This window comes from Barbus barbus (assembly GCF_936440315.1).
Source record: "Barbus barbus genome assembly, chromosome: 9".
NCBI lineage: Eukaryota > Metazoa > Chordata > Actinopteri > Cypriniformes > Cyprinidae > Barbus > Barbus barbus.
The window spans coordinates 22368511-22440599 of NC_136737.1; the positions used below are offsets into that span (position 1 = coordinate 22368511).

At 40.9% G+C, this 72089-nt stretch overlaps 1 protein-coding gene across 8 annotated transcripts; it reads left to right on the forward strand.

Moving 5' to 3' along the window:
* The first annotated feature begins 25842 nt into the window (after positions 1-25842).
* On the forward strand, positions 25843-50309 carry LOC306874732 (target of Nesh-SH3-like). Of its 8 annotated transcripts, XM_079424951.1 has the most exons (22): positions 26087-26298; positions 31683-31862; positions 33886-33954; positions 34149-34281; positions 35021-35202; positions 35282-35334; positions 35981-36017; positions 36774-36851; positions 37057-37131; positions 38762-38962; positions 40322-40492; positions 41251-41316; positions 43651-43719; positions 43916-44029; positions 44146-44235; positions 44358-44567; positions 45489-45594; positions 46192-46271; positions 47534-47563; positions 48191-48349; positions 48442-48564; positions 48986-50309. In XM_079424951.1, the coding sequence occupies exons 1-22, from the start codon at positions 26208-26210 to the stop codon at positions 49099-49101; spliced, it is 2433 nt and encodes an 810-aa protein (XP_079281077.1). In that variant the 5' UTR covers positions 26087-26207; the 3' UTR covers positions 49102-50309. The 8 variants fall into 8 exon arrangements, with proteins under 8 accessions (XP_079281082.1, XP_079281084.1, XP_079281077.1 ...); XM_079424952.1 differs by lacking the exon at positions 41251-41316 and having other exon boundaries at positions 26088-26298; XM_079424953.1 differs by lacking the exon at positions 38762-38962 and having other exon boundaries at positions 26088-26298.
* The last annotated feature ends 21780 nt before the right edge of the window (positions 50310-72089 follow it).

Consider the following 72089-nt stretch of genomic DNA (forward strand, 5'->3'; position numbering starts at 1 on the left):
AACATTGTTAGTTTCTTGATGTCAGCTTAAGAAGCTTTTTCGGTTTATTTTTCAGTCATATTTTTCTATACATCACCAGAAAATGGAGAATGGAGACTATTTTGGAAGATTTTCAGCAAAGCGAGAATATTAACAGCGTGTCGAAGACTATCGTTGACGTGTGAGAGCTGCATATTACACTGCAGAGAATGAACAGACAAGTCTAACAGTGACACAATTTCAGCTTAAGGGAGCATAATAAATCATGGTCAGCCTGACCCAAGACGTGTGCTGAAGTGTCGCTTCTCTCACAATGTCTTTCACGACAGGCACTTTGATTCGCTCTTTCTGGACCTCTTCTGCCTTATCTCAGTGTGAGGTTTAGCTGGCGGCACAAGCATTATTCAGTGAGTCTTTGTGTGTCACAGTTTCGCATTTCAGTCGTTGACTCTCCGGCCCCCACTGCCCTCCAAAACCAGAGTTCAAAGCATAACATCAGCTTGAGCTCTGCGATATCTCGATAAGAGTGCGACTAATAGAAACCACATTGAACCGGGGTGATTATACGGTACAGCGGCTCAAAGAGCAGCGATGTTTGCGGCAGCTGGCAGCATCGCGTTTGTACTACGACCCTCTACCCAGATAAGGTAACAGAACAGCCTCTACAACTGCCTCCCAGAGCAAATGTTTATTTCCATAGTTATTACATTTCCATACACAGATGGAAAGTTTGTTTCGACGTATTTAACCAACCCTCAACTGGGTTGTATCAAATGTGTGAAAAACCTAATCCCATCAGTCAAAGAGCTAAGACGCGATTTCGGCTTTCCTGCATCATTTCCTGTTTAATTCTGGAAGAGAGTCAGATTAAATCATTTTTCATATATATATATATGCAACAGACAGCATGTTGTAGTTGTGCGGGAAAAGGGCTGGAAAATTTCACCAGGTCTCCACTTTGCTTCCTCTCAGACTTCCATGTTTGGCCATCTGCTCTAATCCGCTAACAATCGTTCTTTCATATGAATGAGCAGTGAATATTACTACTTAAGTCTTTCTAAACAAACCAAGGTGCTTTAACAACAGTATGACAGAGTTTAATTCACTGATGGTGGCTGTAAAAGTAAGAGAGCTGTTTGGAAAGTGCACTAAAACTCTTTTGCATTTCCAGTGATGTCAGTGCTAAATTTGTACTGCGCGTTAAAGTTTGGGCTTAGCTTCAAAGTGAATACTAGGGTTGGAAATGGGAAACAGTTTTTATTCAGAACCAGATTCCATTTTGTAAAAAATACAGGAACCGGATCGTTTTCATGACATTTGGTTTTGTTACTGGTTCTGCAGATGTGGACAAAACAGAACTGAAATAGTCTTGACAGTATTGCCTGCACCGCTATCCAGTAGCAAAGCTGTGGCCAATTTATAGTTTGATTTATTTGTACTCAACATACAATGCAACCATCTAGTTCAACTCACAATCAAAGAGATGTACATTTCTTTTGAATCGGACTAATGATTCATTCTGAATAATTTGGAATGGTTCTTGACTCTGAACACATTTGAGTCATGTTGATTGTTGTTAGTGTAAGACTTGTGAGACTTCAGTAGAAATCATGTCTTAATCATTCTTTTGAGTAGGATTGAATTAATCAATTTCTCACTTTTTATTTTACACATTTTATTTTCACAATCTCAATTACAAAAGCTTCCACATAGAGACAGACAGCCTATATATTAAGACCTACTGTAATGATCTAATAGAATGTTACACACCAGATGTTTTTCACCAGCAGTTAACCAAATGTCCACATAAGACATTATTATGTTTGCGTGAATATTCACCAAGACAGATATTTTGAAAACCTGTAATTCTGTATTTCAGGATTGTGTGCTGTCTGATTGTTGTCTTTTTGTGCACATTTTGGATGTGTCAGTTAGCGCGATCATTTTGTTTTACATCAGAATGGGTTTGATTATCACATTTCATTGGAGCAGACTCATGCCATCAAGAATTCGCTATGAATATTCACAAAGTTGGAATGAACTTCTCAGAAAACATGTTTAATCACCGTTTGGAGCATTGGGACTTTTTTTCTCTTTTTGTCTGTAGCTCAAAAGTAGCCCATGTGCATTCTGACTTGTTATCAAAAATAGTATTGTTGTCGCCTTGGAATTAAGGTTCTATCTGCATTCTGAGTGGCTTTGAGATATTGAGCTTCAAAGTTTTTGCTAAATTAGTGTTATAACAATGTGTTGACATGTATGAGAAAGGTAAATTTAATGCTTTATCACATTTATTCCATATGTCATCAGCAAACTTGATGATGTGGTTGGAGCTGGACTTGGCAGTGCAGTCGTGGGTCAGCAGCGTGAAGAGCAAACAAAAAAGCAGGACAGGGAAAGTGGCATTCTCTTTAAATCAGTATGCCCAGATAACATGCTGATGTTTAGGCTATTGTTGGAATTAAGAACCCATCATATAAATTGTTGACTATTTGATATTTAAGGCATAATATTGTAAAAAATTAAGACTTTAAACTGCATGAATATTTCGCCAGTCATTACATATTCGGGTCTTTAGTGACCCAGACTGCCAACACGGATGGATCTCTGATTGCTGCAATAGCAAACTCTCCTGATATTTTAAGAACAATTAAAAAAATGAAATAAAATAATAAAATAAGCATACTTCCTTACCTGTTGAAACATAGATTTCGATTTGAGCAGATCATTTTACCATCACTGCCATCGTCAGAGCGCATTTCCCCAGTATACATTCAGCATCTGGCTCATATACACGATCTCAATATATTCATAAACTATATATTCTATATATCTTCAAAAACAACATTTTGATTGCTATTCACCACATCCACCATCTAACGACAGAGACACTTATATTTCATAATGTATAGTAATTGCTCTGCAGTAAATCCATTCAAGCCAGTTCAATTTTTGATGATATTATTTGTTTTATGCATGCGCTAATTATGAGTGCAAAATCACGTTTAATGTTTAATCTTTCCTGCTGTTATGGAGCAGTCTGCCAACATGACAAAGAAAGTTGATCCTAATTGGTCCTCTTGCATGCAACTGAAGTGCTGATTTGCTGATTCACAGATAAAACCTTATAGAACCAAGTTTCGACTTTGTAGATAGAACCTTTTTGTTTTCTAAATGAAAAGTCCTAAAATGTACAAAACTTTAAAAAAAACATTACATAATGTAAATAAGTTGTCACAAAATAAGAATATGTGAATATCTCAATTTTGACAAAAATGTCAGAAAGAGCCTTATAATTCCAAGGCGACTATCTGTAGTATATTATCAGGTCAATTGCTTTCTCTAAAGCACTAAAAGATTTGTTTAGGACCTGGAATCATTAAGTGGAATCAAAACTGGATTCACCAGTAATAATCAACTTACAGAATACAGTATGGTCACTTTTACCATCAAAACTCAACTTGTTTGGATCTGTTTCATCCTGTCTTTCCACTCCATTGGTTCTCTATTTGGCCTGTGACAGACTTTGGCTCTGGTCGGTCTCCATTGCAACATCCAAAACATCCTATTTTGATTTTTTCCTTTGAAGGAGCACGTGGGCCACACCTAAATGAACTCTGCTTCCTGTGGAAAGAAGCACTTGCGAGGTCTCAACTTTTTCCCCTTCTCTCACACTCTAGTTTTCCTACTCTTCAGCGTTGAAGGATCCCACCTCTGGCCACGTGAGGAGACTGTTTACGAACTGTTGTGACACCCACAACTTTTTTGAAGGACAGCACAGAACTCCCTATTGGAAAAGCAAGAGTGTATAGTGAGACCAAAGCAACAGCAAGAACAACAAACTTATGTTTTGGACATCAAGGGCCTGTTGAATCCAGCTGAAGCCCCTCAGAGTTCAAATATTCCTGAACTGCTTCCTTAACTGCTCTGAAATGCTTTTTAATGGTTCATATTTGAAGAAAATTCCTTATGAGACTTCGATCATACTGACTGATGTACGCTGTGTCTTTGTGCAGATAACATTTGCACTGGACGTATGCCTGTGGAAAAGACAGTGCGGCGTGGCAATGGGGGCCTGAAAAAGCAATGTTCGCTCTACATGCTGCGCGCATTTGTTCTATGTTCCTTGGCTTCCAGTATCCCTGATTGGAGGGCAGCCGAAAAGTCCAACATCCAACCAAATATTTTAAGAAGATCTAAAGCATGACATCGCGCTGGCAGCTTTATGAAAGCTATTTATCTGTATCTCCTGCATATGTATGAAGACACGCGCTGTAAACGCCGTAACTAAAATAACAGCTTCGTTCAGAGGAAACAGGATGACGATAATGTAAATGACAGCTGTTATGCAGACGTATACTCAATGTTTTGTTAAATTATGTAATATGTTGCTGTTATGAGGTCATGGTTTCTGAATTACATAAGATGACAGTATCAGGCTTAAAGAGAAATAAGACTGTCCACGATCAAGAAAGGAGAAAACTTTTAAAAATCACATGTGCCGTATTCTTAATGTTGGTTTTCTTAAGGTAAACAAAAATGCTTTACATTTTTAGCAAAAGCTTATAAACAGCGACTCTAAATATGTTATGTGGTGTAACCAAATAAAACGTAGTAAAATATTTTCCTTAAACATTTCAATACAAGTACACATCTTAAAAATAATTTTCTAAAAAGTTTTAAATACATTTTTTTAGGATTTTTACTGTTTTAAAAATGCTTGAATTTTTATAAAATGTTTTGGGAACATTAAAATAACATAAAAAAATGTTCCTGCATAACGGTTGCACCATATGACTTTGATTTGGCAATTTATTTATTTTTTTTATATATGCTGAAGCAGTTTCACGTAATAATTTTTTTCCCTTATAAATAATCACAAAAGATTGTGCCAGTTCATTCAATTAATGAGGGTTTTTTCTTATCATAAAAATCGTCATATCAGAAAAGTTGTATCACCATGACATTTTTATTATTTTTTTTACTTCATGCCTGCAAAAAACCCAAAATAAATTTTAATTCAGAAATTAAATCTTGTTTATCATACAAGAGGTTTATTCAAATCATTGTATGCATGAATTGCATTTTTAATGTAATGTGACTTTCCCTCCACTGATTCAGGAAAAACACACACACACACACACTGATCATCATTTTCCTCACACAAGATAATCAGGGGTTTCCTGTTGCTTTGTGTCTTAAACAAAAGGCTCTTATTTAAGGAGGTGTTTTTATCAGTCGCTCCGGGAGAACAGTGTCTTATGTAATGTCAGATTATACCACAACTCAATGTAAACCTCGTGGCGGGGTAAGGAACAGGGCCCTTTTTATCCAGCGATCACTGTTGTTCGTTACTGGTCCCTCTGTGGGTGATATTTGTGGTAACCGAGCATGCTTTAACTATGATTTCCCTCCATACAATTCATTGCTGGGGTTTGATGCTCCGTTACTGCATTTTCAAAACTTCGGCGCACAACTGCTCAATCTACAGTCCAAATGCAAGATAATATTTCATACACATTTGTCCAAGAGACAAAACACCATGGTAAGTCGCAAAAGAAACCCAAATATTGTCAGGAACTTAAAAACATCATTGCGTAACGGCCTTTGATCCGCTGTGCATTGCTGTTGGGGCCTGGCCAGTCAGGGGCAGCCATAATGGCTCCTGCAGACTCCTCTATAAACTGCAAGCCAGAGCACTCTTCTGGAGCTCTAGCTGACCGTAAAACCCACCGAACTGGCAGCACTTTGGCCTGTCAAAGAAGCATAAATGACAAGGAAAGAGAGAAAGAGAGATGGAAATGATGGTAAGGTAAAGATGTGAAAGGCAACCAAGAGTTTCAACTAATTTTTAACGTAAGACACCAAACAAAATCAAACATTATACAGGTCAAAGTCCACAGCCATACGTTTTCTCTCAAAACTGATGTATGTAGATCTCATTACTTCAGAAAGCACTGATGCCTGGTCTATACTACCCAATACCCTCATAAATCAAGTGTGAACTCAACCCTTGGGAGACATTTCAACTTTGCATTGATCTGCTAGCTTCTCTTACACAAATCTTGACCCTAAAGAAACAGTTCATCCAAAAAATCATCATTTATGTCCTTATGTCGTTCCAAACCTATATGATTTTTTTTCTTCTGTGGAACATAAAAGAATATTGTACAGAACTGTTTTGTCCATATAATTATCCATATAATGTAATAAAAATATATGCTATTAAGGCTTGGCATAAAACTAATGGAAAAAAATATACAAAGCATAAGACAAATTCATGTATACTATCTTCTATCTGGCAAATCCTAAACTTCTTAATTCAAAACAAATGTTTCTTTAGATCCTGGCACCAGAAAGGAGTCACACATCTTAGATACATTATGCATGATCGTAACAGCTCCAAGAACAGTCTTGACCATGATCTCTAAACACCTTTTGTTTCTATCAAATCTAAGCACGAATGAATTCATTACAAAACATCACACCGTTACACTGATAGACTGCATGTGGTGATTAATTAGCATGTTAAACTAAGCTAATCATCATTTAAGTTACGACAAATACACAATCTTATTGGAAATACGTGTCTGTTCTGCCATTTTTGCAGAATGATATTACATTGCGTTTTGCACATTCACAATTTAAATTTACTAATTTAAAGTGAAACATCCAGTAGGTGCTTAACATTCGGTTTTATTTGAAACAGATGAAAGTGAATCTGGTAACATTTAAATATGACATTGGTTGCTATTGTGAAACGTCTGACGAATGGTGTTAAAAGGTCAATGCTCTCGCATTTAAAAATTATTGTCCCTACAGACACTTAACCCAACCCTATACCTAACCAACAGTGTTAACAAAAGCAAACGTAAGATGAGCTGACGCAAACATGCATTCGTGAGCTTTAAGCTTGCATCCACAAGTCTTTTAGCTCTTTTTATCATGTTTCATGTTTTAAGAGACTTTAACTGAGCACTATGCATCGCACATGCAATGCTCTACCAGGTGAGCTACGGAGCAAGTTTACTATGCCAGAAAAGGCATTTGGGGCTGGTTATGTGAAGCAAATGTCAAAATGTATTCATTTACAAAGCATGCACAATGGTAAATGCTTTTGAGGTCATAAATTAGTATTGTGCAAGGATCTGCACGAAAATATGTCTTTGTTAATCGATAATGTGCTCCTATGATTTTTGTGAATAGGTTTTTGGTATTTTACTGCTATAGTGGTCATTTCAGCTGGAAACTGCATTGAATTATTATTATGTAGGTACATTTTCTCAATTAGCATATGCTGTCTTAAAAGCTGCTCTTTTGGATTAGTTAACTAGTCTACAAAGGGGAATGGTATCTTTAAAAATATACAACTATCAGATCATATATTTTTTTAATGAGAGAACGTTTTTTGGCATATGGCAGTGCAGGGTGTTTCTTTTGAACAAGCTCAATTATCATTAACTGAATGAACCCATTAACTTGGACTTTCCAAGGGAGGCCAGTTTAGGAAAACATGTTTAATTGTTACCTCCTTTCTCTTGGCTTTTAAGCTGATGTTTGATGTTAGTATTAGAGTATGTGCATTTAATTTGCTACTTCTTTCTCTTCATGCTGGGCCTCCACAATGCTGCTTACAGTGTCTTTTCTTCAAAAAGCAATAAATTATGAGCAGCTTGGCAAGCTAAATTTCAAATTAGCTACCCCAAGCCTAATAGCTGTCCTTGGTTAACTTATATTGAGTATTACATTGACCTCATCCTGAGAAACACATGTTTTCAAGCTAGTTTGACTATCTTTAGAAGGAAACCTGATAATAACAATGAAAAAACCTTATTGTGCAGCAGCAGGAAAATCAAAATCTCATGAGCTGAGAAAACATCAGCTGTGTAAATACATACAGGACATCTCTGTGGAACAGAAGGATTACTAAAACTTGGCTCTAGAGGAAATGTTCTTCTTTTGGAGACTACCATTTTCCCTAGCATCAAGTTGTTTTTATTGGCATTTGGGATTTATAAGTTTAACATTTTGTGGTTTCCCGTATTGTCATATAAGGTTGTATGGTTTTGTTAGATTACTTTGGAATACATGTACAGGCCTCTCTTATAGGATATTACGGTCACCAATATAATAATCTTACCATCTGGATATATAACATTACTGATGAGACTGTTACATGGTACGAAGAATGTCAAAAGGACATAAACACTTAAAAAGTTAGATGGGGGCGGTAATCAAAGGGAAGTCATCATCAAGGCTTTATTTTGGTGTCCTCTTGTTCTGTAGCAAAAGACATGCAGGTTTATGACATGAGTGAAATATTCCTGTGGCATTGTTAACAGCTTTACAGGTGATTAAATATGAAATGTAACAAGGCAGTGATTAAAGCAAAAAGCTTCATGACATTTACAGAACAACATTCCTCCACTTATCCTGGTCTGTTTCCAATTCTTTGACCTTTCTGCTTCTCGAAAAAAGCATTTTATAAATATCCAGTTGAATGTAAAGACTGTTTACCTTTGTTTACCACCAGGTAATGCATATGTCAAAATCTGCAAACCCTCATTTCCATGGTATGCTGGTCCAATAAATACATCTATGTCCAAACGCCTGGTACCTGTAAAGTGTGATTAGTCTTGTATTGATTCTTTTCCATTTGGCAGGGTTCACATCTGAGATCACTGTAAGCATATGGTCTCCAGACTGACTTCATTTATCTTACAGAATGTAAAATGGCGACAAAATCTTGAATTGATTCCAAAGATCACATACGAAAGAACACCTTTCATGAACCCAAACATGAGGCCTTCAAGATGTTTGCCAACCAGCCACATCCATCCATGTGAAACCGGCAGTGGCTACCGTTCTGGTGTGACAGCCGGTTAAAACAGGATTGAGAATTTAAGTAAAAAGACCAAATTTACTGGCTGGAGCAGGTGCTGCACTCGGCCGTTTCATATCGATCTTACGGTGGTTGGAAACTATCTACGACTGGCAGGTTGTGCTGTTTGGAACAGCAATAATGAAACTCCGAAAACAACATCTACATCCTCAGCCTGGGGCAATGATTTAAAAAAAAATAAAAATTGGATTTGCGACAAAACTCTGTCATCAAGCTTCAACAGCGTCGTCAATTTGGTGCCATAACTGAATCATGTCTTCTGTCCAAATTCAAGGGTCTTTTCCTAGCAGGTTTTCTGTTGTTAAAAAACACTGTTACATAAGCGCTGGTGCCTCTACGATACTTCAGGGTTATATTAGATAAGTGATTAACACCATCTGTGCAGGAAATCTTTTTGCTTATGTCTGTAATGGATGTGAACTGTGGTCACCTAGGGCACAACCGAACCTTTGGCAAAAGCATGTCAAAAACAAGCAACATGAACTAAAATGAACCAAAACAAACATTTACAAAAAAGCAACATTTCAGAGAACTAAAAATTGCAAATGCCTATTCGAATAAGCATGTTTCCCCTTGAATGATTTCTAAGCCAAGTGGATTTTGAATGCAACTTTACATTGAATTTAGATGTACCTACAATATTGTAGGTAAAACATGTTTTTCTAAAATGAACACATGCTGTATTTTTTTGGTTCAGTAAAATAAGTTTGCATACCTAAATAATGAGTTTTTAAAAAAGTACTTTTTCTTTAGTTATGTATGATGTTGAGGACTAAGTGATCCAGGACTGTGACGTATAAAATAAAATAAAATAAAATAATGAAATAAAATGTTTTATAATATATATTTACGTCTATAATATTTTTTTATTTCATTTAAAATTAAAATCTCGCTTTGAAGGCTGGTGCAGTTTTACTGGTCTTTGCTCATCCGCCAAAACATACACCCACATTTGTCCAAAAAGCAGGCAAACCTGACTACAAATAGCAGCATTACAAAAACTGGACTGTAACGCAACTAATAAATTTGTCAAGAATTTCAACTTCATCACAGCAGGCATTTAATAAGCAACTTACTGCTCACTCATTGACGTCCACTTACATAACTTTCTGGACACACTGTAGGGAAATCTATGATAGCTAATCGTAATCCAAACCTTGATCTACAGCTGCAAGTCTCTCTATAGCTGCTGAGGGCTTAGTCATGGCTATAGATAAAAAAAAAAAACCCAAAAAACACACTTCAAAAACACTTCAAGATATTGCGTATCCATTTTTTCTAAAAGGAATATATCAAAGGAAACCAAAAATGGCAATTCTGCCATCATTTACTCATCCTTGTGTCATTTCCAACCTGTATGAAGAAGAAATTTTAAAGAATGTTAACGCTGCTCTTTTCCACACAATGAAAGTGTAACAATATGAGAGTGATTAAATTATCACAGAATATCATACATTCAAGCCACAATACTACACAAATTGGGCAGAGATGCAACTAATAAATGCGTAGCTGCTGTTTTACAAGCAGTACACTCAGCTCCATCACAGCAGGCGTTTAACAAGCTTCTGACGAACAGAACCCATTCACTGACGTGAACCTGCATCACTTTCTGGATGCACCGCCAGGAAATCTATGATAGCTAATCGTAATCCAAGCACTGAACTACATCTGCAATTCAGACTACAGCTGCTGAGGGGTTAGTCATGCCTGCAGATAAGAAAAATACACACGATAGCAATGAACCATCGTTTCCTCAAAAACACTCCAAGATAAAACAGTTTTTAAAGTAGTGCCTGGATTTATGATGGTAGAGAGATTAAAAACACTTCCTGGTCTGTTTTTCACTTAAATTTAAAGGGCTCTAGTTACAGCTAGAGCAAATTGAATGGTGTTTGTGGTGCTTTCTGTCAACATGAAATGGAAATTAATCTCACTGATCCTGTTCATCCATGTAAAAAAATAAAAATGTTTACCTCATTATTCTGAATCAAAATGTAACTCAATCTTCCAGTTAAAAAATCATGTTGTACTTTCCGAACTTGTAAGTAGGAACTTCCCCAGAACACTTAATTAAATGACTAATTCCTTCAAAGTGTTTTAATATTTCTGCTGTCTTGAGCCAGGTGAAGTAAGTTGGACAAGTAAAATACATTATTTTTTGCTATTTTTTAAAATATATACATCAGCAGTTATTTCTCTGTCATTGTCATGATCAGAATTGACCTTAATTTGAAACAAGCAGTACTGACAGTACCGCACATGCTCAGATACTCATGCTGTTGAACTTACATCTCAATAACAAGTGGAAATGTGAACTGTGAGTGAGAGCATTCCGTCCTTGGCTCTCTATTCATGGAACATCAAAAAATTATTTACTACAATAGCTGTGCTTCACAACATTTAGCGTTTGCTGCCATAAAAGTCCACAAAACATTTGAGAATTCTTGGGTTACAACCAATAATAAATGATACTCCACAAATTTAACTGCCAACTGATGTCTCATCTCATTTTAATTGATAGAGATCTGTGCTGGTGCAACAAGAGGTACCCAAATAATTCCTAGAAGTTGTTTCAGACAAGAAGTTGCTGTGATTTCAGTACTTCGAGATCCTGGAGAGGAAACCCAAACCTTTGGTGTTTCTTAATTGTTGCGTGCAAACATGGAAGAAACTTTTCAGCAGATCACTGGAAACAAGAATGGTTAGCATTCGGCCAGTGGAATATTATATAGCGACAGCTGGTTTTACTGAAACCAAAAGTATGTTTAGAAGGTGTGTAGCCTTCATGTTATAGTCTGAATCAACAGAAGAATTAACATTACAAATATTTAAATCTTTGCCAGATTAAAATAACATGCCTGAAATTCTTCAGCATTCAGTGTTTGTGAATTATGTTTAGTAACATTTTTTAGATGTATTCAGTTTGTGGACCTTAGGGTAGGGATTGAGAACTTTTGTAACTCTGGGTTCAGAGTTTAGGACTATAAATATTTGGAATTGGGAATGATGTTTTGTATTTCTACAGTCATTATGTTACATTAATATGTTTTAATCACTATTTTTTTCTTGTTATGCAGTAAAAAAAAAATTAACCATCTTTTAAAAAAAAAAGAAAAGAGAGAAATTTATTTGACAGAAGTTGGCTACGCACTACCATTCAAAGGTTTAAGATTTTTTTATTTATTTACTTTTACATAGATTTATATTTCAAATTTCAAACTTCAGGTTTGCCATCACAGGAATAAATTACATTTTAATATTTATTAAAATAGAAAATTATTTTGAATGTTAATATTTCACTATATAATATTTCACCCCCATTTTTTGAACAATAGTGTGTTTATGCTGTATATATTTTAACTTTGGGATATTCCAGCATTTTTTAAACTGGAAGCCAAGACAAAAATACTGCTGAAGAAAATGTTTAATGGGCTTTTAAAAACATTCCCACTTAATAGTCTCTTCTTTTCACTGTTAGAACTATTTCCTGTACTTCTTTTTTTCTGGTCCATTTAACAGAAATACAACCTCAGGCCTAAAACACTCTTGTGGATGGTCACGGGTGATGGCCAAGGTCATTATGAATGAAGCCTTGGAACATTTAACAAGGAAAGGTAGAAATTTGAGTTTGGAGAAACTTTCCATTAAACCATGAAATGGCTGCAGTGGCTTTGTTAAGGGTGTCATCAGACAATGCGGTTTATGACTCTCAGAAACCACTGCTGCTACCACCAAATTAAGATGTTTTGGCAGCTGATCATAGATAAAGCATTTGCCAGTGTTTACATGGGAAATGTGGGAGAAGTACAAATTTGAGGCTAGATTCTGTGTCAGTGCTTCCATGGAGCTTCTGTATGTAAAGTGGGACTATTCAAATTCATGTTTCAGTAACACTGAAATCAGGATCTGATAATTACATAGCACTAAATGGCTCAAAAGTATCATGGGATGGCTGTGGCTTAGTGGAAGTTGGTAATTGTAAAGTTGTAGGTTTAATCCCAAAGTGTGATGCATGCGATACCATCATTGTAGCCAGAACTTTGATGAATGTCAAAAGGTTTGGTCCAAATCTTATTCTGGACTTCAATAGGAAGAAAATGCAGTGCCTCAAACAAAAATCTTCAACAAAAACATTGTACAATAATTCTTAATTGTACAATATCACTTACAGCAAGGTTGCTTAAAGCTACTTCCATTTCCACAATAAGCCACTGTGTTGAGGGATGAATCATCTAAATGAAAGTATAACAAGTCCAGATGGTCCTCAACAAACTGTCCAAAATATTACTTACAAATTGAGTTGTTGACAGGACCTACTTTGGGAGCATCTAGATGTGGTGTGATGGAGATTCTAGGTCACCACTGAAATAAAAAAAAGCTGAATTTTAAGCAAACAAATGCTTCAGTGCTCCAGTTTTGGCTAGAACCAACTTCAGCGTACCATCAATGGTCTACCAACAAAGCACCACAAGAAAAGTCCATATGCAAAATTCATAAATGAGTTGGCTGAAGCAGATTCAGCCAAATTATTCAAGACCAGCCAATATGGGTTACATCTGCAACCAAACTGCTTAACCAGTAAACCAAAAATGTTATATTGCCTGCTTACTTGATCTAGTTTCGTCATATGCAACAATTTTCCACTCAAGATGTAATTTGTCTTGTATGACTATTATGACTACATAGTAGTTGATAAATATCTCTTCCTAAGGTATTTTACGGAACTTCTTTTTCTGATTATGTGTGCTCTGATCATAGAATAAAGCAGAAAATACACATATTTGTTACATATTTGCACTTCCCTTATAAACACACATTACACTTAAGTGTAGTTATTGGCAACAGGCTAATGTTTAATGTGTCAAAATGTTTGTCTCTTACCTTCTTCTGTCCAAATATGGCACTTGGAGGATGGATATCCTCATCATCATCAGACGGTACATCACTGGTCATAATGGCTCAATAGAGAGCTCTAGTTTTGTGTATGAATGAAACGCACATCAAACGTGCATATCAGAGTGGTCTAAATAGTCAAGAATGAAGACGATAAGTATAAATTATAATCCATCAGTATTTCTCAGCATGTGCCCACTTTTGGACTAAATCCCCATTAAATGCCTCGCATGAACAGGTGAACTTGAACAGGTAACATTATGCTGCCTTATTAAAACGGTTGACATTTTTTTATGAAGGAAGTATTCAACAGAAGAGTGCCAATTACAAGTAAGGAAAGTAATGTGCCTCTAAGCAAAACATAATATAATATAATCATAAATATGTATTTCTATAAGTATATAGAAATTGTATATGTTTTATAGGCGGTAACTGGTCAGTAATTATATATTTAAGCCATCATATTTTTGTATTTGATATAAAATAAGCTGTTTAAAAGTTTAAAAGTGTAAAAGTTTTAGATGTCACCTTTCCATTAATTGTGTCTTGTCAGCTGCCCACATGTGGGTTTTTACTGAGCACACTCCTGTCTATAGTGTTAAGTGTGCTAAGAGTCTCGGTGTGATCCAGGCCCCTCAAGCGAGAGAAATTAAAGTCTGATGCACTGCAGCTTCTTTCACCATGAACATGTGGAACATGTAACGTCCGCACATTTATGCACAAGATGTCCAGGGCATTAATAGGTATTAAAACCCAGAGGGTTTGAGTCTCATCTGGATCTCAAAAGTGGAGCGAAAAGACACTCTGACCTACATTCACCCAATGATCTTCTTTTCCCCTTTGACATGCAAATAAATTGGTGGAAAATACCCAGCATGCTGTGCCTGCAAAGGGGCTCAGGACGTTTCTCTTCAGCCGGTTCCAGATGTACAACTGGTCCTCACAGTGTTCAGGTTGAGGGGGGCTCCCAGACCCCCTAAGAGTTAAGGGACCAGAATGAAAAAATTGTGTTTTGGAATTAACTGATAGATCCTCTCTCACACACACACCCCTGTTGAAAAAAAAAAAAAAAACATATGCTGGTTATGTATGTTTAGAAGGTATGTTTAAACCTGACCAGCAGCCATGCTTCAAAACATACCTAACCAGCATATGCTGGATTTTTCTACAGGGACACAAAATATAACACACGTACAAAATACAATTTAGTTAGGAAACCCTGTGAGCTATTCAAGTACCGGCTGGTCCCCACAAAGACCAGGCCATCCCCTCGTTCTCACTAACCAAAACAAAAACACAAACCCCTATCACGGCCAAAATCCACTCACATGCAATTATTCATGTCCAACAACTTCCAGCTGAAACAAAATGTAACTTACCGTTCTGTTCTAATCCTCACTCAAATCTCAGCAGCCCAGGGTGATCTCTAAGGTAACAGATAGGTTACATGCTGGAGAACATGTTTTGTGATTCACTCAAACAGATAGAATACAATGATTGATGGTTTAAGAATATAGGTTAATGTTCATGAGCACATGCTGGAGTTCTCTGAGATCAATGCGCTTCTTTTGGGTCAGAGAGGAAAACACGGCACTGGAGGGTAGGAACAGACAGATGATGAATGGATGTTACAAAACAGGTAAGTGTTTTTTTCTCAGAAAATGAGGATGATGGGTAAGAAATTATGTTTCATGTGACTCAGCAGGGAATTTCAGAGGGGTTTCGGTTTTAAAAAGTCAAACACGCACATTAAAACCATTCCAGATCATAAAAGCAAAACGTTTCCTGTTTTGACATCAGTGGTTGAATTTACTATTTGCACCAGTATACAGTAAAAAATTTCCCAGTCAAATCAAAAGTGTAACCAAAAAAAGAAACATTTTAGTATTTAGCATTTAAAAGTCAGTTCTGAAACTTCTATTTTCTCTATTTGAACACATCTACTGGAAAATCAAGCGTCTGGAGTTTGTTGAAAGTCAACAGCGAATGTTGTTGAACGTTTGCTGTGGTAATTCAGAGCCACTTTGAGCTGGGCTTCATTTTAGCATTAAATGTTTCACAGATGGGACTAACAATGCTTCTATGCACACATATCAAACAGGCTTTGAAATCCTAGAAACTGCTTGATGTGTGCAAACCGAATGTCAGAATAAAGTTTAGAATCAGAAATGTGCCATTAACGTGATGTGACATTTTCATTGGCCATTTTTGCCGTAATATAAGCCATGCAGTTCAGACGTTTAGAGCAAACCCAGCTTTAACTTCTCGTCCATGTGGAATACAATGGAACAAGCCCAAACCTGAGAAATATTAATACGGCCTGTGTCAGTGATACCTGTGAGGAAGGCAATTCAACCTGACAGGTAAGTCATGGAACATCTCATTTATATAATCCGTTATATATGTATAGCAGGGGGAGCTGGAGGGGAGGCTTTAAATGTTTGTTTCCTTTTTAGAAAAATTTCATAGATCCTCGTCACACTCCTCCAACTGATGCCATTTGCTCAAGGCTAAAAGACAATGGCTGCATTGTAAGGCTAAGAAGGATTTTCCCTTCTAAAAGGTTCGATTTGCAGGCCAGACATGGTGAAGCTGTTATATAAGCTGTGATTTCTATGACGCACTGCATGGAGCCTGTCATGTCTTTCCTTTAGTTTCAACACTCATCATTTTGATATGTAGCAGGAGAAGCCATGAGCAGATTGTGTGTCATATGTGTGTATCGCTGGTGTTTGACCGACGCATGGAGTTCGACTGAGCTGCTGGGCATGCGCTTCCTGCTTCTTCCATCTTGTGTCACCACTCCATCCATCCTGTGTCGCTGGTGTTTGGCCAGTGCGTGGAGTTCGACTGAGCTGCCAGGCTTGTGCTTCCTGCTCTTTCCGTCCTGTGTCGCTGGTGTTTGGCCGGTGCGTGGAGTTCGACTGAGCTGCCAGGCTTGTGCTTCCTGCTCTTTCCGTCCTGTGTCGCTGGTGTTTGGCCGGTGCGTGGAGTTCGACTGAGCTGCCGGACATGCGCTTCCTGCTTCTTCCGTCCTGTGTCGCTGGTGTTTGGTTAGCATGTGGAGTTCGACTGAGCTCCCGGGCTTGCGCTTCTTGCTCTATCCATCCTGTGTCGCTGGTGTTTGGCTGGCACATGGAGTTCGACTGAACTGCCAGGCTTGCGCTTCCTGCTCCTTCTGTCCTGTGTCACTGGTGTTTGGCCGGCACGTGGTCTTCGACTGAGGTCCCGGGCTTGCGTTTCTTGCTCCTTCCGTCCTGTGTCACTGGTGTTTGGTCAATGAGTGGAGTTCAACTGAGCTCCAAAGCTTGCGTTTCCTGCTCCTTCCGTCCTGTGTCACTAGTGTTTGGCCAATGCGTGGAGTTCGACTGAGCTGCCGGGCTTGTGCATCCTGCTTCTTCCGTCCTGTGTCGCTGGTGTTTGGCCAACGGGTGGACTTCGACTGAGCTGCCAGGCTTGCGCTTCCTGCTCCTTCCGTCCTGTGTCGCTGGTGTTTGGCTGGCAAATGGAGTTCAACTGAGCTGCCAGGCTTGTGCATCCTGCTCCTTCCGTCCTGTGTCGCTGGTGTTTGGCCGGGGCATGGAATTTGATTGAGCTGCCGGGCTTGCGCTTCCTGCTCCTTCTGCCCTGTGTCTCTGGTGTTTGGCCGGCACATGGAGTTCGACTGAACTCCCGGGCTTGCGCTTCCTGCTGCTTCTGTCCTGTGACCCTGGTGTTTGGCCGGCGATTGGAGTATGATCAGTTTACCAGGTCTGTGTTCTCTGTCTCTTCCATTCTGTGTCTCTGGCGGTCGGCTTAGATATGGAACACAACCGGGGTTTGACAGATTTCCATCGACTTTTGTTGAATCTGTTTAAAAGAACATACTTTCGAGATACCGTATATGGTTGTTGTGTTTAGTGTGTTTGTGGCTAACCATTAATTTAGCTATAATGATCTTACATATCACCCCATATAAAATGATATGCCTTTTGGTTTGTTCAGTTTTGTTAGCTATATCTGGGTTCCCTTTCAGGAACGTCGAGCTGTGTCCGAAGACGCTATGGGAACGCTCTCAGCGTCATTCCGCTCTGAATATCGTATGTAATCAGTCCAATAGAAGGGCGAAGCGTCACGGGCGGGGTGACGTCACGACCAGGAAGTATATAAGCACGTGAGGCGGCGCCCGCGTTAGCTTTCTGTCATTCAGCAAGCGCTCTGTGTGTGTGTCAGTCCAATCTGTCTTGTGAGTCTTATTTACTGTTGTTTGTCCCGAGTGAAAGTGACAAGAATGCCTAAAGCTAAGACCAAGGCAGGGGGTGATCTCAGATCACGTTATAGGTTGTGTGTTAGTCCTTGCCCGCGCTACATTACGGGTGAGGACACACATGATCTGTGCGTGGTCTGCCTGGGTGCGGAGCATGCGGCAGCGGCTCTCGAGGGAGCTGTTTGCCCGCACTGTGAGCGGCTCTCGCTGCGCACACTCCGCACCCGGAGGGCTCTCTTTGAGAAGGGAGCCTTTGTGAGCGTCCCACGCGGTGCTGGCCCCGCTTTTGCCGAAGCAGAGCGGCGGCTGCACTCGTGGGGTTCACAGGCTGATTTGGCGGACGAGAGTGAGACGGAATTTTCCTATCTCCTCCCGTAACCGCCAGATCTGGTGCCCCGTCTCTTGAGGGAGCGGTTCCTTCCTCTCGAGACGAGGGCTCGGAGCTCCGTCTCTCGTCCTCTGAGGAGGCTGAGGCGTCGAGCGCCGACGAGGGTTCGCCGCCCACACCCCAGTACGAGGAGCTTTTAGAGGTGGTTACTAGGGCAGTGGCCAAGCTTGACATCAGTTGGCCCCCCGAAAAATCAACAAAGCCGCAGCCAAGTCTATTAGATGAGCGTTTTCTGCGCTCGCGGCAACCACCTCACCGCAGGAGCCTTCCATTTTTCCCCGATCTCCACGCTGAGGTGTCGAGATCGTGGTCGAGACCGTTCTCGTCCCTCCCGTTCGTTCCCGCATCATATTATTATGGCAATGTGCGGGACCTGGACGCGTGCGGGTACAGGACGATGCCGCGGGTTGAACGGACGCTTGCGAGCTATCTGTCCCCGCTCACGGCGTCGTCCTTGAAGGCTCCTACCCTGCCTACTAAGCCTCTGCGCACGACTTCATCCTTAGTGGGCAGGGGGTATGCGGCAGCAGGCCAGGCCGGTGCGTGTCTGCACACCATGGCGGTGTTACAGGCGTACCAGGCCGAACTGCTGAGAGAGTTAGATGAGGGCGGCGAGGTTAGGCCAGAAGATATTTCTGAGCTGAGGAAGACCGCTGATCTTGCCCTCCGCGCTACCAAGGAGTCGCTTCAGCCCCGCTTCAGCCTTCTGGTCTGTTCGGCGACGCAGTCAGCTTGGTCGTCGACAGATTTCAGGAGGCTCGTAAGCAGGCGGAGGCGTTTCAGCGGTTTCTCCCTCGCCGATCTCTAACTCGGGGGACTGCTGGGCGGGAGCAGTCCCCTCCGCATACCAGCTCCTCGTACCGGGCTGCGCAGAAGCAGAGCGTGGCCACTCGTGCTCCCCCGCGGCGGAGCCGAGTGCGGCGGCGCTCTGCGCCGAGTACCTCTAAGCCGAAGGCTGATCTTCGGGATACCCTTATGGCTAGGAGGTCCTCGGCACACAAGTCCTGATGGGCGTGGTCCAGGACTTCGGAGGGCGGCCCCTACTGGGGTGGAGCGGCTTACACCGCGGTACCCGGTGACCGTCTCCCCTCGGTGCCCTCCGGGGATCTGTCTGTCAACCCTGCAGTTCCAGGGCACAGTAGGTCCCAGCGAGTGCTGTTCTCAGAGTTCCCTGCCGGTTCTGACTGCGGGCCTGAGAAACTCGCCTCAAGCGCCAGAGACCGCGTCTTCCTCCGGAGAGCCGCAGCAAGACAGTGGTCTGGCCATATCTCTAACACCAGAGGTCAGTCTCGAGAGACTGATTCCCTTAGTAGATCATCTGGCGGCCTGGCAGCGGCTGCCAGATGTGTCTCTTTGGGTCCTGCGGACGGTAGAGCGTGGTTATTCCATCCAGTTCGATGGGCCACCTCCGCCGTTCAACGGGGTTTGCGTGACTACGGTCCGCCCCGAGCAGGCTCTGGTTCTGGAACAAGAAGTCGATAATTTAGTGAGGAAGGAAGCCAACGAGTTGGTTCCTCCTCACGAGACTCGCGCCGGCTTCTACAGCCGATACTTCATTGTTCCAAAGAAGGATGGGGGGCTGAGGCCCATATTGGATCTGCGAGCTCTGAACCGCTCAGTCAGAAAGCTGAAGTTCAAGATGCTTACAGTCAGGCAGATTATATCTCAGATCAGGTCCGAGGACTGGTTTGTCTCGATAGATCTCAAAGATGCCTATTTCCATATATCCATCCTTCCCTCTCACAGGAAGTTCCTGAGGTTCGCTTTCGGGGGCAAAGCGTATCAGTATCGGGTTCTTCCTTTCGGCCTAGCACTCTCACCCCGCACTTTCACCAAGTGTGTGGATGCGGCACTGGTCCCGTTGCGACTGCAGGGCATCCGCATACTCAACTACATCGACGATTGGTTGATTCTCGCTCAGACAGAGCAGTTGGCAGTTCGGCATCGAGATGTCGTTCTCGCCCACATGAGAGAGTTGGGGTTGAGACTCAACGCCAAGAAAAGTGTGCTGTCTCCAGTTCAGAGAACCACTTATCTAGGCGTGGTGTGGGATTCGACCACGATGCAGGCGTGGCTGACCCCTGCTCGGATCGAGTCGATTCTCACGGCAGTCAAGAGAGTGCGTCAAGGCCAGCCATTCACTGTCAGGCAGTTTCAGAGGCTGCTAGGGCTTATGGCAGCAGCGTCCAGCGTGATTCCTTCTGGCCTGCTGTACATGAGGGCCCTACAGTGGTGGCTCAAGAACAGGGGGGTCTCCTTGAGGGGAGACTCGCTCCGCGCTGTCAAAGTGTCACGCCGTGGTGTCCGTGCCTTAGACATGTGGAGAGATCCTCAGTTCTTGATTCAGGGCCCGGTGCTGGGAGCTCCGTGTCGCCGTGTCTCGCTAGCGACGGACGCATCCCTCACCGGTTGGGGTGCGGTCATGAGTGGCCACCCTGCCCGTGGTCTGTGGAGTCGACGCCACCAGTCGTGGCATATCAACCTGCTAGAGATCCTAGCTGTGTTCCGTGCACTCAAGCATTTCCTCCCGGACCTAAGAGACCGCCATGTGCTGGTGTGCACCGACGGCACGGCAGTAGTCTCTTATATCAACCACCAAGGATGTCTGAGGTCGCGCCCCTTGTACAAGCTGGCGCGCCAGATCCTGGTGTGGGCCCAGGGCAAGCTCCTATCCTTGACAGCTATTCACATCCCTGGGCATCTCAATCTGGGAGCAGACGTTCTGTCGAGGCAGGGGCTGAGGCCCGGGGAATGGATGCTTCACCCAGAGGTGGTGAAGCAGATCTGGAAGGTCTTTGGCCAGGCACAGGTGGACCTCTTCGCCACTCGAGAGTCAGCGCAATGTCCCCTCTGGTTCTCTCTAGCTCCGCCAGCCCCGCTGGGTCTGGATGCTATGGTACAGACGTGGCCGAGGCTGCGTCTGTACGCCTTCCCCCCGAGTTCTGGAGAGAGTGCGCCGGGACGTGGTCAGTCTACTGCTAGTAGCACTGTTCTGGCCGGGCCGAGTATGGTTCTCGGACCTGATTGCTCTTCTCGACGGCACCCCGTGGCCGGTGCCTGTCAGAACAGATCTCCTCTCACAGGCAGGGGGCACCATTGTGCACCCCAGCCCGGAGCTATGGAAGCTGTGGGTATGGCCTCTGAGGGGGCGCAACTCGTAGCTTCCGGTCTGTCAACTGAGGTTGTTGAGACCCTCCTTCAATCCAGAGCTCCCTCTACGAGGAAACTGTATGCCCTGAAGTGGAAACTCTTCACTTCCTGGTGCGGAGACCGCCAATTTGACCCAGTTAACTGCCAGTTGGTACAGTGCTGGAGTTCCTGCAGGCCCGGTTCTCCGCAGGGTTAACCCACTCCACGGTTAAGGTCTACGTGGCTGCTATTTCGTCATACCACGCCCTTATCGATGGCCAGTCAGTGGGCAGACAACCCCTGGTGATACGTTTCCTCCGCGGTGCACTGAGGCTGAGGCCTCCGGTGCGACCACGAGTCCCTATGTGGGACTTGGCTGTGGTATTGGAGGCTCTGAGTAGGGCGCCGTTCGAGCCTCTTGAGGAGATAACTGATAGACTCCTCACTATTAAGACTGTCTTCCTGTTGGCCATCACCTCTCTGAGGAGGGTGGGGGACCTTCAGGCTCTTTCTTCGGCCCATTCTCACATTGACTTTGCGCCCGGCATGGCGAAAGTATTTCTCTACCCCCGTCCGGGGTATCTTCCTAAAGTCCCGACAGTCATACCACAGCCGGTCGTACTGCAGGCCTTCTGTCCTCCTCCCTTCAGAGAGCCTGACCAGGAGAAGCACCACTGTGTGTGCCCAGTGCGAGCACTGGGCGCATACATCCACAGAGCTGCCCTGTGGAGAAAGACGGACCAGTTGCTGGTATGCTATGGTCCGCCTAAGAGGGGTCTTCCTGCTACGAAGCCCACTCTTAGTAGGTGGATTGTGGATGCTGTTAACCTTGCTTACGAGGCCTCTGCTGGGAGTCAGAGCGCACTCAACTAGAGGTATGGCGGCCTCAAAGGCCCTTTGGGCAGGTGTCCCAATACGGGACATCTGCGACGCTGCGGGATGGTCCACGCCCCTGACCTTTGCGAGGTTTTACAACCTTGATGTCCGAGCCACTCCGGGCTCCTCTGTCCTCTTGTCCTGACACAAACAGGGACTTGTCAGTATGGAGGCGTTGGTATAGCGTTCCCATAGCGTCTTCGGACGCAGCTCGACGTTCCTGAAAGGGAACGACCTAGGTTACGTATGTAACCCAGGTTCCCTAAGGGAACGAGAGCTGCGTCTCGCAGCCATACTTCCGGCATCCCTGCCAGCGCTTGCTTCATGACATGGAGCTAACTGGGGAAGTCGTGGCCTAATGGTTAGAGAGTCGGACTTGTAATCCAAAGGTTGCGGGTTCGAGTCCCCGGCCGGCAGGAATTGTAGGTGGGGGGAGTGAATGTCCAGCGCTCTCTCCACCCTCAATACCACGACTGAGGTGCCCTTGAGCAAGGCACCGAACCACCAACTGCTCCCCGGGCGCCGCAGCATAAATGGCTGCCCACTGCTCCGGGTGTGTGTTCACGGTGTGTGTGTGTTCACTCCTATGTGTGTGCACGTTGGATGGGTTAAATGCAGAGCACGAATTCCGAGTATGGGTCACCATACTTGGCAGTATGTCACTTCACACTTCACACTTCACACTAACGCGGGCGCCGCCTCATGTGCTTATATACTTCCTGGTCGTGACGTCACCCCGCCCGTGACGCTTCGCCCTTCTATTGGACTGATTACATACGATATTCAGAGCGGAATGACGCTGAGAGCGTTCCCATAGCGTCTTCGGACGCAGCTCTCGTTCCCTTAGGGAACCTGGGTTACATACCCAGGTTCTGGGTATGTAACTAGGTCGTTTTCTTCTATGTGCTCTGAAAAACATTATTTTCTGAATATTGCTATGAGTATTAATACATTGAATGTATACGACAGCAAATTGTTCTCATGCACTGAAACCTATTTAGGTAATCCCAACGTATACTCTCCTTTAGTCCATCCAGTTTTTACAATAGAATGCTAATTATTTTAATTACTCCTGTTTTTTTCTTTCATGTCACTTAATGCAAATGTTAACAAATAATACATACATTATAACTTTGGATGGGGCAAAAACTTAGATAATATCTTCATATACATATCTCGTAATCTGGTTTGATAGCTCCTTGACTTTTACTAAACACATAACTAATCTCCAGAAGAAAGTCAAATCTAGACTTAGTTTTTTTACTTCGACATAGATCTGTTTACCACATCAGCCAAGAATTATCTTGTTTAAACTACTGTTTTGCCCTTGTTTGATTATGGTGATGTGATATATAGAAATGCATGTAAAGGTGTTCTGGAGCAGAAATTAGATTGATTTATTTTGATAGTCCACTTTAGACATTTTACTAGCTATAAGTATCTTTGTAACTACATGTCAACTAATTCTCATTAATTTGTAACTACATGTCTACTAACTCTCAGTAGGGTAAGTTTAGGGTTAGTAGAATAAGTTGACATACAACATTCTGACTATGATAAACTTTGCAAGTATGTTGTGGACCAAATCTAAATAAAGTGTTAGAAGATATTAAGCAGACAGTCTACTAATAATCTAATGACTGCTAGTTGACATGTAGTTGCAAAGTTACTTACTGTTTATTTCGGACTATCGTAATAAAGTGTTACCAGATTGATTACTAATGCACCTTACAGAACGCATCATTGCGAATTATACTCCCTTTTGAATTGGACATCATTGCATACAAGACGGGAAATTCAGTGGTATATTTTTATTTATAAAGTTTAAAGGGCTTATTACCTGAATATCTTCATCAGTTGCTAAAGCCTAATTTTAATATATACAACTAGATCATCTAATTATATTTCCTTGGCTATTCATAGTAAGAACGCTATTTATGGTCGTTCCGATTGGAATATGCTACAAAAGTTATTGAAATTCCAAACAATTATTTCAGTATGTGCATTTAAAAAATTACTAGTAAATGCTCTGATCTCGACCTGTAAATGTTTTAACTGAGTTTTTTTTTTTATATATATATATGTTGTAATACATGTTTGTATGTTTCCCAGGAAACATTAATTCTCCTTCCAGGCTGTTATTGAAAATAATAACTTTTTCTTAAAGAAACTTGCCTGGTTAAATAAAGGTTAACTAAATAAAAAATAAAGTGTGTGTTCTTCTGTTAGTATAGACACGTATCCTTACAAATGAACTGTATAACCTAGAGATGTTGGCATACCATAATTAAAACTAAAACACTGCAAAATCCATCGCTCAGTTGAAAGGTGAGTTGCTTGACCTCAGGGTGATTGTTAGGCCATTAAATGGCAGCATAACAATTTAAGGCATGTCCCTAGGAAGGGTTACAGGTCAACATGTTTTCAGGTATGAAAAACAAAGACGTAATGACCTGATTCTGGTCTACAAGTCTTCTCTAATTTGTCCAAGTCTCAGCACTATCCAGCTCTGTCTTTTGAAGTAACTCATTAAGAGTTTACAAGGCAATCACAGAGACTCAGAGTGGTACCAGCTGTAGAAACCATATTTATATATACGTATGTAGGGTTAAAGGTCTAGCCAAAGACATCACATGGCCTGTAGAAGTTGATTCTGGCAACTCACTTGGTTGTAAACTGTTGTGTCGGTACAGCAAGCAGCTGTAGACATGATCACAGCTGCAAACGAGTGACGCTTTGTTTGAGTCATGATGGGGAGTGGTTTTCCAAATTGTTCTTTTTTCTTTTGGGTTTGTTTTGCTTGTAATGCTCATTAAATAACTCGTCTCGTAGCACGGGACGTTCTGGAGTAGAGCTCTTGTTTTATGGTGCTCGGTGCTGATAATTTAGTAGGAGACACATGCTAGACTGTAGTTGCAAAATTTTTGGGCGGCTTGATTCATGAATATGTCTTTGTTCACATCCTGTGGGTAAGACGAGGCTCACTGGAGCGAGTGCTTCCCTTTACATGTCGCATGCAGTGGCACGTGTTGGAAGTACTTGTTATTATAATCACTTTCCACCTACCTACTACCCCCACCTCCTAAATTTTTGCCTATGTCCCTAGAGGAGAGGTTACTTGGCAGAGAACGTGTGGCTAGATGCCCTTCTAGACAAGACGTAATGTACAGTGGTTAGTAATGGGCACAGATATACAAGTGCTTCTGTCCGTGATGATGAAATAGAGGGATACTATATTTAAGTCATATTACTGAAGAAAGGGAAGTTTATGCCATCTTTCTGTCCATCTAATGTCCTGTTTGTGTACTTTATCATTTATTGTCCTCCTGGAACTCAGAATCCCTTTGGGCTGTTTGCCATTGTAGGGGTGTCCCAAGTCCGTGTACTAGGTCCAATCAGATTTTAGAGAGAACACTCTGACACAAGCACAGACTTGCACACCCACAAACACACAAGCTGCAGGGAAAAATCCTTGATGAAAGAAAAAGTGAGAGAGTGTGTGGCTGAGTGAGACCAGTAAATGAAAGCCATGCTCACCCCCCACAAATGTGTGTGTGTGTGTGTGTGTGTGTGTAGGGATTGGTGAGGGTGGGTGTGATTGAGTCACGCATCACCAATCTCCTCCCTCCCTGGTCACTATACATCCTGGAGGACTCCTCACATTGTCTATCACTCAGCAGAGGCACACGGTGAGCTCAAGAAGTCCTGACCTGACACCAGCACCAGCAAAAGAACCAGAAGCAGCAGTCTTAGAGAAATCGGGCAGCATCCCTTCTCAATTGGAGCAGAGCACCATGGCAGGCAGCACTGTCCTTCACTTGGGCTTCCTTCTGACACTCGCAGGAATTCTCCTCCTTGCATGCAGCTCAGCACAAAGAGTCAGAGGCAAGTTCAGCACAACGGTGCCACATATTCACAGTGCCATGTCCTGCAGCATGGGGCACTCATGTGTTTTGGTGATCACTGTGATTTTATGATGCACCTGTTTGTGTTTCAGAATATCATGCATTTCTAAAGTAGTTCTTGTGAAATTGGGATTGTAATTTGATGCTAAAAAGATGTTTTGTGGAGCTGCAGGTGTTGAGCTTTAAGCAGGAGAAGGTTCATTTTCATTGCAAGATGCCCTGAACCAGTCATTGTTTTAATTTTCATTCATTTTTAAGAACATGCAATGCATTTTGCACTTGCAGGTGCATTTGGGCATACATTGAGCAGATTATTAGGGGAATTATATGCAGCATGATTACAGTTGGGGGTGAAGCCAAACTGTGCAAAGGGGAAAAAAATGAAGTTGGAGCCTGAAGGGTGCTGGAAAATGAGGCATGTGCAATTGTCCAGAATCCAGCTTCAGAAACCAGCCAGGCACTTTGATTTTTTGTCTTTGTCGGCTGGAAAATGACATTTGATTTTTATAGGCTAAAATTTGAAACAGTAGAGCGATAATGGTTACCTCATGGTGTGTGCAGCTGGCCAAAATCAATGTTTTTGTTGTTGTTGTTGTTTTTGCATGTGTTCGTGTGTGTATATATTCCATGATAGCACCTGATTGCGTGTTCAAGGGCTTGTTGAATGAATATATTGCACCTTAGCATCCTATTCATAGTGCATTTTGTGTGTATGTTCCAGCACCAGCCTCCTCAGTGCCATAGGTGTATGTGCATATGTAGTGTATATCGTTGCAAGATCTCTAGCTTCCCGCGTCCCTGGGTGCACAGATTAGCTACAGCATTAGTAATACAAGCTCTCGGTTCACTATCAGCACTCGTTTATCAGCTATTAAAAACCACCTCCATCTCCGGAGGGGAGGAATGTCTGCGCTGGCTCAGTGCCCTGTCTCTTGTACCAAGCATCATTCAGCACAGCTAGTTAATCAGCCCAGCAGCGCTCTGTGTTTATATTTCGTTGGCCAACATTGTTTCCTTATGGATGTTGACTTGACAAAAAGACAGAATTTAAATTACCGGGTGGGGCTGAGTTCAACAAGTGTGAAGACACATTGAAAATGAATCATCTCATCCCTGCTGAAAAGAAACACACTTATCTTGTCAGGCTGGTCTGGTTTGCTGGTTTTACAGTAGTTTGGGGCACTTTTCAGCTAGTTCCACTTCCAAAAAAGAGCTTAACAGCTTGGTCAGGCTGGGATACCAGCTATACTAGGTAAGACAATCATGACCAGGCTGAGAGCCCTTCTAGACCATCTAAATCCAGTTAAAACCAGCAAACCCTCTTAGGCTAGCTTTAGATGTTTTTTTTAAGCATGGATGGAATAGACTGATAATTGACACCTTAAAAGGAAACAGCAGTCTGAGATGTCTGCATGTTCGCCCCCGGCTCAGACGTAGCTTCTACTTGTTACTGTACTTCAAATTGCCGCAGGGCAAAGATGGCTTAACAAGTCATGTGCAGACAGCTGTACTGTAAAAGCAAGCGCTGGAACTTCACAATGCACCCTGAGAACCGAAGACAAACACTATCAGGGAGAAAAAATATTGAATTTTGAATGAGCGTGTGCTTGGGAGTGGTGTAAGCAATCAAGGGTCATCTATAAGCTACTAATACTGGTTGTGGTTATATCAAAACGTCTGTAAGTGTAAGTTTAAGGTGTAAGTGAGGTGTAAGTGAGCACCTCAGAAAAGTCAGAAAAAGAGGATGAAAGGACTTGGGGGTGAAAGGGAGAGGAGAGCAGATGTTGAGTGCAGAGATCAGAATTGTTGTAAATGTGCCTGAAAGACAAAAGATTTGCTGAAGTCTGGGAAAAACAGTAGATTTACACTCCCTTCACGCCCTCAGGTGATTTGCTTCTTCTGAAGTTTAGTGCCATTTTTTAAATCATCTCCTTGGATATTTGGGTAATGTTTGTCCTGTAATATGATGCGCAAGAGCCTGGAGTTCTACATAAGGACCAGATTTCAGAATTTTCCATGAAAAGTGCTGACTTAAAGGAAGAGTTCACCCAAAAACAAAATCTGTCATCATTTGCTCAACCTCATGGAATTTCATTAGTGCATGGCTTTCTTTTTTCTGCAAATTAAGATACTTTGAAGAATAAGAATACAAATTAAAATTGTATGGAGATATTTACAAAAATGTTTGGACCCAATTGAATTTTAGCTCTTTGAGATGAACTAATTGCTCATTTAAAGTTATGAACATGATGAAAAAACTAATGAAATACCTTGATTTGATAAAGTGAACTGATTTTAAATGCAGACTTGGCAAGTGCTTTGTGTAGTATGGCTTCAGTCCAGGAAGAATGCTGTGAATCAAACTGACCCTTCTGAAAATCAGTGTGTTTGTAAATTATGTTTCAAGTGGAACAAGTGCCAGACATCCGATAAAAACTGGACCGTATTCATGCACAAGCTAAAAACGAACCGTATCTGACGGAACACAGCTTGGGGCAGGGCTCTGGATGGGGGCTGATCAGTCTGAGTCTGGAAATCATTCAACATCAGCGCCAGGAAAGAGCATGCATGATTACGCTTGTCAGTGGTGTCAAATGAGATATACCTTCCCCCTTTGCTTCCCCTACATATCTTTGCTATTTGCCCACCCTCTGCGTTTCTGGATTTTTAAGATACAACATCAAATACATTTTCTTTTTCATCCATGTGCAATCCGATAATTTAGTGATAATTTTATTTACTTTGCAGAGTGAATTGCACAACGTGACTTGGCTAAAAACCTATTATTACTCGAGTTTTTGAATCCTTTAGGGAAAGGACATGTTTTTCTTGAAGTTAAAATGTAATATAAGACTTTGGCTTGTTGGCCTTTGTTTTCCCTTAAGACAAAATGTTGTTGTTTTTTCCAGTATTGATTAACTATTTTTTATTTGACATTACATTAATTTACTTAGTGCTAATGCACCTTTAATGAGAAATTAGAACATGCATAATCTAATTTAGTTACTTACAATTGGGCACTTAAATAGGAATGTATAATGAATAAAATATTATTTAAATTAAAATATTTAAAATGATAAAAATAATAATAAATAAATAAATAAATAAATAAAACCACCAGATTTGACCAGCATGATTTCCCTAATATATATATATATATACATATATATATATATATATATATTATTTGTGTTTTCCTTGCCCTTGACCACAGAGGTCAAAGCCCTCCTCCACTGGAAGGGTAAAACTCTTGTAACTGCAAAGGGGCTTTTTACAATAGTTGTCAGATGTAAAACTATTAAATGTTGGGAAAGTAAAAAATCCCTCAGCTACAGCTTTTAAAGCATTTGTGGTGACAAGCTGGTGAGAACAGGTAAACCAATAATACCACTCTACCACAAATGTCAAGCCTATCCATGACTCAGAAACTTGGCCCCAGTCTAAAGCTACATTGACATGGTATAGGAATTGAAAAAGACACCTGAATGAATAGATGAAGAAACAAGACTGCACCTGCCTGTTAATTATACTTAATCAAAGTGATACGGTACATTGTTGTAATGGCAGGGAACACCTAAAGTAGAGTTCATTTCCAAGTGCTTTTCACTGACGAGTTTATTTTACAATGATCCCAGTGATTTAGTGGTTTGTTTCCCTTGTACAAATCCAGCAGCTTCCCTGACCACACACACTTCCTTTTTTCTGTTTGTTTAAGTCATTTCAAAAGATTAAGAAGACGAGTTACTGAATTAGTCTGTCGGCTTTCCATGTCTATGCTTCAATATAGGGGGATTTGAAAGGCGTCTCCATAGACAGTTCTGTCATTATTTACACACCTTTAAATCTTTCCTGACTCGCATGTTGCTATTTTTTCTTCAAACACAAAAAGTAATAGCATACAATAAGAATCTTCATGCAGCTCATTTTCAAGCAATGAAATCCATGACCATTAACATCCAAAAACAACAGATCCCCTCTGGTGAGCTGTTAACTCAAGAGTCGCTTGAGTTAACAGCTGAATCAACTGATTTAGCTTGAGCTGAATCAGTTGAGTTGAACTGAAGAACTGGATCAATGAATTCATTTTTTTTGTTGGTTTTTTTTTTGTTTTTTGAGTCAACACTCACTGTTTTCAGAACACTTGTTGTTCCAGTTCACAAGTCAGAATGAATTGTTTGTGAATGATCTTGTTCATCCAAAGAACAATTTGTTCACTGATCCAGTTTTTGCATTCAACTCATTGACTCATCGATCTGGTCACAGCAGTTCTTGAATGATCATCTCACTAAAAGACTTAACTTTCTAATACAAAATCTTTGATGGTGCTTTTTTGGTGGTCAATGGGTATTGTTGCTGTTTGGAAAAGACTTGCATGAAGGTTTTTCAAAATATCAAATATTTTTCTCTGAAGACATCAAATGATTTTAGCTTGGTGAGTATATAATGACAGAATTTGATAAGCCTAACTAATAACAGCTTTGATTAAAGTGGTGCTTCATCATGACTTTGACAGATAGGGGCGGTTAGCTTTACCTGCCACGCTTGCAATTACTTATAAAGCTAAATACACACATCACTTTCCAATGGCTCAGACCAACCAGTTTAAATCAGTTTAAGGAGGACATTCCGTGGCCTCTTTAACTCAGCGTAATCGTTAAACAGTTCTGATTGATGGGAAAAAGGTGGAAGCGGAAAAATCTCCACTCAGCCTAGTGGCTTATTGGATTTAGAATGGGGCTGAAACTGACTCAAGACATTTTCCATGCTGCAAATTATCCAATGTAATGGCAGTGAAAGACGACGCTGGTATAAAAGGAGGTAATTTACAATGAATTGCTTGGCACATGATTGAAAAGATAATGATCAGACCACTTTAAATGTGTGTCTGTGTCAAATTCCCGAAACTGTACAAAGCCTCAAAGACTCATAATTCCTCTAAATGTAATGCTGCGTAACTAGGGTGTAATATTGGAGGTCCATATGCTACTGTGCTTTGAGGGAAGTGATGAGGAGCTCAACTGTGAAAACCATTGTCCTTGATTTACCTCAATGATGATTTTCATGGCACACACTTTTGCACTCCTCAGAAGAATGCTCCTCCATTCCCCTTTGGCCTCATAAATCAATAAACCCCATAAATTCACAAACCCCATCTAACACGTGGGAAACATAAAGTCTTACTCTTTACTCTTTAAGTAATTAATCATTTATTCATTGCGGTGTTCTGAAAGTCACTCTTTTTGTGCAGTTCCTCTTTACTGCCATTGAATGTCAAACATAGAAACCCAGAACATTTGAAGAGCTGCAGCATGGTTTCTTAAGCCAATTAAAAGTATTTCAAACACTATATTTTCCTTTTCACAGTAAGAAGACAGAATATGAAGGTTCGAATCAACGCCACTGGGGATACCATAGTTCTGAAGTTTGTTCGACCCAACCCTGATGTCAAACTTGAAGGCTACATCTTAGGCTATGGTTCCAGCATGTTCTCCAAGCAGTTCATTCAACTTCCAGAAAACGGGGAACCCTATGAGACCGAGATTGGTAAGTTCGAGTTTAACCACAGGCAGCTGTTATTTCGCTTAAGAGCCCCGAAGGAAGCTCACAAAACAATCACTAATGTTGTTTTGTGGGTTAGCATGGGAATGGAGGAGTAACCACAAACGCTGATTCCTTGATCCATCGAAACCACCGTCTTGATTTGCACACCTATGTTTGCGCCAACTCTTCCATTATTTGAAAACACAAACTGTAATTGAACCCCAAATTAATTCTATTTGTTAAAGGTTTGGTAACCGCTGTATTTGTCATCACCAAAAAGCCACACATCATGCCTGACAAGGTAAAAAGGTCACATATTACTCCCAGCAACACTAACCACATTTATGTTTTTCTGTAAAATAACTTCCTGTTGTCCATTCATCATCACTCTCAAAGGAGCTACAACTCCGAATTTCACTCTGAGGAGGTTAAGGTCAGGTCATAGGTAACCTAAAGCTAATGTTAGTTTTTACAACTGGTGCTTCATTTTACTTGTGCAGAAATAACAGAGCGCAGTTGCTTGTGGGTTTATCGGTACTATATTGGTTCTTGGTTAGAGATTTTTTTAAATTTGGTATTGGCCAATATTGTATGGTTAATTTTTCATGCCCAAGTCTCTTATTTTTACATTTTTACCATTCTGGTCACTAGTGTTGATGGCAAACATCATGTAAGATTAAAGTGGACAAGGTCTCAACCTTGAAGTCGAGCCCTTTGAACTCAATGGAAAGCACTGACGCAAGCATAAAAATAATTACGCATTGACGCTTACACGCTTGACGCTTATCCAGAAGCAAGGCATTGTTTGTACCAAAAGGAAGGGCCTCTGAGTTTTTGGCTTCTTTACCTACACAATTCAACAGAGGAAAACACAGTCATATCATTATTCAATATTGGCTGCAGGCTGGAGGATCATTTCCCTTGAATTTACAGTGTGTGCTGAGATTTCAATACGATACACGTGCAAAACAGATGGTCGAAAGGCGAAAACAGTTATTGGAGTCTTCCCAACTGGACATGCCACATGCACATTCACTCATAAATGTCCAGATTGTTATGGACTTTGGTAATGACCCATTTTTTATCAGTCTAATGGGCTTTTTGTCTAAATGAGTTTTCCTGTGTACATATTCATAGCTATTAGAGAGGCATAATTAACAAACTTATCACCCCAACAAATACAATTTTGGCAAATGTGCTGTTTAATTCTGTTACAGTGGAAACACGGATGTTCAGCAAACCTTTGTCATCACAGAGCTATAAACCATGTGAAAAGCTTCACATTAAACATCTCAAGACATTTTACTAAACAAAAGTCTACCAGAATTTTTCTGAATTGTGGGTCCGTGACAAATAAGTGTTCTTTATACAGATTAGGCCCTTAAAAATATCTTAAATCACACGTAACAAGTCATTAGAACAAACACCATTAAAAAAAAAAAAAAACGAAATTTAATGACTCATGGTATAACAAACAAAACGTTTTCTTCCTATTTTCAGTGATTAAATATCTTAAATATATTTTAAATATATTTGTCAAAGTAAATGTATTTTTTACAACCTAAACTAACCTTGCCATGTCATAAAACAGTGGTTCCCAATCTTGGTCCTGGTGAACCCTCAACACTGCACGTTTTTGATGTCTCTCTTATCTAACAGGCACATCTGAGGTCTTGGAGTCTTTACTAATGAGCTGATGAAATTAATCTGGTGTGTTTGATTATGGAGACATCTAAAATATGTATGTTGGTGGTTCTCCAGGGCCAGGATTGGGAACCTCTTTCAAAAAAGGTCAAATTATCTGATTTTATGAGACTTGCTGTCATTCACGCACAGTCATGGGAGTCTTCAGGGGTCAATCTTTTGTTGATGTGTGTTGTAGCCTTTACATTTTTTTTCTTGTTTTTTGGTTATTTCCTTCATGTTCGTTGTAAGTTCATGAAAATAACTTAAATTGAACCATGAAATTGCCCTTTTTATGGTTTTGTTTGAACCCTTAAATAACTTGAGATGCTTGCTTTCACAGATGCTGAGCCCAAATACCTGGTAGCTGTTCAGCCCATCCCAACCAATGATGTGAAGAAGCACTGCACAGGTAGCATGCAAAATATATTTTAAAAAAGAAGAAGAAATGTATTGGCAATGGATTAAATATCGAAAGAGTCCATGGCAGGGTATATTTAGTGAACAAATATGCAACAGATGTGCTATTGAACCAGTGGGAACCTCTGAAGACTTTCAGTTAGCACTAGCTTCTGGTAACATTGAATAAATCTGGGCTTAAAACAGGTAAGGTGAACCTGGACAAACCTCTTCATCTGGCGATCGATTCTGTCACGCCGACATCTGTGCTTCTGTCCTGGGGAACCTACTTAAAGACACCCTATGAAGGAAACATCATGAATGACTGCTTGGAGGATGGGTGAGTTACGCACAGAACATCTGGATTTTACTTTTCTTCCACCAACATGTTCCATATGAGTGCCCTAAATCCCAGAGGAAAACTTAATTTACTTCACTTCATATTTAGGGACCATTTAACCTAAAAAAACATGGGGGGAAAGATAATGAAATATCATGGCACCCTTTCTCCAGTATTTAGGGGTCCCATCCTCAGAAGCCTTACAGTGCAGTGCAGGTTTTTATTCAATGTTTTCACTGCACTGACAGGAGACTGGATTTATGTCGCGTAACCGAGAGACCATTCAATGAGTGCAATGTTTTTCTACACGGAGGAAAAAAAAGTGTGGTATATGGATCCCTGCCACTGCAGGTGTGGTGTGTGTCTACATGTTTAAATGCTTTTTGAGGATACAGGCACTTTTGGGACGTACTGACATACTCTCAGCCTCCCTAACTCCCCCTGGTTTTCATTATGCAGAAGTATGTGAACTTTTTTTCTCGGTTAAGGGGAGACTTTTGGAAAGGCCATTGGAAATGTTGACCTGGACCAAAACAGTTGGGAGCTAAAGTCGAGTACCAATGCTCTTGATACACCAAACATAAGCCCCTCTGTTTAAAGCTTGACCATAGCTATGGTGATAGAAATCCAGTTTGTTAAAATTGTGGGACCTCATGATCATTCGATGCCAGGGTGTAGAAATGACTCTTGATCTGTTTGTCTACTGGATACTTGAATAACAGATGTGTTTTTGAACCAGGCATTACACCATCCGCTATAGAGAAAGAAACAGGAAGTGGATCTATCAGACCTGCCCCACATCTGATACTGTAATCGACAACCTCAAGCCCAACACACCCTACGAATTCGGCGTCCGATCCAACAAAGATGACCGTAGTGGAATGTGGAGCAAACCAGTGATCCACAACACCAACATGGGAGGTAATAGAGACTCCAAACATCGATTCAAACTTATTTTGGCTGAGGAACCCGAAAGATAATCATACCATTTTCTTTTCAGACAAAAACATGCAGATAAACTACAAACCCAACCGACCCATTGTCAAGACTTTGGTATGTAGTGTCATTTCATGTGAACTTGCTATGCTTACTGTAGTATAGAGGATCCTCAACAATTTAACAGGGAAAAATACATGCCATGCACAACTTTTAGTGTTTCTCTGATGTTGCCATTTAATTTGATTCAAAACATATTCACATTCTGAGACAAAAAAAGATCTAATTTAGACTATTTAGAACTTAATATGTAATAAGTAACCAACAGGTAAGGCCATTAAGAAACCAGTTTAAACAAGTATGGCCTGCCTGTCTAAAATAGTTTAGCTGGTCTCCCACCATGCTTAGCCAGACTTGCCTTTCCTAGTCTCTTGTCCACCGTGGTCTGATTTTGAACTGTCGTGAAAACAAAGAAATATGCTTGCGAGCAAATTATTTCTCACATATTCTCAAACTCTTGAGTTAAGAATCCAGTTGTGAGCATATGTATGTGTGTAATGGACTTTATTTTCTGAGTGGCGGCTGGAAATAATGCATGCCTGTCAGGGCATTTCAGAAACACTTTAGACACGGTGGAGAGACCCTGATTACAGAGCTCTTTTACATGATATGAAGACTCAAAGCTGTTCTGTGTTCTTTCACTCTATACATCTTTTTTTTAAAGAGAGAAAGAAAAACAATGTGTGTAACCCTCTTTTTACAGGCTGGAACCCACAGCAGTCTGTTCCCACTTCGACCTGGTAAGACAATCAACTGCCCTATATGTCACACTCATGTCATTTCAAATCTGCATGACTTACTTCCTTCTGTAAATCAAAAATAATTTTGGCCAAATCACACTGTTCTCTTCCATTCAATTAAAGCATATGGTAACAAAGGGCTGTCAAACTTTAAAAATGACAACTAAAAAAAATGTATCAAGACAAGTAGTTCTTGGCCATTTGAAGAATTCAAGTAGCTTTGTGTGAGGAACTTCATGAAATTTAAAGATGAACTGTATAATTTCTGTGCTTCGAATGACCACAGTATGCCATTGGTCGAACAAACATATATCTCCACCCCAAACTTACACAATTGGTTGAGGCAGTGTTGCTATGCTAGGCTAGTTGGAAATAAACAAAGTAATGGTTTGATAGCAGAGCAGTGTTTACACTTTATTGAACATCTATAAATGACTTATAATTGTCTCTATATTAAGCTAAAACGGTTAAGTCATTTTTTTAGGTACCTTTAGGGTGATTTTGTCATTTTTAAACCATGACAGCCTTTTTTGTAGCTTGACAAATCCTGGTCAATGTATGCTGCATGGTCACTTGTTTAAATAAGTAAGGGTAAATCATCACAGATTGATGATTTTTGGGTGAATGTTTTTTCCTTTAATCTGTGTTTTGGTCCATGTGTTAAATGAGTCAAACTGCATTCAATGCTTTTTTTTCTGTGGAGATATGTTTGAAAGCATTTTATGTTGGTTTCTTCCTTCGCAATCTCCTTTCTAGCTGTTGTATACCACAACATAAGCAAGCCAGGACTGACCAAAAACACAGGCGTTAATGGAGGTCCCAAGACATCTTTTGGTAATTTCCCCTCTTACTCTCTCTGCACTCTTCTTTCACAAAGGTTTTGTTTTTATTCCAGTCATTCGCTTTAAACTGGCATTTGAAGTCACAGTAAAGGCATCCGATGCTTTCTCCCTCTCAAGAGCCTTGTTGGGGATGCCTGCTCACTTTTTCTCTCGCCTTTTTTTTTCCATTTACGAAAACATTGCATTATTTCCCACAGTGCCACCAATGGGCCAGCAAGGAACTGTGGCTGCTCCAAGAGCCAATGAGCCAAAATGGCCTCAGCTCCCATTGGGTAACCGAGAAATGTTTTGTTTTAAATCACTCTGCTTATGAGCAGTCAGTTGGTAATCGCTTTGCTGGGTTTGGGTGGGGATTAAAGACATCTGCTGTTATGATTGGCTGCATGCTGGCATGCCTTGTAAGAACGTTGAGTTAGAAAGTCCCAATCCTGCCGTGATGAGGATTCCTGACCACTCGCCTCCACAGTGAGGAGGAAGTGTAAGTGTAAGTTTTCTCAGGGTGCTGCACAGCGAAAGCCCCTCTGTGGTCACGCATGGTCACGCATTGGCGCGGTCTCTTTAGGCCTGCTCACGCTCCACCCATCAGCACCAGTCAGACTCTCTGTGTCCACCAATCAGCTCCTTTCCTGTCATGCTCATCTCTGCCCATTCAGTCCCCTATAATTTCATCACCTGTCAATCACATCATACTGTTATAAATGTTTGGTTTCCTCAGTCCCCCATCTGTTTTATTACTGTGGCTATAAATGGCACTCTATGTCGTTATTTATGTCCTTTTTTCTCTTTGTCCCTCTGTAACTGTATATAATTTGTTTATGGCACAATTAAAGCTTATCCCACTAAATAAAAATAATATTACCATGATTTATGGTAATATGCAATTTAAACATGGTTACCATAAGAGAACCTTTGTAAATATCAGAGCACCATGGTGTTATCATGTAATGCCATCACTGTACCATGGTAGTGGCAGAGTACTTTTTTTTTTTGTAAATTTCTATCTGTCAGTCATTATTCGAGTTAGTTTCTGTAGAAAGACCTTTTTCATAGTTTCACAGTCTAATCTCGTCTTGTATTTCATCTTCTGAGCTTCAAAACCATCTCTTTTTCTGATCTCATCAACCCTTTCATTCAGAGTTTTTGCATTTTGTTCTGCTGGCCTTTGTTCAGTCTGCATGAAGTCACTGCATGCAAAGAAAGAATCAGTCCCATATTAGTTCTAGCAGGGAAAGGCAGAATTCTGGGAGTCCCACCTCCTTTCCTGTCTTCCTCTGTCTCTGAACTCTGGATAAGATAATAGTACAACCATCTCAGTGTTTTTCCACCTGGAGCCAAACTGATCATGAGACCAAAGTCATTAACTTCATTCTCAACCCCCCTTACAAAAGTGTCAAAACAAATACTCAATGTCAGTAACAGGCACTCAAGCATTCATACCATCAAATAGTCAATGAGATGGAACTGAGTAACTTTTATAGATGTGTTTAATGATTGCAATGCAAACAACTACCAAACATTCTTAACATTCTTTTAAGAACTGTTCACTTAAGGGGTCTTTGGAGAACCTTCCATGACATCACTGCAAACCCCTACCCCTGGATCCTTTATTTTTAGGAGTGTACAGTCCACCCTGTTAGGAAACTTGCTCCAGTCATGGTCTCAATAATCAGTCCAGCTGGGAAATCCAGGTAAAACCAGTTTAAGGTGGTCCAAACTGCTAGTACAAACTAGATGGATTATCAGTAGTTCTACCACCTGGTGGGACCTCTGGTTAACCTGATTTTAACTGCTAGACCACTTTGGCTAAGCTGGTGTTCCATCTTCAACTGGTTGACCACCTTGAGATGTAAGGACTTGGTTTTTCCAGCATGGAGAGCTCATCTGCCCCTTTCTCTTAAACAGATTCAGACAGCCATTTTAGAAATGACTCCTCTCAGCTGGTGGAGATCCTTCCCATCCTTCCCCAACTCCTATCCACTAAACCCTCCCGTCCATCGGTCACCCCTACCCCCTATTCCTTACCCAGCAGTGCCCGGACACCCCCACACGGACACTCCCAAACCAGTGCACCTAGAGCCACTCAGATGCCACATAGTTCCTCTGGTAATTCCTATGTTTCCTTCTTGTTCTTTTTAAAAAGAGAAAATAACATATTGCTTCAGCGAGTCACTATTTACCACACAGATACTTAGGTATTTTATTTTGGCGCTTGCCGTTCAACCTTTGGCTATGCATTCTACCATCGCAAACTTAGACTAAACACCAGAATATCAGACTTCAAAGCTTTATTCAGTTCATTCTCCACTTTTTGGGGTGGTTTTGGAGAAAAGTGATATGCAGGAAATTAATGGATGTTCAAACCACGTTTCAATCAAACAAAGTAATTCGGTAACTTCAGCCACAAACAGACATTATTTCACAGTCCGGCTCAATGAATTACAGGAAGAGCTGTCTGTAGTCTTTGTGAGCGAGACCGCCAGTAAAAACAGCAAGAACCGGTGACATCAGTTCACATAATCCTCTCATTTATTTGCTCTGTCAGGCGAGCTATCACAACTGTCCCATTGGTGTATATCATGTCTGTGTTATTGTCTGAAATCACAGATTTCCTGTTTCCTCCCCTACACCATGTTTTGTCTTCACAGGAATGCACTGCTGCACTTTACTGCAATCATCAGCACATCAGATTTAGTCTTACTGCAGTCAGAACAGACATTATTTATTTTTAAATTCTCACATCATTCAAGTTTCAAACCTTCGAAGATGCCTACGTAGACAGTATTTTTTAGGCATCATAGGTGTTCCAAAATGGACACAACATGATTATCGCATACATCCAATGTGGGAAAGCCAATCCCATGATGCATTGCTATGTAAGTTCAGTAATAAAATCCATTCACGGCAATGAAAAAGCAGGAGAATTATAGTTCTATAATTATAATTATAGATGTAATTCTTCCAGTACCAAAAAGTATCAATAAAAATGTGATTATTAATTAGCTAACATATGCAACCGTATACAATATTTCCAAGTGTTGTAAATGCTTGAAAATGTTGCGCTGTTACCTTAGCAACATGCTAACACAAAACTATTGAAATTGTAACTGTAAGCCGAGACTCTTGTGTACTTTGCATGAGGAGCATTAAATTGAGTCGCTACCTAGAGAAAGTGTTTCAAATCAGTCACATAAGAGGGTATTTTCAGCTAGGATGCTGCCTATGTAGGCACATTAAAATTAGCTCTTACTGTACTTGTACTTTTAGTTCAACTTAGATATCGGATTTGTTACCCAAAACACGACTAGCTAACTTTAACATCTCTCACCAGTCCACAGATGGCAAATCTTTTTAACCCATAGCAGCCCTCACATGATTGTACAGTACCTGCCTCAACATGCAGTACCTCCCAGAGTTGACAAGGCATAACCAAAGCTGCTGCTGTTGTTGTTGTTTTTAATCTAGGTAAGAGCATCCGGAGAGACTCCATCTCTTCTCTTCCACCCAAACCTGTCGATTCAGTCTTAACAGTGACCACCAGGAACCAGACGTCACTGGGCAGATACCCTTTCTCTCTCTCTAATGGCATGAGACCTTCTTCCCCCAGGCTTGGTGACTCTTCCCGAAGATATGGGGGTAAAAGTCATTACTCTTACCCCTCTTACCCAAGTCTTTTTCTTTCTTTTACTCTTTTGCTTTTCAGCTTTTCTTTTTTATTATTAGTTTTATTTATTTATTTATTGGAGAACTTGCCTCCTCCCTCCTTCACAAGTATTTTTGTCTTATTTTTCAGCAAAAAAAGATGATTTTATTAAAAATGTAATCAAATTATTTTCAGGGGATATTTCTGACATTTTAAATCTCATTAAAAATGTACTGTATGAAATCCAAGATTATTTAAAATAGTTTATGTATATTATGATTCTTTTTTCCTATGAAGTATTTACTTTTATACTTTTATACTGAAAATCAACAAGAAATGCTTAAGAAAACAAGTTTTCCCCTTTTCTCCCCTGTCAGCTATTTATTCTTCCCTGTCAGTAAAGTTATTTTGGTTGCACTTCTCTTGGGGCAGTTTTTCTTCAAGAGCCAAATTTTCTCCTTTGCAACATGTGGTGTGTGTGCAAACCAGCCATCATACTCTGACACACCTGACAGTTTTACTGTCAGTGAAGTATGCGTGATTTAGCCCGATGGGCACGCAGACCTCCAACATTTGCACTAATCTGCTCTTGAAAAGCTTCTCTTCCCCTCAGGTAGTTGAGCGGCAGCCTATGACTCTTTATTTAAAACCCCAGTTGTCTTCAGCTGCTGTGCACCTCAGAAAAACAACAATATGATGCTACCTTAGTCTTCCTTTTCTCCATAACACCCACTCTTTTCCCCTTCAACAGCTAACGGTGAGCACCATAAGGGACTTTCTCTCCCCAAACCAGCCATATGGTCCAGAACAAGAATGGGTAAACAGAGCCAAATCGTCCTCTGTGTGTTAGCCATCATTAACCTGCAGAAAGTTTGTTTGTGACGCAGCCCATGTGCTCATGTTGGTGTCCTTCCCATCCATAATCTCCTGTAAACTTGTGTCTGTCCATCCATCCGTCCATTCATTCACCAGTCAACCCATTTGCTCGCAAATCTGCCATGTTGTCTTTGACGTTTGTTGTTGTTTTGCAAGCTTCTGCAGATCCCATGCTGCCGCGAGCTTTGTGGTGTTATTGTCAAAGCTTTTCCCCAGATTGGTTTCTTTAATTTATAAACCATCATGGTGCTGTAGGACATTTATTTTCAAGAGAAAAACATGTCTTTTGGAGGACACAGAATCCCACCGCAATGTCCTGAACTGTCTTGTAACATTCTGTGGCTCTTTTATTTGTGCATTTCAGCAATAATGTTTGAAACTTCTGCAGAGGACTGTAGCTGCTTCTGGTTAAAGTTCATTGTGTGCATGATGACTTGCATGCTTTATTGTAGTCACAAGGTTCCATGTGGTATGATGTCTTTTTCAGTCTGCCATATTGTTTATCTGTGTAGCAGAAACAAACACAGGCAGATTATAAAAGATTACAAAATTGTGGTATTTATACATGAAATATTCATTCTCATTTCTGTTATTTTCAACAAAGTTAACATGGCAAAATATGTTGGAGGGCAGCTTACCAAGAATTGCTTTAGCATTATGAATAGAGTTTCACTAACAGCAATTCCACAACAGAATTGATTGAGAGCTCAAAAAATCATAAAAAAACAGCCAAAAAATATGTGTTTGAACAGCATATCGATTTTCATTAGTCGTGTTTTTGGAGAACACACCAGGTTCTGCAATCTGGTGTGCTTTGTAAAGTGGCTCTTTAAATTTATAATAGGATGTTGTATTACATCTGGATATTTGTTTGGTTGTACCACTATTTCCTATTATTTGATAACTTGAATTACTGCTGTCATGATCAGTAGAAAAGCTAAGAAACAATCACGGACAAAATAAGTTTTGCAAAATGATTGGCACATCTTATTACCTACAGCCTGTTCAAAAACAGTGGAATACAACAAAATTAGCACAAATTGTTGGCATGAATTCTCTTCTACTGACCAAAAGTTAGAGATCTAAGGAGATCATGGCTGGTTGGTGGTTTTCATTGAAGAGAGGACCTATGGCAGATTTGTTTGACAGTGACTGGCAAAAATCATCTAACCACAACAGTTTTAGATCACCCAAAACATCGGGCATCACCACCAAAAATCTCGGCTAGCTCTCTGGAAATTACTTTCCCTCTGCAAAAGTATGACATCTGTTGGTCCTTAGTTTTATTTTCAACCAAGTATGGCTTTTTCGCCACCCAGCTTTGCAGTTTTTATTCGTACCACAGGGTTTAGGGAGCTGAGCTCCTTCTGATTGCCCTGTGATGAACTGAGGGTTTCACAACTTGTGCCTCGGATGTAAATTGAATCAGATTTCCTGGGAAGAGTCCACATGCTCTAGCCTATTTGCTTTTGGCTGGACTGCAAGATGGCATTGAGAACTGAAGGTTTGAAAGGCAGTTGAAGTGCCAATGTTTAGACTTCATCCATGCAATCAGAAAGAAAACAGGGAATTTTATTTAATTTGCCGTTAACTTCACAAGTGAGTTTGACCTCAAAATCTGCTACTCTCATTTAGCAAAGCATCCAAATTGCAGGTTCTTAAAAGTAAACAAGCATTATGCTCAATTGTATTATTTAGAGTATCAGATACTCTAATTTCCGTAGAATAGGAGATTAAAAGAAGATTTCTAGATTTGAAGAGAGATTTCATAGAGAGAAGATTTGAAAAGCCGTATTTTCATTTTTGGAGATTTTATGTTTGACCACATTTTGGTTCAGAATGAGAGCATTTCATCTTGTGTTCCATATTTTAAATTCATATATTTTGAGTTAGCAACTTTCTGCTATTGGAGTTTGATATATTATATTATTGTTAGATATTTGACTCTATAACAGGTGTTTTCAAGGGACATATTTTAGGTGTTTCAGTAAAATGTGAAAGCAGTTCAACCAAATTGAGGGTGGTAGTGATGTGTTCCACTGTTTTTCATTAAATCATAAGTTCAGAGAACATGCTGAAGATGTGTAAATATTATGAGAATGTGTGGTGATTAGAGGGAAGGGCTACTTTTGACCTGTTATAGAGCTTTTGGTGCCATTTTCGTCTTACCGCTTGCTTGCTTGTTTGTTCATAGTGGAAACAGATGGAAATGGGAAAGTCGGATATCTGAATTTGGCAGGATTTTACTTCATGACTTTCGCTTCCATCATTACAGGTTCTCCAGCTACACGCCTTCCTATTCCAGCAAAAAAGCCTAATCTTGTTGGCAAACCTGGAGGAATAGGTGGGTAAAATGTCAATTAAACTTAAAAGACGAAATACTTTTATACAGCTCATGGAATACCATACTCTGCAAAATTAAAACCTCAAAAATGTTAATCAAAAATATGTTTTGACATTATTTTCTGCCAGTTAACACTAAATGGCTTGGTAAGATGCTATGTTGAAAACATTGCGTATTCACTTGTTTATGTAAACAGGAGACAAGATAACAGGACTGAGTCCGGACAAAGCTTCCATCTTGAAACACAAGCTGCCACCTGTTACAGCAAAACCATCCAAACCAAAGACAACATCTTCTCCTGCAGTGACAGGTTTGTCTTCATGGGATGTTTTATACTATCATCTTAAATGTTTTGCTGAAGGTTAAACATCTTTTGAGTACATGGTGTATAAATAAAGTTGACACTGTAAATGTTTGGTGTCCTAGCGCCCCGATTTGAGACATGGGAGAACTCTTCAGTATTCAGCTCTGTTCCTGCTTCTAAAATCGATGCCATGGGCAAAGAACGCTACATTGGTAATGAGACTTTCTTAACTACTGTAGCCTTGCATGCCAAATACTCTCAATGATACACATTTGAGTTTCAGAGCCAAAGCAAAGAAGAATCTGAATTTAAACACAAATGTGTTGTTGTCCAGCTCCACATGTGGTCTACAAGACAGATAAGAAGCCAGATGAACCCTGCTCCATCACTACCTCTCTGAGTTACTTCCCTGAGGAGGAGGCTGGAGAACAAAATGTCACCAACCCTCCAAGAACACCCCCATCCAACCTTACTGTTGTAACCGTGGAAGGCTGCCCCTCCTTCATTATTCTTGATTGGGAGAAAACAGATAATGAGACAACAGGTAGGATTAAGGGATGGATCGTCAAAGAAAAAAACATGGTTTAATGTCTATTGGTTTATACCCATTTGAATCTAAGGAATATAATGGGTAATATACTGTGGTGTTAAAATGAATTTAAACCTTGCCTTGATTAATCAAATTTGAGATTTAAGGTATGACTCAAACGCTTATCCTTGACTTTAATCAAACACTAACCTAACCTTCTTTGATCAGCCAAATACTATCCCTTGACTTTAATTCATCAAACACTTACCTCTAATTTGATTGATCAGCTTTGATCAGTCAAACAATAACCTTTGATTTATTTGCTAAAAAACTAACCTTCTATTTTGATCAATCAGACAGTCACTCTCTACTTTGAGTCACTGAAATACTAACTCAACTTTCAATCAATCAAACGCCAATTCTTTACTTTGTTCGATCAAACACTGACCATCTACTTTGAGTCAAACACTAATTCTCAACTTCAACCGGACAAACACAAACACTCTTCGTCCATCGATTAAACAATAACCTTCTACATTGAATCAGTAAAACACTCATTCTCAACATTGATTAGTCAAATGCTACTTTGAGTTACTCAAACACTCTCAAGTTTGATCGGTCAAACAGTAAACCTCTACTTTGGGTTACTCAAACACGAACTCTTAACTTTGATCGCTCAAACACCAACTCTTTACTTAGATCGATCAAACACTTACTGTCAACTCTAAATCAAACACTAACTCTCAATTTCAACCGGACAAACACTATCCCTCTACTTTGAACAATAAAACACTAATCTTCTACACTGAGTCGGTAAAACACTAATTCACACTAACCCTCAACTTTGATTGGTCAACTTTGATCAGTCAATACTAACCCTCAACTTTGGTCAATCAATCCCTAATCCATTTCCTTTTCGTTTGTATTTTTTCAAAGAATATGAGGTTATCTCAACAACTAAAGGTCCTGATGGTGAACAGGTTTCCATTCTGACCACCAACCAGACTCATACAGCTGTGGAGAACCTCAAACCAGAGAGCAGGTACAGTCTCAATGCAGAACTCCAACCTCTCTATATAAGACACCCTACTGAATTTGATAGATGTATTTTAGTTGATGTGGGTGTCAAATGCCAGGGATGTTAGGACTTACATGCATCCTGAGGTCTGGACAAGGTGTTGGACGTGTGCTCTGTGGTCTGGCTGTAGGGGAGCCGCCACGCTTGCTAGCTTTTTAATGAGGCTGAATATAGGCTCAAGATCTGGTGACACAATATAAACCAGTGCTTCCTATGGACTGCAGCTCGAGGCACGTGGGCCTTGGTAATGCCTCTACATCACACATGGAGGATCCATTAAAGGGGGGGCCACAGACTTTGAGTCTTCAGACTGTGCAGAATAAATATATCAAGTGTCAGGTCTCAGAAGACAGGAAATAAGAACCTCACTTTGCTTGGAATTTGACAACAAACCACCTGGTTTCCAATACAGAAATCCTTTTTTAATCATTTTAAATTAAGCAGACTGCCTGCTGTGTCAGGAGTATAACATTAGATGTGAAATGGAATATTTCTAATGGTTTTATGTGGATCAAAGCACAAACGTAATGTTCCATCACCTGTCTTTGTCTTACCTTACAGTTATGAATTCAAGGTGAAGCCTAAGAATGAACTCGGTGAAGGGCCATCCAGCGAACCAGTGACCTTCAGCACAGAGTCTGGTAATGTATTTTCTTTTATTTTTATTTTTTCTTGTAGAATTACTTCTTAGAAAAAAAATAATATTAAGAAAACTTCTTGGTCCCCCACATCAAAGTCACATGGTGTGATGCACTGTACATTGTTGAAGGTGTAAGGAAAATGCTATTTTTTTTCCTCAATGCTTACATTTTGCATTTTTTGGCATTTTTATGAAAATGGTATAAAAGCTTTTTAAACAAATCCATGACTACCAAAAGTACATTTGTGGCACATTTGTTTTAAGCTAGAAAAATAATTTAATCTTGAACTTATCTTGTCATAAGCATACTTTAACATATATGCCATTTTAATGTGAAAGAGATGTCCTGGATCTAGATCTGAATGTTTGTTTATTTCAGCCATAGCTTAACCATAAGTCATTCCCATATTCTCTTATCCCTACCAAATCCCAGTGTTAGCAAAAAATATGTGTTTTTAAAGTCATACATTAGGCATACAATGCAAATATCCCCAGGGAAGCACTGCAAATTGCTTTGCCATGGGTTTGCATGCTGCCTGTGCAAGTCAGCCAATATTTGTGGCCTCTCCTTTATCTCTTAGAGATATATGTAATGAGTTGTTTGTTGTTAACATAATGACTCCAGCATGTCCCGTACTGTTGTAATATTTGGCACTATCACTGCCTTCAGATGAACCCCTGGAGTGCTGTTACACAGCCAACCTTTCCCTGTCTTACAAGCTCACTAACAACATATCATAAAAAATGAACAAATAAAGAGCCATATCATGTACATGTTTTATGGGAGGGGGCTTTCGTTTTAAACCTCGTCTGGCCTGCATAAAGAAAGACACTAGCAACAGAATGGAAAGCAGGGCAAAGGCAACTAGGTAGGAAAGAGAGTCCATATGTGCGATGATGGGAAAGAAATAGAGGGAAACTGAATGATGAGATTTTACCGCCAAAGCCCCTGAGGCTCAGTCTCTCCCCTATAGCTTTAGCAGATCCGGCAGGTTAGTTCATGCCAGCTGATCTCTCTTCATAAGGGAGATTCAAAATCTGCTGGAAAAGCACAGTATTTTCTGCTTGTTGGAATTTATTGTACTTTTTTTGTGTTTAAGGCACTCTGCCCACCCATGGATAGCCAATGCAGAGTTGGCCGATTTGTGTCAGTAACTTTCCTACGGTCTACAGATCATTTTGATTGTCCCTACGACTAGGTGGCTCTAAAACAAAACCATAATTTCTGATTTCTCCTCATTCTCATCCTGTTTTCTCTTGCAGCGGATCCACGAGTAAGCGAAAATGTCTCAGGTACGTGTTTCTTCTTTGCACCCTATTTCTCTCAGGTGACAAATTCCTATCTGTTGAATAAATGGATAATGTAACGAGCAGTCCTAGTAGAGGAAAGTAAGAAAAAGAACGGGTAAAGGAGCTGTAGAGACTTCCATGAGTTCACTTCTTCCATACCAATTTCTCAGCCAGACAAAACATTTACCCAAGAGTGGCAAATGGATAACACCATCCTCCTCCATCCTTGCTCTCAAATAAGGGCCTCTGTACTTTCTTGCACTCATTCAGCTGCAAGAATGGGCCAGTTTGATATCCATCTCCCCCGATTTCTTCCTGTGTATTGTCTATTCTAGCCGAAATTGACAGAGTAATGACATAATGGATATAGAGGGCAAAGTTAGCCAATAGTAAGACAAGCTTATGACAGGAGCCAGTGGAAACAGAGACTAATGGAGCAGCCCCTCAGCTCTTAATGTCCAGCAGGCCTTTGCGAACACATGTATAAACAAAAATGGGGTCTGTACTCCAGTGCTCTTTTCAGATGACTATTGAAAGAAACAATGTTTTGCACAGTCTGTTCCAGAACATAATATCTGGCCTTGTCAGTTATTAAAATAACATATTGGGGTTTCTCGGCATGCCGTTCAGGTAAAGATGCCATTTGGACCCAGTTCCCCTTCAAAACTGACTCCTATTCCGAATGCAACGGGAAGCAGTATGTCAAGAGGACGTGGTACCGCAAATTTGTTGGCATCCAACTCTGCAACTCACTACGATACAAGATCTACCTGAGTGACTCCCTCAACGGTCAGTCTTCTGAAAACTGATCATTACATTATGTTAATTTTGTGTTGGAATAGATTACAAATTGGTAGCTCTTTTCTTCCTCGTCCCTTCAGGTAAATTCTACAATATTGGAGACCAGACGGGTCATGGTGAAGACCACTGCCAGTTTGTGGACTCATTCCTGGATGGAAGAACGGGCACTCAGCTTCCTGCAGACCAGCTACCAACCAGGCCAGGTACTTAAACTACAAGAAACCACAAATATGATGTTACTGTGCTTTTAGTTAAGAAAATTCCATTATGTACTTACCTTTTTGGCATTCCAAACCCAGAATGAGAACCAGTTTACAAAATTATTCCAAATTATTCATTTGTAAGATGCTTCTGAACTCCGCAAACCATGGTCCATTTGCAGAAGTTAAGAGTTCACTATAGAAGAGGATCATTATTTGGTTATTCACACAAATCTTATCATATGATAGATATACAAGTCATATAAACCACTTTCAGGATTTTTTTTACCTTTGTATCCTTGTTGAAGTTTGAAATCTCCAGTACCCATGTGGACTAATTGCAAGAAAAAAGCAACATGCACATTTTTCAAAACTGTTGAAAGGAGTGAGTAATGATTCTAATGCTTTTCTTGATGATTTTCAGGCTTCTACAGAGCAATGAGACAAGAGCCAGTTCACTTCGGCCAGATAGGTGGAAACTCCCATGTCACCTACGTCGCATGGTACGAATGCGGTACACCAATCCCAGGGAAGTGGTAGGACCGGAGCAAGTGTCCACAAGGAACCCTAAAGAGTAACTATCATTGTTTGGGGTTGGTGCCTGCTAAAGTCACGTGACAGGCTTTTTGTTACTGTCCGCACCCCAACAATGATGGTGAGTTCAGTCACTCCTCAGCCTATGTCACCAAAGTACATACCATGTATAATAGTGTACAGGATCAACGAGTCAGGGAATACTTTTGAGTGCATTTGTGACATGTAATAGCAAAACAGTGCCTCATCTTGTTATTTATCATACAGTAACTAGAACAAAGTAATAATAATAATAAAAAAATAGTTAATTATGAGAAAAACACTTCAGATACATTGAAGTGATGGACAAAACATAAAAAAGAAAGGTAAAAATACTTGTTTAAATATTGGGAAGCTGGCTCCCTGAAACTATTTTGATATTTTGTGTAATATTATTTATCTAAGTTTGTGGTTTCTTCACTGGCTTTCTTCCAGTGAGAAAGGGCCAGGCTTTTATTAAGTGCTTTAAAGACAGCCTGGGCTTTTGTCTTCCACCAGAGGCAGCTGTATTAGTTTAGGTCTCTGATATGTCAGATGATATGTATAGCTGGGACTTTTCGCTATGTTGCTTTTACGAACACATTGTACTGGCTCAACAAGTCAGGTTACCCACACTAGAATAGACACAACGGACACAATGAGATGAACATAATCATTGTCTTTACATGCGCACATATATCTACACACACGGAACATTCATTTAGATGCTTTGTACCATGGCTAAAGTCTTCCAATGTAAGTCCTGGTATATTTGATGGTTCTAGATTGTAAGGACAACCTTACACTTGCAATTTGCACAATACAAATATATTTATATGTATATGGAGAGAGTATTTTTTCAGGAAACCTTTGAGAGAATTAAAAGTCCTTCCCCTCAAGCTTGTGAAACATGATACAAGTTTAAATCAAAAATAAAAAAAAACACTTTTTTGAGTGTTAACTCACTGAATACATTCAAGGAGTCTTGAAGAACGTAATACTTCAAGGAGAGCTTGTCTGGGTCCCATATTTTGTACAGTTTTGTCCCTGCCAAGCCCTTGGCAGAGTTTCTCTGGCTTATCCGTATTTTCATGGAATTTGTTTGAAAGATGAAACTTTGTTTGTTGTTGTTCTGGATTTGTTTTCTTCTGTATGTATTTTACAATAATAAAAAACAGAAGTTTTGTTTCTTTTTTAATCCTCTGTGTACTGTCTTTGTCGTAGCACCATTTTTATGCATTTCTAGGAAATACAATGAAAAGCAGTCTCTCATGTGGGTCTGTTAACACTTGGATCTCTGGGAATTTGACCACCATTAAACTCCACTCAACTTGCCTCATCTCACCAACTCAAATTATAAAAATAAACATCAATACATGCTTTACTGCATTACTATACTTTTCCAGAGCTAGAAAAAGAGAAGAGTTTGCCCTGCCAAACTCAATACAGGGACATTCTCCGAAAACCACAAAGCTAGAGGGAAAAAAAGACTATAAAATTCAAAATGCGTCTCTGTGACTTTATTAGGTTTCCAACCAAAAGAAAGAAGGGGAGAGCATATAAGAGAGAGATAGAAAGATATAAATGTTAGTTTGGGTTGACGACAGAATTAAAGGCCGATATTATTGTGTCCAAATAAGCACAAATGGCAAAGCAATCTGTTTGGTCATAATTTTCCACAACTTTTCATAAGAACGTTGCTGTTATGCAACTTAACATTGTAGCCAATTGAATGACATGTGTATGGCTATAGAGTTTGTTGGGAAATGGGTCCAAAGTCCAGATTGGGATTTTAAGGACATGAGATTTAACAGGAAGACAAAGACGGAATGACTTTAAATGGGGTGACGAGGTTCTGAACAGCTTCGTCTTCAAATTTTGATAAGATTTACCTAAACTCATCTATTGCAGGCTACCCTCACAACTTTACTTGGCTGTTTTCAACAGTGAGGCATTCACACAAATCAACAACTCTCTCTCTCTCTCTCTCGCTCTCTCTGCAGATTTTACAGCTCACTTTAATCTTCTCACAGCTGCTTTCAAAGTAGCCACTGCATGGTCCGTGCCTGGCGTGTCAGCAAGAACACAACCAGGAAGAATTAAGCTTCCAGTGTCCAATTTAGATCCCAACACGTGCTGGGAGGAACCCGGGAACATTCACAAATACACTTCGGTTTGTTATTAAAGGGACTTTGACAAGACTGACGAGACTTTGGTTGCAAATTTGGGCTTTAGTTTATATGTATACAATGGGTTTGCTCAATACAAGCCTGAGGGTTGCTAAAGTACTAAGACCTGGCAGGAAAATGCTGTTTTGGGTTGTTTTAAGAGGAGCTGTACATACAGGATTCATTCTTGTGTGCAAAATAGAGTGGAGCAAGATTTTTTTCCACAAATTTAAACTGCTTTAATATATATTTATATTTATGGGCTTTTTGGGACAGGACAGTAAAGCATTGGTTGGAGAGAGAGGGGAATGGGATCGGCAAAGGCACTCGAGATGAGAATCGAACTTGGGCCGCTGCGAGTGCAGTTGTGCTGCATATTGATGCACTAACCACAAGGCTATCATCACCACCTTTTTTAAAGGGGTCATCGGATGCAAAATTGTTGTTTGAACATAAATGTGTGTTGGAAGTGTGTGTACACATCCATCCATGTTTTTTTTTGTTTGTTTTTTTTTAAATCCCAATTTAAAATCCTCTTTCTCAAATCAGGCTGTTCTGAGATTCCTGTCTGAATGACGTAGTTCTGTACAGGCCCCTCCCACGATAGTTGATTGACAAGGCCGTCTTACCTTAGACCCACCCTGAGTGACCTGTAATCTGTCCACCTGCACCACTCCGGTTCAGTGGAAGACAAGATGTCTCCGATTAAGCAATTGAGGTGTTCTGTTGTTGGATGTAATAATTAATTCAGCAGTCGACATTTACTCCTGGCATCTGAACCGCTGAAGACGCAGAGGATTAAGGTTACTTTCGTTTTGAAGGGAATGTGCCTATATCCCCGATCTGCCTAAATGTGTCTATGTTTGCGTGAATCATTCGTGATCCAGCATCATCTACAGAAGAAGTGAGTATAAGGTTTGTTTTATGAATCTTTGCAAATCACCTAAACTAATAATGTGCTAGTTAGCCAGTTCTGCGGCTGAAGTTTAAAGTATGCTCGTCACTCCACAGAAGAGAGGGGCGGGGTCTGCAGAGTCATTATGGCTTGCTGAAAACAGAGCTGATTTTGACAGAAAAAAATGTGTTTTTTACACTACCATTGAGATATTTTAATCAAAGTATGTTATAGACTTTTTATTAAGAACCTAAATAATCATATCAACTTGTGCAGAATGGGCATCCGATGACCCCTTTAAATATTTGTTTTTTGCATTTTTTGCCTGTAATTGGGATTCATTTTGATTGAGTTTTAAAGTCCTATACTGTGTGTGCAAACCAAAGGGTTTTTTGGCGATTTAAGATTAATGGGGAAGAGGAATTAATGTGCTGACTATCAATCAGAACCAAAATAAACCCTACAAAGCAAATGAAAATGTGCTGTGGTAATTTTCATGGCTCATTGGAGTACTGCTTAATTGCTCTATTTTTGTGTGTATGAGTGTGTGAGTGTCCTTTTCACTAACTGTCCTCTATCAGCTGTGGTGAGATGGATATATATGTGGTTTTATCCACAGACACACATGAACATAGACACAATAACCAGCTCAGCATTTTTTCAATGTTATTTAGAAACAGTCACATCTACTTTCAAGGGCTAACAGAACATACTTTCTAGCCAAGAACATTGACCTTTTGACACTGACTCCCAGACTTAACGAAAAACAAGCCAATTTGATTGAAGCTTTCAATATGTAGCACATGGTCTATGAACAGCAGGATAGATGAGCACTGGAAAGATTCAGTCTATAACATCAAACTATCCTTCACTAGTTTTGTCATTCAGCCCATCCTGTTTTGAAATGTAAAAGTTTCAGCCCCCCCTACCCCCTTTTTCTTGGAGGAGTGTAGTATCCATTTGTTTTCTTCTTTTTCCTCTTCAAAGACTTAAAACCAGATGTGCATGTGCATTTTTTTTCAAAAGATGCTTCGAAACCAAGATGGAAATATTGAAGAGGAAGTGAGAGTGTTCTTTATGAATACTTCAAACGTTTTAATAACCAAGTTTTTTTTTTTTTTTTTTTGCTCATAAGCACCACAAAAGTTCTGTTAATCCACCTTGGCATTAAATTCAAAAAAGTAATTTAAGAAATATTCCAAAACCAGAAGAAAACATGGTGTCTCACATAGTGCCACCAGAATAGAATTAAAATGAAACAATCAAGATGAAATTGAAGTGCAGACTTTAAGATTCAATTCAAGGGGTTGAACAAAACTATAACATAAAAGCTTAGGAATTGCAACTATTTTTATACACATTCCCCCTATTTTCAGACAGTATATCCATGTGTAACGTAATAAAATAAAAAACATAATATTAATATGTAATTTAAAGCAAATAGTTTAATTTAGCTCAAAGGGAATCATTTATGATTTTATAAGGAATATGAACAGAATCACTGTTTCACGGCTGATCACTGAGGCGGCACCGATTCATTGACCAAACCATATAACTCTGCACTGGATATTAAAATCCAAAATATAGTTAAAACACTATTTAATAGCACTGTAACAAGATCGGCAGTTTAAGACATTAACTTGTGAGCACAAAACGTCTCGGTTACGTATGTAACCCTCGTTCCCTGAAGAAGAGAACGGAGACGTCACGTCGGTGACCGACGAATTGGAATTGGGATCTCGCTTAGAGAGACCAATCCCCTACGAGAGTATCTAAACAAGCCAATGGATATTGGCATGCGATTATTGCACCCAGCTGCCGCTAATCACAGCGTGAGTATAAGTAGGCAGCGGGTGCAGCGCATATTCAGGTTTTCGCTGAGGAGCCGAGCCGGTGACCCGGCCGCTCAGCGGTGGTACAGCAGCCGTGGCGACGGGACGTGACGTCTCCGTTCCCTTCTTCAGGGAACGAGGGTTACATACGTAACCGAGACGTTCCCTATCAGTCGGTCACTCCGAGTCACGTCGGTGACCGACGAATTGGGATCCCTACCAAAGGGCCACGGGTACTGCCCCTTCCAGTGTCCTGTGGAAGCCTCCTGAGCCCCTATTTTTTGGCGCAGGTCAGGGCTACCACAGAAGACCAACTACTGTTGCCATGGCACTACCCACTCAGTAAGACTGGATAACACTGGGTAAACATACCCGTTCCAGTTGGAACCGGACGCTACGGAAGCTCGCCCTTCCCGCAAGAGGTTCGGAGCAATTACGCATATGATCAACCTTAGGCACATATGGAGAATTAGAGGAAATTGTACCTCATGGAGATTGGCAGAAGACCTGCCGGGGAAACACGGGCTCTCAGGCTATACCATGGACTATACACATATGGGTTCCAAAGGCCTTTCATATGGAACCCAGCCCTCTACCGGTTCTCACGGATTCAACGAGTGAGGGCCTAGCGTCAGATGCTCCGCCACATCTGACTGCCGAGGGGACGGAGGAACTCGACAGGGTCTACAGTACGGACTCTCTGGAGCAATTTTAGCAAGCCGACCCGAAAACGGAGCCTCTCAGTGCTTCTACCCGTTTGAGGTGAGAACACAGGAGGAAACTGGTTCCACACGAAGGCTATAGAACCTAGCGAACGTGTTAGGGGTCGCCCAGCCCGCAGCTCTACAATATCTGCCAGCGAGGCGCCACGAGCCAACACCCAGGAGGATGCAACAGCTCTAGTAGAGTGAGCTCCCAACCTGAACGGGCAGGGCACACCCTGTACCTGATAAGCCAGGGTGATGGCATCCACTATCCAGTGGGCCATCCTCTGCTTGGAGACGGCCTTCCCCTTCTGCCGGCCTCCGTGACAAACAAAGAGCTGGTCTGAGGTCCTGAAGCTTTGTGTCCTGTCAACGTAGCATCTCAAGGCCCGGACGGGACAAAGCAAAGCAAGGCTGGGTCTGCCTCCTCCGAGGGCAGCGCTTGCAGGCTCACCACCTGGTCCCTGAAGGGAGTAGTGGGAACCTTGGGCACATAGCCAGGCCGGGGCCTCAGGATTACCTGGTAGTCAGCCGGCCCAAACTCTAGGCACGAATCGTCGACCGAAAATGCGTGCAGGTCCCCTACCCTCTTGATGGAGGCCAATGCAAGCAGGAGCAGAGTCTTCAATGAAAGAAACTGCAGCTCAACTGACTGCAAAGGCTCGAATGGGGCCTGCTGTAGTGCTTAGAGCACTAGAGACAGGTCCCAAGAGGGTATAGAGGGGGGCTGTGGGGGATTTAACCTTCTTGCCCCCCTAAGGAACCTGATGACCAAGTCATGCTTACCCACCGACTTCCCTTCCACGGGGTCGTGGTTGGCAGCAATCGCAGCCGCATAGACTTTAAGGGTGGAGGGAGACAGCCTTCACTCCAACCCCTGCTGCAAAAAGGAAAGCACGACCCTGATTGGCACTTCCCGGGGGTCTTCTCGGTGAGAAAAACACCACTCGACGAACAGGTTCCATTCCAAGGCGTAAGCCTGTCTCGTGGACGTCGCTCTAGCCGAAGCGATGGTGTCAACTACCCCTTGGGGTAGGTCACCTAGAACCTCCGCGTCCCGCTCCAGGGACCAGACATGAAGTTTCCAGCTTCTTAGGTCTGGACGCGGGTGCCATAAGGTGCCCTGTCTCTGAGTCAGTAGATCCTTCCTCAGAGGAATCTGCCAAGGAGGGGCTGTCACGAGGAGCATCAGTTCTGAGAACCAAGTCCGAGTGGGCCAGTACGGTGCCACGAGCAGGACCTGCTGCTCGTCCTCCCTGATCTTGCATAGTATCTGTTTTTGCGAGAAGGCTCACTGGGGGAGACGCATACTTGCGAAGGCCCCGCGGCCAGCTGAGCTGGACCGTCTGGGGATGGAGTCTCCATTCTCCGGGGAACGCAGCTCGTGACAGCTCGTCGGCTGTCCGGTTGAGCAAGCCCGGAATATGAATGGCACGAAGCGACCTCAGATGCTTCTGACTCCAGAGGAGGAGGTGGCGGGCGAGTTGCGACATGCGACGGGAGCGTAGACCACCGTGTCGATTGATGTACACAACGGTCGCAGTGTTGTCCATGCGGACGAGTACGTGCTTGCCTCGTGAGCGCCTTCTGAGACGGATGAAGGCCAGACGTACTGCTAGCAACTCTAGGCAATTGATGTGCCAGTGCAATAGGAGGCCCGTCCAAACCCCCGACACTGCAAGCCCGTTGAACGTGGCGCCCCAGCCGGTGGTGGAGGCATCTGTGTAAATCACAGCAAGCCTGGAGACCTGTTCCAGGGGCACTCCTGCCCGCAGAAACGAGATGTCTGACCACGGGGTGAGGGTTTGGCGGCAGGCCGGTGTAACTTGGACCCGGTGAGTGCCGCGCTGCCACGCCCACCTCAGGACTTGGCCATGGAGCCAGTGTTGAAGCGGTCTCATATGAAGCAGCCCCAGCGGCGTGACTGCCGCTGGAGCTGCCATATGCCCCAGGACCCTCTGAAATTGTTTCAGTGGGACCGCTGACCTGCTCTTGAACCTATTCAGGCAGTTCAACACCGACAGAGCACGTTCCTGCGTGAGGCGTGCTGTCTGGCTGACCACATCCAACTCCATGCCGAGAAAAGAGAACCTCTGCATTGAGGAGAGTTTGCTCTTTTCCCAGTTGACCTGAAGGCCCAACTGGCTGAGGTGTGACACCAAATCCCTGTGTTCGCACAACTGGTCCTGAGACTGAGCCAGTATGGGCCAGTCGTTGAGGTAGTTGAAAATGCGAACGCCCTGTTCTCTCGTGGGAACAAGGGATGCCTCCGCAACTTTCGTGAAGACACGGGGTAACAGGGACAGCCCGAAGGGCAGGACCTTGTACTGATATGCCCGTCCTTCGACGCAACCCGCAGGAATGGCCTGTGGCGCGGAAGGAATCGACACATGGAAGTACACGTCCTTCAGGTCGACCGCTGCAAACCAATCTCGGGGACGGATGCACCCAAAGATGCGTTTCTGCGTGAGTGTCTTGAACGAAAGCCTGTGAAGGGCCCAGTTCCAGACACGCAGATCCAAGATTGGTCGTAACCCACCGCTTTCTTGGGTACAATGAAGTAAGGGTTGCAAGCCCTGTCTTCATATCGGCTGGAGGGACCGGCTCCATCGCGTCCTCCGCCAGTAGGACAGCGATCTCTCCACACGAGACATGAGCATAAGCTGCCTTCACTGTTGTGAGGTGGATGCCCCTGAACTTGGGAGGAAACTGAGCCGCATAGCCGAGTCAGATGGTCCACTGGAGCCAGCAAGACAGGCTGGGTAGACGCAGGCACCCAAACACTGTACAAGCGGACCAGCGGGACCACCGACGTACCCGCGGTGGGGCAGCGAGGTGGAACACAGGAACACGGCCCGTGGCGGCCCAAGGGGTCCGACTGTGCGGTGCGTGAGTAGGGCCTTTGATGACGCTCTCGAACCGCCCACTGCTGCCAGCTGGCGAAGAGGAGGATGAGCGCGGTCCGGAGTTGGTCCGTCCGTGACTCTCCATGCCCTCTTGGGACCCAGAGGCAGAGACAACCGCTTCTTGTCGAGATTTTTGAAATAGAAGAATCTCCACCCGGCCCTCCTCCGGGGGAGGGGGAGGCGCATCCGCCACCTCCCAAAGCAGTCCTCTCTCTCTCTCTGGGCCGCCCGTCCTGTGCCTCTTGCTCTTCCGCTCACCGCCAGGTTTGACGGGGGCCAGGACGGGCGGGGCGGCCTGCCTACGCCCAGCTCAAAGGCACCGCTTCTGGAAGCTGCTGCGGATGCGGTGCGGGAGCAGGGACGGACGCAGGGGCCACCCTTGGCGACAAGCAGGTTGGGGCGCTGCAGCCGGCGGACGGGTGGAGGCAGCAGCTGCCCGCCGGGGCAGGAGGTGTTGGATCGCCTCAGCCTGCTCGTGAGCAGCCGAGAACTGCTGGGCCATGTTCTTGACTGCGTCGCCGAAGAGGCCAGTCTGGGACACAGGGCCCTTGAGGAACCGATACTTTGTCGGCGTCCCCATGTAGAACCAGCGCAAGCTACCCCGAGAAACCAGTCGTCCAACCTCGAGGGCTCGGGACACGGTGGGATCTCCACTCGAGCCCTACCCTCTCAGTGGCCCGGGAAAGCATAGCCGTGATTTCTAGATCCGACTCAGGCACTGCTACTGCCGGAGCAGAATCTTCTTGCCCAGAAATCTCCAGCTCACCCTCCGATGCAGCAGTCGACGTCTGGTCATCGGGAGGAGCGCCAGGGTAACTGCTGGTGCTCCTCTTGTAGAGGGCCCAGCACGTTCCACTGACAGCTCAACTGGTTTTGGAGCGCAAGAGGGGCGATGGTCCCTCGAGGGTTTGTTCCCTGGAGGGTTTGCCACCATGCCACCGCCTGAAATGGTCCCCGTCTGTCTGCAGCCAGAACGAGAGCCAAATCAAGGCAGAGGCAACAGAGCTCCGTCCCTTTGTCGAGGTATCAGAGCCTGGCCCGCAACTCCAAGATGATCATCTTCCCACCATGAGAAGATGCCTCATCCACGAGCGCCACCTCAGCATGCTTACTGCCCAGGCATGTGAGGAAGCGATCATGACCATCACCCGGCACCAGGTAATGACCGCATCCAGAAACGCACGGGTGACACGTTGTCTGAAGCAAGACCCAACTCGTCTTTACAAAGACGTAACGTCGAGTTTGCCAGATGCAACGTCGTCTTTAAAAAGATGCACCCGTGAATGCTCTTTTAGAGAAATCACTCTTTCAGTGTGCTGAAGCGCACAGGGGAGATGGCCGTTTGCAACACAAACGGCCATCTAGTGCAACCTGATGTGTGCAATCCACTCGACACAGGAAGAACCACCGCCGCTGACGCGCCGTACCACCAGCACAAGAATGCCTCGAAGAGCGCACTGACTTGCAGACACTGTAGGTTGGTCAGGAGCAGAACGATGAACGCTCGGCTCCGAAGCGAAAAGCTGAATATGCGCTGCACCCGCTGCCTACTTATACTCACGCTGTGATTAGCGGCAGCTGGATGCAATAATCGCATGCCAATATCCATTGGCTTGTTTAGATACTCTCGTAGGGGATTGGTCTCTCTAAGCGAGATCCCAATTCCAATTCGTCGGTCACCGACGTGACTCGGAGTGACCGACTGATAGGGAACACAAGATACTTCTCTTTTCAATATAAATAAGATTTGATTTATATAAACCTAAGACATAAACTAATCTAGCACATGAACACAAGCATTCACACGTTGCAGAAAGAGAGAAAGTGAGGAAAGGATGAGTGTAAGAGAATAGAAATGTGATATCCCAAGTTTATAGCAATATGCTCAATTGCATAGACCTTAACAACCATCAATCACTTATTTAACCCTCGCTTTTAGTTTCTCAATGGGGCTAAAATTTATATTAACTGCACCTGATTCAGTTAGATCCTGGAGGTGTTACTTGCTTGCTTTGCTAAGGGAATCCCTTTTGTTGTCGTAGTCCTTGCAGACGACGGGGGGGTCCCCGAAGTGTCTGATTGGTTGAGAGTTCAGTAGTCGTGAAGTGACGTCTTGGGAAGCCAATGGAGTGTGGCTGGTAGAAGTTTTGAGGCAGTCACAGACTCCAGTTGAACTCGGAGACGAGGCGTAGCGGCAAAACTTAATTGAGTACACAAAACTCACAACGGAAAAGAAAAGAAATTAAAGTAAAAGAATAAAAGATGTAAAGAGACTATAGGTTGGTTTTCTTCTCATTGTGGTAGCAGCTGGCACGTGGGCCAGAGCACGCTCAAAGAGCAGCGTCAAAGCGCGGTGGCAAAAGAGAAGCAAAAGGAGAGTAGAAGGGTGACTAAGAGGACTGTAAGAGAGCATTTTTTAGAAGAAGAGAGAGGACCAAGAGCGAGTTTAATGGTGTCCTGAGTTTTTAAACTCGGCTTTCAGACCGTCCCATCTGGACGTCTTGACCAATTAGATACTGTCCTTGCTTGGGGTGTTGCTCTGTTCCTTCCATCATAAATCAGCATGTTATCAGTATAATTTTACAGGCCCTTGCAAAGTATACTTTTGAACATGATTTCTATAACAAGACTATGATACATTTGACAAAGAATTCATTGGAAGAAACATTTAAAGCATTTTTCAAACTCATACATACCAAATATGCATATGAATCCTTCAGCTATTCAATAATGATTAAAAAGACATACATAATATGTGATTAACATGATAGTCAATTGTGTGGATTACATACATGATATGAGGTTATGCATAGATTAGTTTCATTAAAATGATAGTCTTTTAAAATGATGAACAGGTGCACATGGAAAAGTCTCTGTGTAGTTCTATGGAGAACAAGAGGCATGTTCTGTGACGACCAGAGAGAGGTTAAAAGGTCTCCTAAGGAATTCCAGTCTAAGTCTTTGTCTTGTATGTGTGGGAGACCTGCCCAAGAGAGTCTGTAGCTCGTGATTTTCTATTACAGGTTTACATGTGACCATCAGTCTTGATTACTTGCCCCAAATTTGACAGTCTCCTTCCTGAATTGGAATTATCAATAAGTGTTCTTTTGTCTCAAGGTTGTAAGCTGTTCTGTGAAAGAGGCTTGCTGGTTAGTTTGTTTGCTTCAGTCTAGTTGGCGCTAGAATTTGGACAGATTTATGACGTTGTCCTGTTACAGCTTTGAGGACCCTCTTTGTGGAATCTCAGCTTCTCATGTTTCAATGTTCTGATCGCATCTTAAATTTGTCTGATTCAGTCTCTGATATTCTACACATGTACTCTTCAGAATTCATCCGGCTGCTTCTGTCTTTTGTCACGTCATCAGTAAACACCAGTATCCCAATGCCACTGGAAGCCATGCATGCTCATACTGCTCCACTGTGTTTCAGAGATGATGTTGTATGCTTTGGATCATGAGCTGTTCCGAGCCTTCTCCATACTTTTTTCTTTCTGTCATTCTGGTACAGGTTGACCTTAATTTCAGCCGTCCAAAGAATGCTTTTACAGAAGTGGTCTGGCTTTTTTAGATGTTTTTTGGCAAAGTCTAATCTGGCCTTGTTTGCAGTTTGCGGTGAACCCTCTGTATTTGCTCTCGCGAAGTCTTCTATTGATTGTAGACGTTGACAGTGACATGCCTAACTCCTGTAGAGTGTTCTTCTCTTGGCTGGATGTTGTAAAAGGGTTTTTCTTTACCATGGAGAGGATTCTCTGATCATCCACCACTGTTGTCCTCTGTGGACATCCAGGCCTTTTTATGTTGCTGAGCTCATTAGTGTGTTCTTTTTTTCTCAGAATGTTTTTTTCTCAGAACTGTTGATTTGGCCACTGGTAATGTTTCTGCTCTCTCTGATGGATTTGTTTGGTTTTTGAAGCCTAACAATAGGCCCTTTCGCACCGCAGGAACCTTTTTATAGTAACCAAACTAATTGTGGAACTACCAATTTTTGGCGTGTTTGCACTGCTGGAACTGTTTTAGTTCCCGGAACTCCGTTTGGAGGAACTAAATTAGCTCCTACTTCAGAGTAGGGTCTAAAACAGTTCCATAGGAACTATCATGACGTAAGTGTACGCTGATTGGCTAAACGCATACAAAAACGCCCTCATCCGCCATGATTTAAAATGCTGCGTAAACACATACTGTGTAAACATTCCATGTCCATTATTGTGAAACCTGCGAGACACAACAAAAACACAGCTTTGATCACAGCTGCTCCATCTTCCTGTTGTTAACGTCGTTGTTCTTTGTTTTCTTTATACACATGACGTCTCTGTCGACCGGCTTACGTCACTTCCTAGTACCCACTGAATGCAACCCGTTAAATTGTACTGGTAAATGGTTCGGAAATGGTTTACTTTAGTACTGTGTAACCCAGGCTCAAAGACATTCATAGTCTGAGTCAATTATGAATACAGATAAGCTAAATAACTAAGTAATATAAAAGAAGATAATAGGCTAATATATATATATATATATATGAATACAAATATTTCCCATTAGATATGGGTTACTTACAATATAAGATGGGAAGTAAATAATTGCAGTAAAACTTAAGCTCTAGGTCTGTGCTGCGCAGGTGAGCAGCCAATCGAGTGTAATTAGGTCAAGCTGACTCCACCCCTTTAGGGAAGCTGCACGTGAGGGAAAACATAAGAACAGAAGAGAAGAGAAGCGTGAGTTAGAAGCTGTGAGAAATCTTGATTTATTAGTCTTTATTGAGAAATACGCCTGCGAGGAACAAACTGTGGAGAAATCCAATGGAGTAGGCCATTATTGCGTCATCCGATGGAAACCTGAAAACGAGAAATATCATTAATACACAAGGAAATCTGTAAGTTAGAAAATGTCTATTTTGTATACACGCCTGCGAGCAAGGTTTGGAGTATCTAATACTACTTTTCGAACATTGGATCACTGATTATAAGAAACTGAGGACAGAGAATATAATTTGTTATTATTGGACTGACATTTTGTTTTGAACTGCACATTATACTTGAACTGTGCATTCTAAGGGTTACCGATACTATATTGATATACATCCATACAAATTTTATTTTGTACAAAAAAAAAGTTTTACAGTGGAAATTTGTATGTGTGATGCTGTATATGCACTGACATTTCGGATTATTACTTTTATTTGTTGATCTTGAGTGTGTATTTGAGTTGTGCACATAAGAAAAGGAGAAAGAGGATATCAAATCTACAATTGTACATTTGAGTAAAATTTAATTGATTTTGCAGGATCAATTTCTTGTTTAAGGTTTTAATTTCAATTAAATTTAATTTAGGTTATTTCATTATTTGAAAGTCAGATTAAAAGCTGACTGGTACATTTATTTAAACTTACATTTATTTTGGTTCACTATTTTGTCCTAGATGTAGTGTCATTGACACATTCAACCAGTATATCCTGTCAATTCCCTTAAAAATAAATTTACTCTATATAAACAAGCGTATTTACATCATATGCGTGTGTGTTCCCTGCTTTTCACGAATTTCTAGAATATTCTGATTGGATCATGATTGACTTAGTGTTCCTATAATGACCATTTAAATTTTAGTGAGTTACTGCTAAAGTTTTTTTTCCCCTTTGTGAGTTAACCGCTCTGCTTAAATCACCTAACAGGGGTTACAACTGTACTTTTAGTTCTGGAACTAAAGCGGTGCGAAAGGGGCTAATTATCTGTTTCACTTGTATGGAGAGCTCCTTTGACCGCACGAGGTGGGTTCACAGCAACAGCTTCCAAATGCAAATGGCACACTTAGAATCAACTCCAGACCTTTTACCTGCTTAATTGATGTAGAAATAAAGAAGAAATAGCCCACACCTGTCCATGAAACGGCTACCTTGAAAAAGGCTACTAGCCGAAACGTTGGTTAATAAATATGCTTAAGTGAGTGTGCAGTTGTTCTCCTCTTAACTGATTCAACAATATTAAATATCAACAACAATATTGTTATTGGTAATAATAATAACAATAATAATTAGCTGTAGTAGTAGTAGTAGAAGAAGCAGTAGTATAATTATTAGTATTATTAACAAATAATAATAATAATAATAATAATGATTAAAAATAACAATAAAACTGTACTTTCTCCTGTTGTTGGTGTTGATTATAATAATAATAATAATATTGCTGCACCACTGCTCAAGACTGATTCATGGGTAATGTGTGTAATGCAGGGTAACTTGGCAAATTTGTTTCCCCTCAGAAATTCCAAATGCCCACTAAAGTAAATCATCCTGGTCAGAATCTGGACTTAGTGTCAATAAATGAACAACTGGAAGAGATGAAAGCAGGAGAGACACTGGTATTACCATTACCATCATGATGAACGCAACTCACCAATCAGCCAGCCAATCAACACAGAGACAAGCACCATCAATCTTGTTTCTTCTCTTTCATTCTCTCACATGCTTTCTTGGGAGCCAGGCATATTAGGCCACGTCTCCATCCAGCTCGCTCACTCAGGGAATCCCGACACCGAGAAGATCAGGGTATGTCCTCCATGTGATTTGTCAAATCTCAACCCAGAGGGAGAGACATGTCAACCTTAGAGAAAAACAGACAGAGTCAGTATTTCCAAAACAATGTCTTGAGAGTCACCTCCAGCAGAGAAACGGTACACACAAATACAGACACAATGATATTTGCTTTTCAACACAAAAATTATTTCCATCGATCCAGTACGTGATTTACTGAAGCCAAATCACATACTCCTATAGCACATTAATCATGTGAAAGATGAGGGGAAACTGCTCTTATTTTCTCTTCTCTTTCACCTCAGATGACTAATAGCAACAGGCTAGCTCTGGGTTTAGCATCCATATGCCTTTCTCAACGTCAGTGGATAAAGATACTTTGTTGCAGCCAGAGTGTTTCTTCAAATATGAAAATGACAGTGGTGGAAATGACATTTGGATGAAAATGGCTGACATCTTTGTTTTTCACTAAGGTTAATTCTATAGCTAGTATTTTATGTAAGGGAAATAGACTTGTATTATACATTTAAAACTGAATCTTCTCTATAAAGAAATATAGGGGGGTGTAACGGTAGTGGTTGTAGTAGATAGGCGCACGACAAAGAGTGGGCGAAAATAAGTTTTTAATAGGCATCAACACACTATAACAATTGTAAACATTAAACCAAGACAAAGACTAAGGGAGAACTGAGGACTTATAAAAGGAATGGAAACAAAGGAGCAAACAAGATGATTAATACAAAACAGGTGAATGGAATAAACGATGATTAACTAATGACAGGAAACCAACCAAATAAGGACAAACAGGAACTAAACTGAAACCAACACGTGACAGATATCGGGGGGGCAGGAGGCCATGGCAGGACAGGAGACTTGGGAGGCCAGGAGCGGGCACTTGGGGGCGCTCTGGAAGTGCGGACTCTTGGTGGCGCTCTGGAAGTGCGGAGCTGGACAGGACCAGTGGAGACATAGGAGACGAAGGAAAGCTGGTCGGGACCAATGGAAACGAAGGAGAGCTGGACGGGACCAGTGGATTCATAGGAGGTTTTATGCGAGGAGCAGGCACTGGAGGGCACTTGCGAGGAGCAGGCACTGGAGGGCACTGGCGAGGAGCAGGCACTGAATGGCACTTGTGAGGAGCAGGGACTGGAGGGTACTTGCGAGGAGTGGAGCTGGCCGACTTGGGGAACTCAGGAGACGAATGGCTGGACGGGACCAGCAGAGGCGAAGGAGACGGAGAAAGGCTAGGCGGAACCAGCGGTGAGGGAGACTCTGGGGCTAGAGTGGGCGCAGCAAACTCCAGTGGCAGTGCCATGTCCAGGAGCGCAGGACCAAGCGTCAGTATGCTTGCCATACTCTCTATAGGCGGGCTTGCCATACTTTCTGCTGGAGGGCCTGCCATACTCTCTGCAGACGGGCTTGCTTTGGCCACTAGCGGCAGTCTTGCGACGGCCGCGAATGCCGGCGGGCTTGATTTCCCCGTGAACGGCAGGCGATTCTCCTTCCGCTGAACTCTTGCGCAAAGTCTGGCAGTGGGAGATCTCGGTGGGCCAGGACGGCAAAGCGCTCTGCGATCTCCATCTTCGGTTCGGTTTTGGTTTCTGTAACGGTAGTGGTTGTAGTAGATAGGCGCATGACAAGGAGTGGCCGAAAAGGAGTTTTTAATAGGCGTTAACACACTATAATCATTTTAAACATTAAACCTAGACAAAGACTAAGGGAGAACTGAGGACTTATAAAAGGAACAGAAACAAAGGAGCAAACAAGATGATTAATACAAAACAGGTGAATGGAATAAACGATGATTAACTAATGACAGGAAACCGACCAAATAAGGACAAACTGGAAATCAACTGAAACAAACACATGACAAAAAACAATACTTTTGTTATTATTATCACAATAACAAATAACACAATAACAATACTAACTACAACTTAAGTTAAATATAAAATGAAAACTGAAAAAAAAGAAAATACTAGAAATGTTAATATTATAATGGTATATACGTGATACTACAAATTCTATGATAATTTCAATAATATTTTAAATACTAAAATACTAAAAGATAAGGATAAAACAGAACAAAATATATTTAAAAAAAGGAAAAGTACTACAAATAAATAAGGGCATTAATTAAAAAAGAAAAACTAAAAAACTTTAAGACTAGTTCTAATGTGATCTTAATATAACAAAAAGTAATCAATTCCTGAGACATACAATTATTCTTTTTTTTTTGTTTGTTTTAACAAACTAACTGGACCAGACTAACAGTCACTTTCCAGCCAATCAGAATCAAGTATTCAGACAGACCATCCTATAAAACAAAGCTTAAGCCAAGTAAAATATTCACAAATTCTTCTTCTATAATTGAAAATACACAACTTTTCTCTTCTGTGAAAATGGATGCAATGAATGCAATAGAGTTTTCTAAGTGCTAACGTGCAAGATAGACTGTCAAATAAATATTTTAAGGATTCAAAGAAGGGCATATTTTTCAAAATAATAAAATCTTGCCTTCCATTTGTCAGCTAACAAAAGAAGATTGTGTCCAGAGAGATTTGGTGACCTGATTTCCGAGCACAACAAAATTGCTTCTGACCATCTTTCCACCAGACGTTACAAGATGATATTTAATTCAATTTCTTTAGCTGACATGTAGGTCAAGAGCTGTCTTCATATATTTTTCTAACGTGTTTTCATTTGAATCACTCCTTGCCCAAAGTAATGCCTGAAAGTTTGACAGTGTCCTGCTGAAAAGATCAGTTTCTATGTTGTTTATTGCTGCACAATACTCTCACAGGTCGGTAACACTTTATAATAACGTTCAGTTGTGAGTCATTTATAAGTGATTAGATGATGATGAACACTTTCTGCAAATGAAAACTACTCATCAGTTTTTTACAAACCTTCTGGTTACAGGTTGTTTGTGTGTATATATATATTTACGCACACAAAACTGGAAACCATATAGTTTGTAATACATTTACAACTGATGGGTAGTTTACACTTTAGATTACGGGATGCAGAAAGCTTTGTAAATGATTTATAACATTTATTGAGATAACAGTAAAATGTTGACATTTCAATGATTTATAAGTGATTAATAATATATTAATTAGTAACTATTAACCATTAAGAATTTTATTAACTATTACATTTATTCATTTAGCTGACGCTTTTATCCAAAGCGACTTACGATTGCTATATATGTCAGAGGTCGCACGCCTCTGGAGCAACTAGGGGTTAAGTGTCTTGCTCAGGGACACATTGGTGTTTCACAGTGGATTCGAACCCGGGTCTCTCACACCAACGGCATGTGTCTTATCCACTGCGCCATCACCACCCACATATTACATGATGCTATTTTTTAAAGACAACTTATGACAAATTTGTTAATCGTTAGCATATTACTTAATCATTTGTGAATGTATAGTCATGTTTTGTAAACGATTAGTTCATCATCATCTAATCACTTGTAAATGATTTATAACTTAATCTACAAAACATAGATAAAAGTATTAACATATCACTTGTTAATCATCTATGAACGCATAGTCATGTTTTGTAAATGATTAGTTCATCATTAACTAATTACTTTTAAATGACTTGTAAATGAATTAACAAAACATACACAAATTGTTAGCATATCACTTATTAATCACTTATGAATGTTTTGTAAATTATTAGTTAATCATTAACTAATCACTTATAAATTACTTACAACTGAACATTATTATAAAGTGTTACCGACTTTTCTTAGAATTACGTTTATATCAAAGTTTATAAACTCACAACTGTGAGTTAACTTTCGATTTTTTTTCTAGGAATTGTGAGTTTATAGCTTGCAATTCTACTTTATCTCACAAGTTACTTTTTAAATCGCAATTGTGAATTTATATCTCAATTCTGACATTTCTTCTTAGAATTAACAGTTTACATTTTGCAAGTGCAAGCTATAAACGTTTGCATTTTTTCTAAGAATTGAGTTTATATCTTGCAATTCTAATTTACTCACAAGTGACCTTTTTAATTGCAATGTCCAGTTAATCTTACAATCCAGACTTTTCTTTTCAGAATTGCCAGTTTATTTCTTGCAACTGCAAGTTACAAACTCATAGATTTTTTTTCAAAATTGAATTTATATCTCACTTCTGATTTTTTAATCGCACAAGTGAATTTTTTATCACACTTGCGAATTTATATCTCACAATTCAGACTTTTCTTTTCAGAATTAACCATATATATCTTGCAACTGCAAGTTATAAACTCATAATTACGAGTTAACATTTCGCAATTTAGCTTTTTTTCTAAAAATTGCGGGTTTTTCTTTTCAGAATTACCAGTTTATATCTTGCAATTGTGAATTATAAACTCATAAATTGAGTTAACAGCTAAATTTTACTTTTTTTTCGAAGAATTGTGCAGTTTTTATCTCGCAATTATGACTTTATATTTTTATAAAAAAAAGATATTTTTTTTTCACATTTGCAAAGTTATATCTCACAATTTAGACGTTACATCTCATAATTTAGTTTCTATCTTGCAATTCAAATTTTTTGTCTCACAAGTGACTTTTTAATTGCAATCGAGTTTATTCTCACAATTCAGACCTTTCCTTTCAGAATTCACGATTGCGAGTTTATATCTTACAATTCAGACTTCTTTCCTCAGAATTAAGTTTATATCTTGCAATTGCGAATTATAAACTCACAATTGTGAGTTAAAATTTTTTAAATTTTTAAATTTAAGTTTTTATCTAGTTTATATCTTGTTAGAGTATCTTTGTTTCTCACAGTTCTCACAGTTGTGAGAGTCGCAGTTACCTTTTAAATACCGTGGTGTAAACGGGTTTCCATACAAAAAACTACTTGAATTAAATATTAATCATAATAATATTTTTTGTAGCATTTTTGTAACTTAGTAATGGCTTTGTGGTGAGCAAGAGCGAGATTTTTCAAATATTTCCAATCCACAGGAGTCATTATCCCCCCCCCCCCCCCCCCTTTATTCGCTTGACCCCATCAACTGGAATGAAGAAACACTCCACAGATTCTCATGTATTTGGACACCTGCGATTTGAAATTACATTTGAGAGAAGAAATAGTTTCCATATTGCATTTCAACAAGAACATACGCTGTCAATTACCATCATGTGTGTTCAAATCATTTAGCAAGAAAGCCTCCAGTAACAGCAAAGTTCGGTCCTGTAAAAAGGTCAATGCTGTTTGCAACGCAGTGCTGTTTGGTATGATAATAAAAGGGCATTGGGTTTCTTCATACGTAAAAAACTAAAATCAAACATATGGCACGGAAAACGCTGGAGAGAAGGAGTGAGAAATGTAGCAATCGGTTTTAAGACCAGGCTTTGTGTCAAACGTTTTGTTCTGCGCAGGAATTTCCTGAAAGACTTTCTCCATCCTGTGCCCGTGTTGACCCAGCCCTGCCTTCACCTTCAGTGTGGCTCTGTGCGCCACATGGCTCATTTTCGAGTACACAGAGAGCTAAAGCGAAAGAAAAGCTGCTAGAGATGGCTTCACCACCTGTTCTCTGGCCTGGTCTGAAGACCAAAAGTGGACAGCAATTCTTCACAGGACCTCTGGAGCCAGAAATACAGAGAGGATGATGGAGAACAGCGCTGGGTTACATTACACAAAGGGGTGGGAGCTGGAGTTATATCATCCAAATCCAAAATGCAAGTACAGATTTGCTGGTAAATGCCAGTGGGTGTAAAACTGAATGTTTTATGGTGTGCTTTAAGGTAATAAATGAAAAATCTGACAAATTCGTCATCAAAATTTTATGACTTGCCATCTTTCCTGGAACACAAAAGATTAAATGTTGAAGACAATCTGGTCCACTCTTTTCAATATAATAAAAGAGAGTGAAGATCTAAAATTGACAAAAAGCATAATAACAGAATAAAAAAGTAGTAATTATACACTCTCAGCTATATGCCACTATGATATACATTGTCGTCATACAATGAGTCTCTATTCAATAATAATTTTTATATATATGCATAAGGAAAACCAACAAAAAAAACAACCTCATTCTAATGTTAATAAATTTTGAGTATTCTAATTGAGCAACCACATGCCCCAAATTAGTCATTTGTATAAAACACATCCAAACTTTTCTTATTTTATTGGCACTGATAGTTCCATGTAGAACCTTTAAAATCCATGGAACCTTTCCATTCTTCATAGTGGAAAAACGTTCTTCAGATAATAAAAAATGTTCTTCAAGGAACTGATCAATGAAACAATTTTTGAGAAACAAAAAATGGTTCTTCGGCATCACTTTGAAAGCCTGCTAAATGTCCACAAGCCGGAACTCGGCATGCTGCCCATGAAGCTAATCATTATTTCATTGCGAAAACATTTGCTATATGCTAATTTCATGTGTAAATTTGTGTGTTTGTGTGGTCACTGAATGTCTTTGTGTGAGGAAGGGACTGAAATATGCAGAGGTGGGTAGAGAACCTAAAAACTGTCCTCAAGTAAAAATAAAATTAATAGTCTGAATAGTTACTTGAGTAAGGGTAAAAAAAGTATCGGATAAAAATAAATACTCAAGTTACTAGTTACTTATATAGTCTATTTTCATTTAGATATATAGATAAAATGTATGTATGTATGTATATATATATATATATATATATATATATATATATATATATACATACACACACACACTGCCATTCAAAAGATTTTAAATGTTTTTTTTTTTTTTACGTAATTAACTTCATTGATGCACATCAGAATTTTCATCAGCCTTTACGCCAGTCTTCACTGTCACATAATTCTTCAGAAATCATTCCAGTATGTTGATTTATTATCAATGCTGTACTCTTTAGCTTTCTATTCATCAAATAATCCTGAACAAAATGTCACAGGTTCCAAAAAATATTAAGCAGCAAAACTGTTTCCAAAACTGGTAATAAATCAATATATTAGAATGATTTCTGAAGGATCATATTACTCTGAAAACTGGAGTAACAGCTGAAGAAAATTCTGATTTGCATCACTGAATTAAATTGTATTTTAAAGTATATTAATTATGTATTATATATATATATATATATATATATATATATATATATATATATATATATATATTTATAGGCAAACAAATGCACATTGCCGGATCTTCTTCCGTCTGTTCTGCTAAATTTATATGTATATATTAATATAAATTATAACACATAAATATATTTAATATACAAACTTAACATTTTTATTAAATATATGCACGCATGTGTGTGTATTTATATATGCATAATAAATATACACAGTACACACACATTATGGGAACAAAAACTTTTATTTTGGAATGCGATTATGAAAAGTTTCTTATGGGAGATTAGGAATATAGTACTTTTGATAGTTTTATGGTGCTTTTGTGCCCTTTTAGAAGCTTGAAAGGTGTGGTCTCCATTGTAAATGCACAAAAAAAAAGTTTGAAACAGCTTGAGAAATCTAATTTATTGCAATTCCTGTACATTTGAAAAATGCAAAGCAAACCTTCACATAAGCCATTTTCCAGTTGCATGTAAATTGACCGACAAAAAAATTATTTGCATCATTTTGCTCTTTACAACTGAATAATTTCGACTCTTCCTGATCTATAAAGTGAAACTTCTCTGGAAGCAGAAGCCGTAGATTATATCTGACATGATTATTGGACTCACGATGGACTGGAGTGCAACGCTGCGAGTTTCTTAGGTCGCAATGAGAAGGAAAAACACTAAAATATTCTGAAGAAGTTGGAAGATCAGCAGTCCGTGATGAGCCCTCTGAGGTTTCCCGGAGAAAATGTGTCACCTCTCTCTCGCTTTCCTTCATCTCCCTTTCACTCCTGCCTACCCCAGCATCTGCTCTGGTGGAGATTTTCCTTGGAGCCCAAAACAAAAGAAATAACTAAACCGGCACCGGCTCCAAAAGACA

Excerpts from the sequence above, each read along its gene's own strand:
- LOC306874732 (XM_079424951.1), top strand. The coding sequence starts at position 26,208 with ATGGCAGGCAGCACTGTCCTTCACTTGGGCTTCCTTCTGACACTCGCA. Across the intron at positions 47,564-48,190 it reads AGTAAGCGAAAATGTCTCAG|GTAAAGATGCCATTTGGACC; the intron begins GTACGTGTTTCT and ends CATGCCGTTCAG. Across the intron at positions 48,565-48,985 it reads CCAGCTACCAACCAGGCCAG|GCTTCTACAGAGCAATGAGA; the intron begins GTACTTAAACTA and ends GATGATTTTCAG.